Genomic DNA, 72,089 nt, shown 5'->3' with positions numbered 1-72,089 from the left:
CCTGGCAGGAGCGCCGGGCAGGAGGGCGGAGCGGGGCAAGCCCCCATGCCTCAACCCTGCTCCCCAGGTGTGCACCTGGGGCTGGGATGGGGAGGCCTGGCCAGAGTGTCCATTGCACTCCACAAGGCCATCTGGAGGGGAGGGGGAGGGGGAGGGGAGGCAGCCCCATCCCTCCTGTCTCCCCTCTTCTGCCCCCATCATTGCCCACTCTTCCGAAGTTGGGGCCCACCCAAGTTTCCCATCCTGGCTACACCACTGATCTGCGCATCTTGGTGACCATGCTGCACCATGTAAAAGTGAATCTATACCGTGTACAGAAATAAAGGGTCACAATTAATTGACCGTGCATAACTGAAACCATCCAAAAAAAAAGAGCATCCTTTAGAGGCATAATTATGTGAGTGTGCATATACAATACACACACATATTAATACCATAGATACTGGGCATAACCATGTGATGAATTACATGCATTTGTAGGAGGGGACTCCCAAGAGACCCTTGTTAATATTCTGCTATTAAAATGCAGGGAAACCAGCATTTTTAAGCTTATAAGATGAATTAAGGGAGCAAATCAGATTATTTGTCCCTCTAACTTGTTTATGCCCACATATAGGTAGTTAGAGATGCAAGTACAAGGATACTGATGATGCAAAAGTGCAATTTTGGTGGGTGGAAAAAGGGAGGCCAACTTTTTAAACTTGACCCATCAAACACAATTTACTTTTTACAACTTCTATATGACTTACAGAGCCATATTACTACTGCAGCTGTCGCAAACCTTGGAACTGCGTATGCTTTGACTCAGTGTAATTTTGAGCTAACAGAATCTGACAGTGACTATACTTTTAGAAATAATTCCCAGTGAGCAAACTTGCTAGTGACGGTAATAGAACCAGAGTTTGATGAAAGGGCGTAGGGCTTGACTCAAAAACAACAGCCGAGGCAGGGGATATGAATCTTTTTAATCACTTAGCTGACCCCAATTGCATCTTAAGACAAATGACAACCGTTAGTATAACACCTGGTGCCAAATATAGCCACTGTAAATTTCACCCACATAGCAGCCTGCAATCATTTCTGGGCTTCCACAAAAACAAGTAATTAATTTCCAGCCTTTATTTGCTACACTGGGCTTTTCTGAAGTTGAGAGACTGGAAAGAGGCTTTGATTTTTGAGCAAATTTTTAAGTAAGGCATTTCTCCCAACTAGTACTGTGAAAAAAATGTAAACAAACACAAACACACATCCATTGTTCATATTGCTTATATCAAAAACAAAACCTGTGGGATTGTCCCTTGGATGTGTTCCTACACACCTACACACTTTTAAAACTTGTCCGTAAAAGTAATTAGGGGGGATATTTCTCTAGGTAAAAAGTTCTTTTTGTGGAAGGACAAAGAAAAGCTTTCTGTGAAAGTGACAGAATATTTAACCAGGAGTAGTTCAATTGACTTTAATGGGACAATTTGCATGTAAGTTAGCACATAAATAAGTCTTTACAGGATCAGGCCATAAGTGTGACCATAAATAAGCATTATTCCATCACAAGGTTCCCCCCCCCCCTTTTTTTTGAGACCAAATCTTGTGTAGAGTCAAAAATTACATTTTGCTAAGGTCCCAATTCTGCAAACACTTATGCACATGAGCAGTCCTGTACCACTGAAGTCAATAGGACTACAAAGATGCATAAAATTAAGCATGTGTGTCAGTCTTTGCACGAAAAGGCCCTTAATTTGTAGTTTTTTGTAAAACTCTGTCTGTGACAATTTGTCGGGTAATTTGTTTCCCCACAAGCCAAGTAATATAGAGTTTACTATATGCTAGACACATATTACCTAGTCCCAAACTAACAGAAATCACACTTTACAAAAGTCCTCATAGCCACGTCTGTATCGAGAAAGCTACTTTGAAAGATATCAGTGTTCTGTGCAAAAATGGCAGGGATCATAAGTAAAAATTGTGTGCTATGTAGGGCCCCCCATCATGCAACCTTTGCTCACATGAGTAATCCAATGATGACGTCAAAGGAACTATTCATGCAAGAATAGGCCCATAGGCCCTAATTCAGCAAAGCATTTACGCACATTCTTAGGGACTTAAGCACACATTTAAGTGCTTTGATGAATAAGAATGTACGGTTGAGTGGGGCCTCGCAGAACAGGGATTACTCATGCAACTAAAAGCTGTGGTATCAGACGCTGTAGTATCCAGACATCACGTGATAACAGCTGACAGTGTAATGTTCAAAGGAAAATAACCCTTTGTTTCTGACTAGGACTTTGGACTAACTGAAGTAGCAGTCACTCCAAAGAATACAATCTACGTTCTGAGACGATGCAGACCTTATTAAGAATTGTAGTTAGTGGTATGTACACATCCAGCTAGTGTGGATTTGTGCAACCAATCTTCCAATTCTGTATACTAGGCCGGAACTCAGTGCAGATATTGGGTTCTGTGTGATAAATCCACTGAAATATCTTTAACTCCTGTCCTATTGAACCTTGCAGGATTTGAATAATTTCCCTCTGTCAATATGTTCCTGTGTGATTAAGAGAAGTAAATCAGTTGATTTACTGATACTACATTTTATGTATGCAGCATCTTTGATCCAAAATTTACTGGGATTTCACAGAATACTTAAAAAAACCATCAGTCAACATTATGTAACAGTCTGCAAAACACAAACCCCTTTGTTTATAATTTTATTTATTATTGCATGCCTCTAATTGTAAAAGCTAATTTCATTTCCCCCCTGAAATGTCAATTCCTTGCTGGAACCTTTTTATGCCAAGACTCAGAGCAAATATTTACAGCAACTGAAAATAAGAATTATTATGGAGTCTCAAATAGATGCTGAACCTTAGTGGTGCTTATAAAATGACTATTGTACTAGCATTATTTAGATAATCAATAAGTGTAATTTCATTTTCTAACCTATTCCGCTGTGCATCTCTGCCTACATATGTGCCAGACTTTCTTCTTTACGGGGGACTCTTTTCCATGATACATTAATTGTATATTTGATTCATCTTGATGAGTTATTTAACATTTTATTGATTTCTGGTGTGAATCTCTCTTGTTGATTCTTGATGCAATTAGTGGATTATGCCTCTTACGCTGCAAAGATATGCAGTTCATGTGGTTTGTGGATTGCATAAGTGAGCATCCTGCAGCTTGTGCTTTTAAAAACCATATTATATATAATATATATAATTTCAAATGTAAGTTTGCAATCATACTTATGAATAAAATTTAGAACCTGGTCCTGTAAACACCTAGGCCCAGATTCTAAGATTACAATAAGGCCCCTTAACATCACTCTGGTAGTGTAAGGGGACTTCATAGTAGTCCCAAATTACATTTACATCGCTTTTAAGATTCATACACTGACAGAGTGGTGTTAAGGGGCTTTTGTGTTACTGAGAGTGTGAGCTTTACTGATTTAATAATGTTATTAAGATGAAGTTGAAGTAAAAAGAAAACGGTACAGAGTTTAAGCATAGAAGTTGCTGGTTATCAGGGAATAAGGTACAGATTATCTAGGGGTGCGAAATTCAGGTTAGGAATGGGTGGTGTAAGGAATATATAATCTGCAATCTCCCCGATTGGGGGTAAAAGGTTAATGGGCCAAAGTACAGACATTTGAGATATGGGGGTATGTTGTTCATATAATGGCTATGTTCAGGAGTGAAGTATAATGAGTGGATACGATGATGAGGATGGATTTACCCTCATTTGGTGGGATTTAATGTTCAGTGAGTTTATGGTTCCAGCTCATATGGTCCAATGGAAAAAGTCTCTCAGTCCCTTTCCCATAGTTGATGCATGGTGTCGTACCGGCTCACACCTCCTGGTACTACCGGTGGCCGGTGATGTGTTTGATGTAGATGTCCCTGGACCATCGGATGGTGTCCGAGACCATGAGGCGCCACATGAGCTGTGCGTAGCGTCGACCGACCCCACAGATCCGCAGCACACCCTCGTTGCAGGGGTCCCAAGCACCCAGGGCTCCGATGATCAGGGCATCCATCTGCACCTCGTAGCCCTTCGCTCTCAGGGTGTCGGCTGGGGGGGCGTATTTTTCCAGCTTACAAGCTCAGGCTTCGCAGAAGGCCGGGGTCCTGTTCTCAAAGGAGACCATGACGTTGACGAGGATGATCTTTTTCTGGGCCTCGTCGGTGACTACTATGTCAGGTCGCAACTGGCGCAGTTCACGGCGACCTCCCCCAGGCGCGGTGTGTCATAAATATAAAGGGAAGGGTAAACACCTTTAAAATCCCTCCTGTCCAGAGGAAAAATCCTTTTACCCGTAAAGGGTTAAGAAGCTTGGATAACCTTGCTGGCACCTGACCAAAATGACCAATGAGGAGACAAGATACTTTCAAAAGCTGGGAGGAGGGAGAAAAACAAAGGGTCTGTGTCTGTCTGTGAGATGCTTTTGCCGGGGACAGAACAGGAATGGAGTCTTAGAATTTAGTAAGTAATCTAGCTAGATATGCGTTAGATTATGATTTCTTTAACTGGCTGAGAAATTAAGTTGTGCTGAATAGAATGAATATTCCTGTCTGTGTGTCTTTTTGTAACTTAAGGTTTTGCCTAGAGGGATTCTCTGTGTTTTGAATCTAATTACCCTGTAAGGTATTTACCATCCTGATTTTACAGAGGTGATTCTTTTTACTGTTTCTTCTTTTAAAATGTTTCTTTTCAAGAACTGAATGCTTTTTTCATTGTTCTAAGATCCAAGGGTTTGGGTCTGTGGTCACCTATGCAAATTGGTGAGGAGTTTTATCAAACCTTCCCCAGGAAGTGGGGTTCAAGGGTTGGGAGGATTTTGGGGGGAAAGACGTTTCCAAACAACGTTTTCCCAATAAACCCAGATAAACGTTTGGTGGTGGCAGTGGAAGTCCAAGGGCACAGGGTAAAATAGTTTGTACCTTGGGGAAGTTTTAACCTAAGCTGGTAAAAGTAAGCTTAAGAGGTTTTCATGCAGGTCCCCACATCTGTACCCTAGAGTTCAGGGTGGGGAAGGAAACTTGACGTGGTGCGATGGCTTTCACCAGGCAGTTCTGGATGGCATTGTGGCTCAGCTGCCAGGCTCTGGAGTGGGGCTTGCAGCTGCACAGGACATGGGGCAGGGTCTCATTGGAGTAGCCGCACTTTCTGCAACGCTTGTCTCGGTTCCCGTGGCGGACGGCTCCATTGAGCGGGACGCAGTTGAGCCGGGCATGGTGGATGAACTGCCAGTCGGCGAAACGGGTGAAGCCGCCCCTGGCGAGGAAGTGGTTGCTGGTGTCCCACTTGCTGGTCAGTTCGAAGGCTTTACCCTAGTCTGGTTTACGCTTCAGGGTTTCCATGTACAGTGAGTGGATGGCTGCCTTCAGGGTCCTCTCCAGCATGCCCCTGGCACTGGGGGTGACGATGGTGTTGTCGTCGGACCTGATCTGCAGCACCAGGACTCCCAGCTCCTGGTGCTCCTTGCACCATTCCCAGTGGCAGCCGATGCGCTTCCTCAGGCAACGCGTGGCATTGTGAGCGTGGGACCACAGTGAAGCGATGTCGCACCTGTCCCGTCTGAATTCGCCATCCAGGGAACCGCTCAGGAAGCTGGCGGTGTCTTGGTTGGAGGTGGCTCTGCCAATCCGCTTCTTTGTTGCATCATGGAGGGCGTTTGCTGCGATGTTCCTTACCATGGTGTCGGGACACATCAGCAGGCGGAAGGCGTGGGTGATCACCGCGATGTCACACAGGTCACCCATGCGGGGGACATTGGCACCGCCATGCCTGTGGGTGATGTAGACCAGCTTGTTGCTGGCTCGCTGGGGAAGGAACAGCCACTCTTCACCAGCTGCCGGACAATCTTGTCTGCCTTGTTGAGGGGTACCTTCGCCACGGCGGATCCCCTTAGGACGAATGAGATGCGGGGGATCAAGGTGGTGTTTAGGGCATTTATCTTCTGCCATGGTGCTAGCAGGGAGGTGTCGATCTTGGCGGCATCCTGCAAGATCTCCTGGATGGTGTCCTCGGGTGTCTGCCGGACACGGAAATAGTTCTTCCTAGAGTGGGTAGCATGGACCTAAATATTTGCAGGATCAAGCCCTTAGCTACTACTACAGAAAACACATAATATATATAACCAATATATAACAAAATGAATAAATGTTTTTTGCCAAGTTTTTATTTGATGTTATGAATTTGCATTTGATCCCTTAACAATTTCATTCTGTACCATTTGGGGATGAAAAACTGAAGGCTTTTCTTTGCCATAAAAAGGACTGCCTATTAAACTTGTATTTCAAATGTCATCAGAAAGTAAAGATGACAATGTCCTATTTTTGCACTGAAGATTAACTCAGAATTGCTACTGATGATTCTCCTTCCCCACTTCCTGCTACTACCAGTTTTCTTTCCTTTATTGAGAGCCCCCTTTTGCCTGGAAGGCTAGCAGCAGGAGGTATCATCTCTGATGGCATCTGTTTTAAAAGCCGTCTGCTTAAACCCCAGTAATCTGTCAGTACTCAGGATTCTAATTCAATTGCTTACCGTCAGGCTCTTTTTTCTATCATGAGGCTGCTACCTTAAAGAACACCCCTGCATGCCTAACGCATCCAGATCAAAACCAGGTATATTTTTGAACACAGGCTCCATGGGTAGCCCATTAACAAACTGAATCATTGCACGGTAGCCTATGTATTTTTCATAAGGCGCTGTAAATTAATTATAATTATGCTACTATAGTCTTCTTTAAAATTGTGCATCAGTCCCCAGGAAAAAAATGCATTTGCTAATAAGGAAAAGTGTTTAATTGTCTTTTAATTACCCTCAAAAGCAGAGTGCCTCGCAGATACCAGAGACTATGTTATTACAGAAAATTAGGAAATGCAAACACAAACAAATGCACAAAGATGGCAAAATTCTATTTGCTCTTCAAGACTGATTACCATAAATCATTTCCTTACTGAAAGGTATCCCTCATGTTAGGCAAATCCAGAGTAAGGTCCCGAGCTGCAAACACTTATGCATATAAGTAGTTCCATTTACTCATCAGGACACAGCCACCAGCTGAGGATCTGCCCAAATGGCCTGTACTTGTACAGAAAGCTACTTATAGGTGTTCATAGGCTCAAGGCCTTAGATTTCAAGTACAAACCCATTTTCTAGAGCTTTTACTGTTTCTTTTCTGTGGGCATTGGCAGAACTGCAGAAACTGGTAGGAGGAACTGTAATGAGCAGAGAGATTAATAGTAAAGAAAACAATGGGCTTTCTTTTTCTTTGGTTCTTATTAGAAGGGTAGCAGAATGCTTGCTTCTAGCGATGGTGAGGCATTATAGTGAGTGCAAACAGCACCAGCTAAACTTAAGTTTGGGTTTCAACTTCAATTCAAATCCACATTTTTCAGCTGATCATAACTTTTTCAAAGATCTTTCTGGAGGGCTATAATTTAGGAACCTTCCTGATTCTGAATGTTTGGTTGTATTTGTTACCTAACAAATGTATTGGTAATTAAAATGCCCCATAGCATTTTGCCTTGCAGTGGAGAGCACCTTAAGACTTGGTCCAGAAGTGTTTGCTTTCTACCCTGAAGTTACTGTGGTTGATAGTAGCCTTTATTTGTCATTCTTTCTCTCCCTCGACCACTGCTTTTCTGAACTGCAGTTCCTTGCAAATTGCCTTGACGGGGGCTTAACAAAATATTCATAGCAAGAAGATGTAATAAAATCTCCTCGTCTGAGTTCACAAAACTTCTACAATTAAAAAAAAAAGAACTTTTACTGTCTTCCATAATTGACTGCTTATAATAATATTTATTTTAGACACTGGGCTTGATTTTCAGAATCAAATACCAGAAAAAGAGACTCAGCAGTTGGTATTTTTGTCCTTGCTTGTTCATAGAGAGCCTACAAAATGCAGCCTTCTTCTTCTAAGAGAACTCACCATGGCTTCTTGTGACTCACCTGACCTCACCAGAAGAAATTCTATGTAATGAAATTTACACAAACCAGCATGAAACTCAGAAAAGCACTGTGATAAACTACCTGTAAATTTTCATGGATGCACAGTTTGTGCCAAAAGAAAAAAGTCATAATGTTGCTGATTGAAAGAAATTCAGGAAACACAAATTCTAAAGGGGGAAAATTTGGACTAATTTTAATTCTGAGTTTCAGCTCACAGCTCTAACTTAAAGGTATAACATATGTATGACCCTTTTTATACAAGATTAAGTACCAGGGTAACAAATGATTGGCCAATGATTTACCTAAATGATATATGGTGAGCTAATGGTTTCATTTGCCCTGCAAGATAACCAAAAATCAGTCATGTACTGGGGATGAAGAACTGCAAACAAAGAAACATTATATTATAGTTTTTCCACAGCATATCCCCAACAAACACATTTTGGGAAGGGGAGAACTAAAAATTCCATATTGAATTAGCCAACACAGAAACATGTTGATTTTTCTTTTGTTGAATGGTTACTGTAATGGATTATTTTTCAATAAAACCTTACTGTACGATAACCTCTCTGGTGTCGTATTTTGTACCGTTGAAGGATTACAGCGCACACTTCACTATGCATGTCAGAATTCATGAGTTTAAAGAAAGTTATAATGTGAACAAAGGGTATCCATTAAACAAGAAGAATTTGGCCCTGGCAAGTCATACTTGTATCAATTTGCTTAATTAGATCAGTACTTTTAAAACAATTTGTCAAGCCAGGATTAAAGGCCTGAATTTCAAAGGATTTAGCAGAAGCCACAATCATTGTTTCAAGGAAATCATCTGCAAGGAACTGTACCCTGAAAATAATGTGGCATACAGAAAAAAATAATGGAGACCATGGCTATCCTTGAAGTAGCCATGTAATTATAGTTTGGCATGCACTGCAAACCCTCTGCCCTTGGTCCCTTCTCCCACAAGTAGGAAACCTTAGGATCTGTTGGTCTGAAGTGAACTATCCCCATTATTTTGTTCACAATCAGACTTAAAGAGAAATTAACCCTATGTTTAGGATGATGCCTTTTCACACAGAAGTATTTTTCTTTTACTAAAACTGCCCATGACTAAATCGTAGCCTTAGCCATATGTGAGGTCAGGTGTGCGTGTGGCCTCAGGTGTGTGTGTTGCCTCCCTGTTCCTGTGATGTTTCCTGGTTCCTGCTGTCTGAACTCTGTTCCTGTTCAAGAGGGGTGGGGGTCCACAGCGTTGGGTGTGCGCAGCTGCTACCTATCTGCTGTTCAGACTGTTATCATGTTTTGTTCAGGCTGTTGCTGATCTAACACTTCAGGGTTATTACTGACAAGCTACCTGGCATGTCTTGCTTTGCGTTTTTTGTAGTTTTAGATTGCTGTTCTGCAGTGCGTTATGTCATGTCACCACAAAGTGTTCTGGTCCACACACTGCAGCGAATAAGGTACCGCTTACAGAGATTTGGCGAAGATAAAGGCCATAACTTTTTTTTCAGCTATTACGTCACAAAATTGTGTGAGAACAGCTAGCCTGTTCCTTTTTCACACCACTGCCCCACAGGAGAAATCCTGTCCCCTTCCCAAATACATGGCCATAAAGACTGAGCAGGTCTTAAAAGATAGTTACTCCCAAGGTCCTCTTGCAAAACCCACCCAGGGAAGAGGAGTGAGAAGGCCCCATATCTGTTACCTTTTGTAAATGTAAGGAATGAGGGTTCGAACCAGGGCATGCCTCCGTTTGCAACAGGCAGGGAGGCTCCCCCTCAACCTGCAGTGCATAAAGGCACAGGAAAAAACCACTCAATCAGCACCTGGAACTACTCTACCCCGCCAGCACTTTAGTTAAATTGCACTGTACGCCTGCCACACCATTATGTCAGTTAGCTATCACTACTATTATGATACTCCTTCTCGTCAAACTTCCAGTATGCTCCAAGGAAGGCAAAACCAACCAAAACACCCCACACTGCCAGCTAACAAAATGTGAAGTGGGAAAAGTCCTACCGAGCACCTGAAATGCACACTGGCCTAAACCCAGAGCAAAGTAGAAAATCTAGCAGTAAGGAACAGGAAAATACAAACCTAGGTGGGGAAAAAGAAAATGGATGTAACTGACAGTTTGTGTTGAGAGGAGCAATATAAGCAGGAGTGGGAGCTAAGGACCCCTATGCTCTGTCTTAGCCTCACCTGTGCACAAGGTCCCTGCACTGTTAGAAGGACTGGAAGGGGTGGTCTAGCCCTGCCCAAAACAAAAGGCTCTCTCCCTCAGCTGAGGGAGAGGAACCATTAAGTCCAGGCACCAATCAATTACAAGGGACAGTAAAGGAGAAAACAGGAATGGGAGTGAGGTTAAAGGTTGAAAATCAGGGAACCAGAGGGGAACATCGCTCAGAGAGCCTCCAACAGCATCCACTGCGCCTCAAAGGTATCTAAGGAGACAGTGGACCTTGCCCAGAGGACCTTTGTTTTTAGACGCGATTAAACAAAGGATTGGAAATAGGCCCAGAGTCAAGAGCATCCCCCTGTCCAGCTTCCTCCTTCAAGAGTGATGGATGGCCATCTTGACCAGTGCCAGGAGGAGACTGATGAGGAGGTCCTGTGACTTTTTGGGGCCATGGATGGGGTATGCATAAATCAGGAGGTGTGTGGAGAAGTACAGTGAGAGATTATGGAAGGGCCAGAAGAGGGGCTGCAAACTTACACCCCCTATGTAGATATGCTCCAGGATCTTCCTCTCACTGCAAAAGGGACAGATGTTGGGGGAGTTTGTGAACCATGCCATGTACATGCCCATGCTCACAGCTCCAAGAAGGATCTGCCAACTAATGTCCCCAGTGGGCTGTGGAACCAGAATGGAGTACAGACTGACCCACCAGGGTTACTTCCTCAGGTGGCAGCAGGTCCTGCCACTTGGTGTCGGGGCAAGAGACAAGGATGAGGAAATGGATGGTGTGAATCAAGAACACAGACAGATGTTCTCTGGGCATGGTTCAGAGGCGGATCGGCTGAATGTCTTGCAGCTGGGTCAGGTGGTATGCAGGAGGCGGCTCATGAGGGAGGGGCTTGATGACAGGGGTGCTGCAACAATTTTTATACTAGCGGTGCCAAGAGCCATTGAACTAAACAGTAAACCTTGTATATAATTGGAAACCACTTCAAGCCAGGGGTATGGCAGCACCCCCAGCACCCCTAGTTCCAGCACCTATACTTGATGACAAGGGTCAGGAGTGGGCAGGGAGTACCCTCCTGCACAAGGTCACTATGTGTGTGTCGGGGGAGAGAGAGGGGGGTTGCATTGAGGCTCTTCCCCATGCCTGCCAGGAGCCCAGGGTATGTTTGCCCTGCTGGTCTAACCTAGTGCCCCCTGGGCTGCCGGGGCTTCTCTGGAACACAGATAAAAATACCTATTTGGAATTTGGATACATATTTTGAAAAAAATAATTCTCTTTGGCATTTGTCCTGTAAATTATGTCAACTTTAGAATTTCCATAGATAAATAATCCTCTGATACAGGCAACAGCCATCCTTATTTTTATGTACATAAAGGAGAAAGGAGTATTTGTGCCCCCCAAAAGATGTAAAACAGTAACCAGCAATACACAGATATGACTACTTCCAAATCCTGTTATATGTAACTTTGTCAGTCTAAAAGGATGAAACTTCAGCACTAAAAACACTGATGAGATGAAAGTTTAGCCATAAAAAAAAATCACTTTACCAAAGGAAAAAAGACAGAAAAAGCAAAGATTTAAGAGAAGTACATGAAGTAGACTTTGCAATTAAAACGTTTGATGCTTTAGCACAGCCAGGATGCTAATTAAGACTAGGCTACTGAGGCAGTGAAGTTTAAGATTACTAAAAGCCATATTCTGTTTTGAAAGCCAGGCACACCCATTTCACAATTCAGTGGTTTTACTCCATCTACTGCATGTGGATGCCATAAGAGCTTGTACAGTAGATGCTGACAGTTCAGACTTGAATAAAGGTGCTAGAGGATGCTGCTGACCACACAGATTTTGTATATAATTTGCTAAACAAATATCAAGGTATCAGCTCTATCAAGGCTTCAGTTTGATAAAAAGCACTATTCACGTAGGCCTCAATGTTAATTTGTTTCAAAAAATTAAATCTGAATGTATTTCATTAGCAACCAAAAAATGCATTCTGTATTATGCAATGCATTCAAATGCAACAAAGCTTTTTGATTTATATACCACATAACTTGAAATCTTTTGACTCTGCTTCCTTAGAGATTGCCACCACAGAACCTGACCTACCACTACAGGAATGATTCCAAGATGGCAGCTGGAATTTTAAAAAATAAGGCCCACATTCTCAGAGATATTTAGGTGCCTAATTTCCATTGAAACCAATGGGAGTTAGGCACCAAAAAAACCTGAGGATCTGAGTGTAAGGTCCTGATGCTGCTTTCAAGAACCTTTATTCCAGCACAGAAGTGTAGTAATTGATTGCAATGGGATTCAGATTGGGGAAGTAAAGGTTCTCATAGATTGATGTTTCTGCAGGGTTGAGGCCTAATGGAATAGGCAAATCCCTGTGTAAACCCCATGATATATTAATCCCTTTAAGGTGATGAAAATAAAAGAGTTTTAGATACAAATGATTCCATACCTAATAGACCATACAAGAGGGGATGAATGCAGAGAAATACATAGAAATCTTTGAGGTGGAGCAACAAGGGTAATAACTATTCATAAAACATTTGGTTTTCCTCATTAAGCTTGCTGTACGAGAAGAGATTTTTCCAAAGTGCTTGTTAAGGGGTGACTTGATTACAGTCTATAAGTACCGACATGGGGAACAAATACTTAATAATGGGCTCTTCAGTCTAGCAGAGAAAGGTACAACACAATCCAATGGCTGGAAGTTGAAGCTAGACACATTCGGTCTGGAAATAAAATGTAAAATTTTAACCATGAGGGTAATTAACCATTGGAACAATTTACCAAGATTTGTGGTGGATTCTTCATCACAGGCAATTTTTAAATCAAGACTGGATTTTTTTTAAAAGATCTGCTACATGAGTTATTCTGGGGAAGTTCTATTCAGGTTAGATGGTCACAATAGTCCCTTCTGGGCTTGGAATCTATGAAACATGTTTCATTTTACCTTAAATGGAAAATCTATGAATCTATTTTTCAAGTGAAGGCAGATGGCAAACTAGAAAATGAACAGAAAAGATCAGTTATTAGGTACTACAGCGATGGACCTTATAGAAAACCTTTAGATAGAAAGGCATCTAACAGAGGGAAAGCAGAGAGCAAGTGTCAGTGTCTCCATTCAGGATATCTGTAGAGATACTAATTTGTAGCTGAACTAAACTTTTCAAGAACCTAGACTGTTCTGTGGGGGAGATTTTCATGGGCACAAAGGGGAAGCATTTAAATCCCATTGAAAGGCAATGGAAGTTTGGGGTTGTACTGCCCTTTGAATCTCCCCCTGCAATCTACTTTGGTCTACTTTGACTCCATGTGCCCCTGTTTTGCTGAGTAGATTGAAATACCTGCCCTCCACATATTTCCATGGAAACACTGAACAAAAGAGCATAAACATGATGAGCATAGACTGTACAGGACACACATTTAAAAGTTCTGTAACTAAACCAGCTTTTTAAATAGTTAGATGTTTTATAACTCAAGAAACTGGCGTGTAGAGGGAAGGGGAGAATAAAAGTACACAGAGGGTGAGGTTGTTGAAAGGAGGGCTAATAGGATACAGAATATTTAATCTCTAGGTTACTGGTTTGAATTCTGATCAGGCAAGCATTAACTAGAAATGGGTTCTTCCTAGACACAAAAGGGCAGGGTTGTTTGGCAAAATGTCGGTCAGATTTTTGTCCAGCAAACCCCAAACTAGAGGTTCCAGGTCCCATTTTGTTTGAGCTTGAAGGTCCAGATTCTCTGGTCTGGCCAAACTGTGTTCACCACAAGATTGGGAGAAAATAGCTTAAAGCTACTTTTGTGTCCCCCTTGAATCCTGGGGTAGGCCTGTCCCCTGCTCTAACTTAGAGAAAACTAACCTGTCTCCAGGGATTGCCAGGGCTTTGGAAATCCAACCACAACCACATCCACTCTCCCATGGTCACTAAGTATCGTAAAATTATAGGAGACCTAGAATCTCTCTCATCTGAGCAAAATTCTAATGCAATACAATTTTGCACCAGCTGACTATATCAAATAAAGTGTCACATCTAACTCCACCCATGCTTTTATATTGTGATAATACAACTGACTATCCTAAATAGTCTCATTCCTATACTTATTGTCATTTGTATAAAATGATCCTTGAGAACTTTCTTGAAGTCTGATTAGTTTATGGGGATAGGATCCAGGAGAACACTCACAACAAATCCTCTAATCCTAAAGGATCATACACTGGAAGCTACATTTGCCCACAGTTTCTTTAGTCTATCATAAAAACACATTTCTGTTTCAAAGATATTCACAAACAAAATCAATATCCCAAGAGGGAAAGAACCCATTTTTTATTTTGTCAAGCCAGCTCAAAAACAAGGACAGCTTGGAAACAAAGATACAGTTCATCTTACTGGCAAATTCTTGTGGATGGTTGAGTATCATAGAAAACAACTTTGTGAAGCAAGAGTGATTCATTTAGCTTTTGGAAATCCGTTTTTTTTAAACATTTTCATTTCTGTAACAGGTTGTACATCCTCTGTCTGAGCTGCTGCCCTAACTCCAAATGAAAGGTTTTGCCAACACATGCACCTGCTCATCTGAGGGCAAACCAGCCTCAGACTGCAACATTTTCTGAAGAAAAAACAAGTAGTAGAGCTATCTCCATAGCCATGCACAGGAGGCACATTACACTTTAAACACCATGGGGCATGAGCTCTCTGTGCTCAAGTTATACTTGTATATAAGCTAAGAAAAAGAGCCCATACATTCATTCTGAAATGCATAATCTCTTATCTGAAGATGAGCAATACCTACTCTCACAATAAACTTTTAGTTATAGCTAAAGGGTGAAAGTTTGAAAACCACTGCAAAAACAAATAAGAGATGCAGGTATGAGAAAGAAAAGAGTTCTGTAACCTCCATTCAAGATCACTGGAGTCCACGGACTCATTGTCATGTACTCCTTCTCTTCCTTTGACAGTGGTCTGACCTTTTCCTTTTAAAATACTGCAAAAAAACCAATTTGCTCCTGAAGCTCTTTAAAGATGTTTTATTTTTTTTTAAAGTCTTACTTGTTTGAAGTTTGAAAACCAGCTCCCAGGGTGTGGTGTTACTTTTCAGAAGGGAAGTTCATTCTGACAAACTTTTGAAGAAGTCTGATCTAAAATCTCTCCCCCCCGCCCAACACATACACACAAGTTTCCACAAACTTTGAAACCATATGATTAAGTTCATCCCCTGTGGCAGCTTCTCCTTTTGTCTTGTGTGCTCATATTCAAAACTCTTTCACTCAAATGTACACGGATTTATTTATTGCATGCAGGTTACTTTGCATTTACTTCTTCTTTATGTAAGACTTGTTTCAAAGTATGAACAATGCTTTCTGTCATTTGCTAAAGTAGTTTTTCTTTTTCTTTTCTTAAATACAAAATTTACCTTCTTTCGGAATTAGAGCAATGTGCTTCTCATCCTGGGGCCCAATACTGCAAACACTTATACACACAGATCCCTGGGGACTACATACATGAGACTTCCCACATGCATAGTTCACATACAGATGTTTGTAGAATCAGTTCCTGTGAAAGTAGAAGTGGTTTCAGGAACGTTGGTTTTATTACTTAATTTAAAGTTAAAAATGCATGTATTTCTAGCTTACCCACAATATTCCAGAATGAATGTACTATCGTTTTAAGGACCACTTTTGGCACTATTTCCTGGAATTTAAAGCACAAAAGTACATACAATCACATACAGCTAAATGGCAAACTATGATTCTGCAGTCATTATTTACATTGGCTCCTAAGACCCATTAGTATTGCCTTACCTTTAATTTTTAAGATGCTTTAGAATTTCATTTATAATAAAATAAATAAATAATAATTGCAATAAATTGTCCACCTGCCATACAAATACTAGCTCTTTCTCTTTATGGGTAAATTATTAATTCTCCCCCTCCCCCAAAATAAAATAAAAATAATCAATTTTTATAACTTCTTCAGAATTTGCAACATTGTTTTGACCTCACCTTACCTTGTCACCTATCAAGTCTTTTGGCAATAACCATTTCAAAATTTCTACCTCTCCTTGAGTTTACACTCTCACCATGAGTTGCGTGTTTGTATGTTTGTGTGAGGGAGGGAGGGAGAACAATTCTTCCTGTGTCTGAACCAGACTGCAAGTTCCTTGGAGCATGAAGCATGTTATCTTATATCTGTCCAGCACACATCACACTGTCAGTATTCAGTAAATTGTTAACGCCTTTTCTATAATCTGCATGTCATTGGGAGAAAAAAGGTTTGCACATCCTTAGCTCACGTATCACTGCATATGATTCGCCACATGAGTCTTTGAATTTATAAGACTTCTATAGATATCAAACCATTGCCTATCCTGGCTAAGTTAATATAATATTTCTTCTGAAATTGCTGCCAAAGACACTGATCAGGCACAAACATTTTTAATTATTCCTCAGCTAGGGTCTGATCTACAGACCACTGATATCACCAGCAGTCTTTTCACTCACTTCAATACACTTTCCATCAGGCCCCTAATAAGGATATTACATATCTAAAAAACTTTCCCCTCTCCTATTTTTAAAAGAGAATGTAAACAAGTTTTGATATTTTGCCTAAACAAAGGTCATGTAAAACTGCCCTGTCTTTTCATATACAGTGCTTATCAAGAAGACACTCAGTTAAACTATTAATATGGCTTCCAAAGAATGCAAAACGCCTAAGAAGAATGTAAGTAGTAATTTTGTAAACATTTTGTATCCTTGAAACTGACAGACATGAGGATCAGAGACCTGATGTCTACAGCATTTCAAATGTTACAAAAGGTAGTCCTATCCCTGCCAGTTTGTTTCCACTGCTGGAAAATTAGTCACACCTGACTCAGTAATCAAGCTGACTATCATCCCTGAATATGTTGTATGTGCAGGTGAAGTAAAGAGAGCAGTAGTAATTGAAAAATGACAGATAAGGAATTTGGGACAAGTCTGGTGAAACTAATAGGTGATTTAAAAGCTTGCTATGTATAATATATAAAGCTTTTTCTAGGGCTTTCTTACAAATAGAAAAAAGATGGAAAATCTTCAAATTCTAAAACCAGACCTGCAGTTCAATTCACAATGGAAAATTCTAGTCCCAGCTGTGATTTGGAAACTATTCGTTTACACCATATCCTGTAAACAGTGAGTGAAAAATCCTCTCACAGTTCCCCCTTTATTGAGGGACAGCTGCAGGCAAGTGGCTACCAGTAACAAGAAGCCACCAAAACAAAGTATTTATTTGCCTATCTTAAACAAAAGGTAACAGATGTCATCATGTGAGGGCCAGGGTTAGGGTCTTTTCATAGAATTCCTGAAAAATGCCATAAGAATATCCCACAAGCACAGCTCAGAAAAGAATATCACGAAATTCCTCAATCACTGTGTCAGCTGAAAGAAGTTTCATCTGTCTAAGACACACAAAAATGGTAAACAAGTCCTTTAATCTAATGTCTTCTATTTTCCTCCCAGACATAAAAGTCCTTATTTAAATATCTACAGCAATAGAGGCTTAGTAATAACCATGAAGGCCAAACTAGTTTGAAGAACATTTATTCAGTGCAGCTGTGTTGCCAAATACACACACTCATTGGCAAACCTGGGGCATGGGGATATTAAGGAAGCTTCCTAGCCTTAGGCATCCAAACTCCTTCAAAAACTAAAGGGGGAACTCTGCCCTGTAATGAGTAGGTGTGTTTTGGAGGCAGGGGATAAGAGGACACAGGGAGCACTTTGTATAATGAGGTTAGTGAAATCTTCATCATTCTGAAATTTGGAAAGCAGCCTTGACTCCAAATGAAACACTAAGAATAGCGTAGGAAATTTATCCTACAATAGCCAAAGCGTCTACCTGCCACATGGAATATTTGCATGAAGCGTTTTGCATTGGTGATGATTACAAGCCCACTGTTGGCTTCCACAAAGCTTGTTCACTGCTCCTTTTTGGCTGCCTGGTTAATGTCACAGGATTAATATTATGATCAAGGGATCACTAACTTCATAGTCAGTGGAAATAACTAAAATACCCTGTGAGTAATGCCACTGGGAATGACTGACTTTGGCAGGATGAGGAAGTCATTGGTGAAAAGGAACTAACATGATCATGTCTCTGCTGACCAATAAACAAATTCTGTTTGGACTTAAAGTCTGTGTCTCCACTAAAGAAGGTCAGTGAACAAAGGAGGATAAATTTAAACAAAAAGCCACAAAAACCTTGCCTTTTAATCCTTAACAGGTGCTCAGAAGCTACTGTGATGGTGGCCACAGAAGTGAATAGATAGAAGGAAAGTAACTGAAACTATGGAAAATGTAGAAGAGAGGAAGAGCAAAGAGTATTATAGAGAAGTAAAGAAAAGAAATGATTGCATAAGAGAGAAAAATAAGAAAGAGAAAAGGCTGAGGATACATCTTAGTCTAAGGAGAGAAATGGAAAATGGGAAGATAACCAAATGCAAGACAAAATAATTAAATAGATTTATTATTTAAACATTGTTTCTGGCACTATAAAAAGTAATGAATGGATGGGTAGGAGAGCAGTGTAAATATGGTCCTAGAGCTAGGCATGAGAAATGGCAACAGGCACTACATTATAGCTGTGCACATTTGTGCATATAAGGGTAAAGTGCAAAGCTTAAGTACATGGTGCATCCAGATTAGAGATTTTTGATGACCACTATAAAAACCTATACATTCAACCTCATTTTCCCAGTGAATACCCACTATTAGATATTTTAGAAAGACCTTTGTTTTCAAACGGTCAGACACATGGAAAGTTTCTTTTAGTCTTCCATTCTCCCATGATATACACACATAACTCTCATTGTGGTGGACTCAGAGATTTCTGTGAAAATGACTGCTAGCTTTTGAAATGTCTGTGCTGTTATGGGAGTAGGAGAGAAAAGGAATAATAGAAATGTCATACTGGAAGGGACCTCAGTAGGTCATCTAGGCCATTCCCCTGCACTGAGGCAGAACTAAGTGTTATCTAGAACATCACTGACAGGTGTTTGTCTAACCTGCTCTTAAAAACCACCTGTAATGGGGATTCCACAAACTTCCTAGGTAATTTGTTCCAGTGCTTAACCACCGTGACAAGTTAGAAAGTTTTTCCTAATGTCTAACCTAAATATTCCTTGCTGTATTTAAGCCTGTTACTTCTTGTCCTGTCCTCAGTATAAGTGACTTCCATTGAGCTCCGTGACATTTTCGGTCTTGGGGCTGGAGCCCCCAGCCAGTCCCGTCCCCACAGATCCCAGCCCCCGCCCTGGTAGGGGGACCCTGCAGCTGCCCAGCCACACAGTGTGGGGCTGGTGGACCCTACAGTTGCCCAGACGTGGCAGACAGTAGGGACTCCCCGCAGCTGCCGAGCCACGGCAGGCAGCCGGGGGACCCTGAAGCTGCCCAGCCCCACTGGAAGGGGGACCCCAGAGCTCCCACACACTGCAGCTGTGGGGGACTCAGGAGCCCGAGCAGCAATGGGTGCTGAACCCGCCTAACTGTTTTGTCAGGGATATTCCCTCCTCACATCCACCATTCATGTGATGTAACATTACAGTAATATACAGTGTTTAAGCACAAAAAGTGCCACAGAATACAAACATTACCTTATTTTCATTAATGCAGCCACGCCTCCAAATACATACAACCAGCCAGCCAGCCACCCACCCACACACAGAATTTTAAGAGTTGGGTCTGAACACTGGATCTGTACTTTGAAGCTCAAGACTACCTTTATTGAGAAGTAACTTGATATTAGGGTGTTGTCACATATTGAAACAGTCTCTTTTTAAAGCTGATAGTACACTGGTTTCAAAGGCTAGGGGAGAATGAGTTAGCAGAGTATGTTTGAGATCTGGCAACTCCTGGAAAACACTGCTGAACATACTACCTATAGACTTTATAGGCTGTTTATACATAACATTTGCTTGATTTCTTTTCTCCTTTTTCGTATTACTGATAGAATCCATTCTGAATGTGGTGATCATGTGGTTCATTTATTGAGTATACCCCTCTTGATGTCGCCATCATCTGTCACATTTCAATTAGCTGCTATGAAGATTATTATGATGTCACAGAGAGATTAATGTGACTTCAAAGGAGGAATAATTAGCAAGGGCACATGATTAAAAAAAGCAAAAACAAAAAACGCTTCCTGGCTTGCATCACTAAAACTGACCGTAGACCAAAACTGAAAGAAATTTACAAATTTAACTCCCTTTTCATTGTTTATTTACTTTATTTACTTACCAAGGGCTGTGGTGGATTCTCCATCTTAAGTCAATTGGATGTTTTTCTAAAAGATCTGCTCTAGGAATTACTTTGGGGGATTCCTCTGGCCTGTGTTACACGGGAAGTCAGACTAGATGATCATAGTGGTCCCTTCTGGCCTTGAAATCTATGAATCTTTTCACTCAATTGTGCAATGGCCACTTGGGTATCATAGAATCATAGAATATCGGGGTTGGAAGGGACCTCAGGAGGTCATCTAGTCCAACCCCCTGCTCAAAGCAGGACCAATCCCCAATCAAATCATCCCAGCCAGGGCTTTGTCAAGCCTGACCTTAAAAACTTCCAAGGAAGGAGATTCTACCACCTCCCTAGGTAACGCATTCCAGTGTTTCACCACCCTCCTAGTGAAAAAGTTTTTCCTAATATCCAACCTAAACCTCCCCCACTGCAATTTGAGACCATTACTCCTTGTCCTGTCCTCTTCTACCACTGAGAATAGTCTAGAACCATCCTCTCTGGAACCACCTCTCAGGTAGTTGAAAGCAGCTATCAAATCCCCCCTCATTCTTCTCTTCTGCAGACTAAACAATCCCAGTTCCCTCAGCCTCTCCTCGTAAGTCATGTGTTCCAGACCCCTAATCATTTTTGTTGCCCTTCGCTGGACTCTCTCCAATTTATCCACGTCCTTCTTGTAGTGTGGGGCCCAAAACTGGACACAGTACTCCAGATGAGGCCTCACCAATGTCGAATAGAGGGGAACGATCACGTCCCTCGATCTGCTCGCTATGCCCCTACTTATACATCCCAAAATGCCATTGGCCTTCTTGGCAACAAGGGCACACTGCTGACTCATATCCAGCTTCTCGTCCACTGTAACCCCTAGGTCCTTTTCCGCAGAACTGCTGCCTAGCCATTCGGTCCCTAGTCTGTAGCTGTGCATTGGGTTCTTCCGTCCTAAGTGCAGGACCCTGCACTTATCCTTATTGAACCTCATCAGGTTTCTTTTGGCCCAATCCTCCAATTTGTCTAGGTCCCTCTGTATCCTATCCCTGCCCTCCAGCGTATCTACCACTCCTCCCAGTTTAGTATCATCCGCAAATTTGCTGAGAGTGCAATCCACACCATCCTCCAGATCATTTATGAAGATATTGAACAAAACCGGCCCCAGGACCGACGCCTGGGGCACTCCACTTGACACCGGCTGCCAACTAGACATGGAGCCATTGATCACTACCCGTTGAGCCCGACAATCTAGCCAACTTTCTACCCACCTTATAGTGCATTCATCCAGCCCATACTTCTTTAACTTGCTGACAAGAATACTGTGGGAGACCGTGTCAAAAGCTTTGCTAAAGTCAAGAAACAATGCATCCACTGCTTTCCCTTCATCCACAGAATCAGTAATCTCATCATAGAAGGCTATTAGATTAGTCAGGCATGACCTACCCTTGGTGAATCCATGCTGACTGTTCTTGATCACTTTTCTCTCGTGTAAGTGCTTCAGGATTGATTCCTTGAGGACCTGCTCCATGATTTTTTCGGGGACTGAGGTGAGGCTGACTGGCCTGTAGTTCCCAGGATCCTCCTCCTTCCCTTTTTTAAAGATTGGCACTACATTAGCCTTTTTCCAGTCATCTGGGACTTCCCCCATTCGCCACGAGTTTTCAAAGATAATGGCCAATGGCTCTGCAATCACATCCGCCAATTCCTTTAGCACTCTCGGATGCAACTCGTCCGGCCCCATGGACTTGTGCACGTCCAGGTTTTCTAAATAGTCCCTAACCACCTCTTTCTCCACAGAGGGCTGGCCATCTACTCCCCATGTTGCGATGCCCAGCGCAGCAGTCTGGGAGCTGTCCTTGTTAGTGAAGACAGAGGCAAAAAAAGCATTGAGCACATTAGCTTTTTCCACATCCTCTGTCACTAGGTTGCCTCCCTCATTCAGTAAGGGGCCCACACTTTCCTTGGCTTTCTTCTTGTTGCCAACATACCTGAAGAAACCCTTCTTGTTACTCTTGACATCTCTTGCTAGCTGCAGCTCCAGGTGCGATTTGGCCCTCCTGATTTCATTCCTACATGCCCGAGCAATATTTTTATACTCTTCCCTGGTCATATGTCCAACCTTCCACTTCTTGTAAGCTTCTTTTTTATGTTTAAGATCCGCTAGGATTTCACCGTTAAGCCAAGCTGGTCGCCTGCCATATTTACTATTCTTTTGACTCATCGGGATGGTTTGTCCCAGTAACCTCAACAGGGATTCCTTGAAATACAGCCAGCTCTCCTGGACTCCTTTCCCCTTCATGTTAGTCCCCCAGGGGATCCTACCCATCCACTCCCTGAGGGAGTCGAAGTCTGCTTTCCTGAAGTCCAGGGTCCCTATCCTGCTGCTTACCTTTCTTCCCTGCATCAGGATCCTGAACTCAACCAACTCATGGTAAACTTAGGGTTGCCAACCTCCCAGGATTTTTTTTGGAGTCTCCAGGAATTAAAGATGAATTTTTAATTAAAGATTCATGTAATGTGATGAAACCTCCAGGAATACATCCAACCCAAATTGGCACCCCTAGAACACGTACATGCATGTGTAATCCCATTGATGTCCCTGGTATTACCTCCATGAGTAAATCCTCAAAGTAAGTAAGGATTGTACAATGTAGCTCCTTTTGTATTTCCCTCAATTTGGGCAACAAATGGAGTTTTTTCTCAGTTTAGATTAGTCAGTGTTACTTTTTATCCCAGTCAACCTCTAGCCAATTTCATTTCATGTGATCATGTTCTAATATCAGGCTTTGAGGTGCAAATAACACAGAGGAATATTTATGCTTTAAACAAAACAATCATCCCCTTTTCCCCTTTGAATTCAATTACTGAAGTGTTTTTCAGTATTTATCAACTCCTGCTAAACTAAACTAAAAAATCAAACTCCCAAAAGTCATGAGATTGAACCAGAAACCATGAGAATAAAAAACAAAAATTAGAATGTGTTTAGTCTGTCTTCTGGTTTTTGAACTTCCCTTGCCCACTTCTTTTCTTTTAAAAGAAAAGTGGTTCTTTTATAGTTCTAATCCCATAAATGAAAAAAAATGAAGGAGTGCAGGCTCAGGTGGTTTGGTCATGTAAAGTCCAGTCCTGACAACTATCTGCGTAAGAGAGTCCAACACATCAATTCTGGAGGAAAAAGACAGAGGGAACAACCCAAGGAGAAGTGGTGGGATGTCACAAAGGAAGAAATGTTAGCATGTGGTGTGATAGAGAATATGGCATTGAACAGAGAATTTGGGAGGGGGAGGACTCAGAGGTGACCCTATTTAATGGGATTCAAAGAAGGCGGAAGAGGGAAGGAATTCTGCCCCTTCCCCCCCCGAGCTCTGGCATTCAAAGTGGCTATTCCCATGCATGGGAGTTCTGCTGTACAGGAAACCACTGAACATTAGGAAAAAAACCCCTAACTGTCAAGGTGGTTAAGCACTGGAATAAGTTGCCTGTAGAGGTTGTGGAATCTCTGTCATGGAGATTTTTAAGAGCAGGTTAGACAAACACCTGTCATGGATGGTCTAGATCAGCAGTTCTCAACCCGCTGCAGCGGGTGGCATGTGGCCCAATTAGCACATAGCTGCAGCCCAGGTCACTGCTTAAAAAACAAACAAAATTTGCCGCTTTGGGCTGGCAGGGGGTGGGGCTGGCTGAGTGGGAGACAGCATCTAGCAGCCTGCTGGAGCACTTCTGCCAGCAGGGGGACTGATGAGTGCCAGAGGGAGGCAGGGTGCAGGAGAGTGGATCCCTGGGCAGGTTTGGGGGCAGGATCTGGGAAGTGATGGGGAGGGGGGCACTGAGAACTGGGGTTAGGTTTTAGGTGGGGCTCTGCCTCTGGACCTGCACCTCAGGTCCTGGCTGCTGGCCAACGCTGGGTGCTCCACTCTTGGCCCAGCACTGGGGGTCCTGGCTGCCCTCCTGGCACAGCAGGGTCCAGATCCCAGCTGCTGGCCTGTGGGGTCCGGCTGCCGGCTGCCCGGCCCTGGGTGGCGGGGTCCCGGTTGCCTGGCCCCAGGCTGCGGGGTCCTGGTTTCCTGGCCCCGGGCTGGGGCCTAGGGTCTGGTTGCCCAGCCCTGTGCCCAGAGCTCCGTTCCTGGTCCCACTCTGTGGAGGGGTCTCTGGGTGGGGGGAGCTGGGCATAGGGCACCGTGGGGCATTTTTTTGGGAGGGGGAGTGGGGCTCTGTGGTTGTCAGCCTGCAGCCCGCGGACCACAATGATAAATAGGTTGAGAACCACTGGTCTAGATAATACTTAGTCCTGCTATGTGTGCAGGGGACCAGACCAGAAGAGCTCTCGAGGTCCCTTCCAGTCCTACAATTCTATGATTTACTTACTCAAAGACAATAATTTGTTGCCTCCCGTGAGACAGATTCCTCTCTCTGCCCCACCTCTTTGGGGATTTGGGGTCCCCTGAACAACTACATAGTATCTTGAGAGAATGTTCCTTTTTAAACCTGCCAGGTTGGTTTTTTTTTAATCCCCCATGTTTGTGGACATTTCCTGTCCTGCTATCCCTGAACAACTAGAGCCGGGTGAATATTTGATATTTCAGCTGTCCCGGCACACGCCTCCTCCAGCCCCTCAATCATCAGAAACAATATACAGTTCTGTTCCAAAAAATTTCTGAATTTGTCAGCAAATCAGATTCAGACCAGCAAACTGTGTGTGCATGTGTCCCCTTTATAACCTTTGGTCCAGTGGCTAGGCTGGCACTTACCTGGAATGTTGGAGACCCAGGTTTGAATAGTCACTCTGGAGCAGTCACATGAACTCAAATCTCCCCCCTCCTAGCTGAGCGTCCTAACCAACAGGCTATATGTTGTTCCATTGTGGATCAGTCTCAATCTCTCCTGCTGAAGCTGTTTCACTTGTATAAATACTTAAAATGTTTAGTTAAAGGAACAAATTTAGATGTGGCATTTCAGCAACTTTCCCTAGGTCTGAATTTGTGCAACAGATTTGTGTGTAACAGATCTTTTTGATATTAGGTCTAAAATGGAACAGAACAATACAATTATACAAGTATACAAAAATTGCCATAGGATGATATTTAGGTCTTGAGTGTTCAGCCAATATAGTGCATTTTATCTTCATTCATTACAGCATAAATCACAGCATTTACTGAATGACATCCTGTGGTTTTAAAACAGTTATGGGACTACCATATCATTAGAGCAGTAATGCTTGACAAATTAAATATGTATTAAACAAACCCTTAGGAGAAGAAAAAAGGGATGTATCCAGCGTTCAAAAAGAAAAACATATTTAGCTGACTGTATGTAAAATTGTTCCCTGGGCTTGTCTATACAAACAATTAGTTTGCCGGAAGCTATGGAGTGACCCCCTGCACTAACCGGTTGTTGGACTAACTGTCTGTCTGGACCCTGTAGAAGCACATTAACAATTCATTAATGCACTTTGATCTAATCCTCATTGAAATGGGACTAGATCAAAGGTCATTAATAAACTGTTAATGCACATCAGCAGGGCCCACACGAACAGTTAGTCCACAGCAGGCTACTGTGGGGTAGATTCACACTCCAGCTTGCTGCAAACTCAATGTTTCTGTAGACAAGTTCTTAGCTGAATTTCAGAACAACCACACATTATTCATCAGAAACTTTCGTTCAAGTAATAATTTATAGTTTGTATAACTAATAAGAAATAATTGGTCACAAGATAGTGACATTACAGTTTCTCTCGCGGGATGCAGTGTGGCCTAGTGGATAGTGCACTGGACTGGGACTCCAGAGAATGGTTCTATTCCTGGCTCTGCCACTGGCCTGAGAGGTGACCTTGAACAAGTCACTTCCCCACTCTATGCCTTAGTTTTCCCATCTGTGAAATGGCAATAATGTTACTCAACTCCTTTGTAAAGCATTTTGTGATCTACTGATAAAAACTGCCATATAAGAGTGAGGGGGTAATTATTATTCAGAGGTTACTGGTAACAGTGTTTACTGTAATTAGTAACCTGTTGGTGCTAACACAAGGAACTCATATAAAAGGAAGACTTTTCTATTTACAGAATGGAACTTTCTACTATAAAGGATCTTTTGAGTCTTATTTACTGAGCAAAACCAAGAATTTAACAGTTATAATAACATGAATGGGTTAACTGTTGTTTTTGAAATCTTAGGCTGTATATAATTTAGTGATTTTTAAACAGCCAAACTCCAACACTATTGGAAGTTGAAAGTTATGGCCTAGCTTCTAAAATTTAGGGGTGAAATCCTGAGCCCATTGAAGTGAATGGCAAAAAATGCATTTGATTTCAGTGAGGACAGTATTTCACACTAGGTACCTTAACTTAGGCTTTAACGCATATGAGGTTCGGAGCCAGAATTAGGCAGCCATTTGGCAAATTTAGGCCTGAGCTATATCTCATTTCAAATGTAATCTCCCCAGAATAGGTAACTAACCAGGTGTCAGATTTTACCTTTTACGACCACAAATCATCACTGATTTCACAAAGGTCATGTTAGAGGGAAACAAACATGCAATTTGTGTACATTAACTATAATTAAATTACAAAGATACATTCCATAAACATCATTAATTAATTTCCATATGTTTAATTTATTTATACTGAATTTACCTTTATCTCAGCCAAGTACCTCAACATATTGACTCATATTTTGCTATTTTCTCTGTTCTTGTGACACCTTAATTAGTAGTAGTCTGCTGGAAACCTTTCAATAAGGCTAAAAATGTCACAGGATTCAACTTCCTCCTAAACCTCACCTAAAAAGTTTGTGGATAAACAGCTGTTCATGAGATGGAAAGAACGCAGCTTTGTTTTCAAATCCCAAACTAAAACAACAACAAAAAGCCCACCTTTTTGTTTACAAGCTGAGGATAGTTGATACATAAATCACAGACACAAAATAAATATGGACCCTACAGAGGGCAGAACCTTGCTTTAAAATTGGCCCAAACAAAATATTAGGACGTGTATTTTAAGCAACGATTTGCATATGCACTGAAATAGATTGGATGACATAGTTAGTTTCTAATTACTATAATTATACTACATGCCAGAAAACTATATTAAAAGAACACTCAGGCTGCAAAGTCAAGCACTTATATCTTAGGAGATACCAGAATTTAGATTGCCTGTGCAACTTTAATTTGGCCTCCTTGTGTGTCTGCATTATGGTGCCCCCTTCATTTCATGATTACATACTATTTTTTCTACAGGACCCCTGCCTTTTTCTGTGCACAGGATAGCCAGTGCTCACTGGGTAGCTGTTCATTAAGTCTTTTTATCATCATTATTCAAGTGCGGACCAATGCCTTATTTAGTGCACGCCATCCAAATCCTGCACTGAATACAAAGTTATTAATTTCCTCATGGGCTTTTATATGGTGCTCATCACTATAGTATCTTAGTGCTTTATAACTACTAATAAATTTATCTTGTCAACACCTCTGTGAGGTGGCGTGGTAGTATAATCCCAGAATAGAGGCACAGGGGGATTAAAGTCAAAACTGTCAAAATTTTCCACTAATTCTGCACTCCAAACCTGAAACGCCTAAGGTTTGATTTTTCAGAGGAAATACCATTTACATAGCACTTTAAATGGGGTACCGTGGAAGAAATAGCAAGTAATCATATAATTAAGGATTATGTTGTAATGTATATGCACAAGGGACAGAATTATAATCACATGGGTAACCTTAATTCTGGCATTTCCTAACGTCTGAATGTTTGACTCTGCCACCTTAACCTTTTTTTTTAACATCGGGTTGTTTTTTTCTTTTTGCTTGTTTGTTATGTAATTCAGTAAGTTTTTTAAGAGAGCAACTTGAAATAACAAAAATCCCATCATGTGGAACCATATTGTCACCAGAGTTATATCCACAGCACAGACCTCTATCATCTGAGTTTTCTGAGTAACTTGAGATATGTTGAGACTCATGAAATCTAGGTTCAAGTTGAGGTTCTGGAGGGGAGGGTACTTTATTGGTTATAAAATCCTTCTCGCTCTGTCGTTCCAGCCCGTCCCCTTTCCCCATCTGCTCCTAACAACCCCTTCCCCCCCAGTTTCTGTACCTGCCTCCCCAAGTTCTATTCCCAAATCTTGTCTGTCTCCTCCCCTCTGCTCCTATCACCACACCTTGGCAGTTCCTGTCTTTGTCCCCTCCCTCATCCTGCCCCAGCTCTTTACCAATTTGCATTTGTGGCAAGTAGCTTCCTCCTTTGCCCCTTACTGCCTGGTACCAGCAGCAGGAGCGTTGAGACCCCAGGAGACAGAATCTCCCTTTGCTTTCAGTTCCTGTGCCCAGTGCCACAGTGACCCTCACAGGTAGTAGGAAAGCCCTGCTCAGCCTCTGACACCCTGGGATGGAGCATGCTCAGTTGCTCTGTGAGAATGGAACATGTGCCTTCTGACTGGCATGCAGGAGTTGTGTGGATGAGAGCACACTCACTACAGATGGAATGTTTAGAAAATTAAGCTTCCAGCCGCTAACAAACCTGTACTGAGTATGTGCAAACTGAGATTATTTGGAGACTTATACTTTTGCCATATTAGGATAGATTGTGACAGGAATGGCAAAAGACTATCCCTGACATCAGAGCAATGCTCCAGCCAAATGTTGAGTCCTTGCTGCCAAACACAGGGATGTCAGAGCTTCTCAGCAAATAGATGTAAGATTTTCTTTCACAGGGGCAAACAACTTCTTTTTCCCTAACCTTGTTCTGGGACATGGCAGAACTGTTTTTGCTGAAGCTTTCCAGAAAAATTCCACCTGAGGCAGAAATCCAGTGTAGAAAATTTCACCCCAAGCTATTGAAGTCATGCAAAGTTATAAGTCAGGCTAAGATTATGTCATGGAGGTCACGGAAGTAACAGAATCAAGTAACCTCTGTGATATTTTCCACTTCAGGCTCAGGACAGCGGGGCTGCTGCTGTCAGCCAGCAGGAGCCCTGGAGCTCTGAACCACTGTGGACAGCCAGGGCCCTGGCGCTCCTAGCTGCCATGGTGGGACCTGGAGCTCTGAGCCACCGTTGGGAAGACCCAGAGCTCCAAGCCATTCCAGGCAGTATGGAGACTCTGCAGTTCCACGCCACTGCGGGCAATGGGGGGAGTGGCGCGGGGCCAGGCCAGGGCAGGCAGGGAGCCTGCCTTAGCCCCACGGGGGCGGCAATCCTGTGGGCTGGATCCAAAATCCTGATGTCCTCCTGCCTTAGGCCCATGTCCCCCTGCCTTAGGCCCACTGTAATCAACATCAACTGTTATAAGCAAGGCTGTCCTTAAAAACTTCAGGTCATTTTTCAAAATATGCTGCTGTAGAACATTTTTCATTTAGGGGAGGAGAATTACTCATTGAGAGTTCACCTTGTGTCTCATCTGTTTGCAGAGCCAACTACCCTATAACCTCACTGTTGCTAGAAGAATTATTCTTTCCACTTTTGTTGGATTCTAGTGCATCTCACAACCCTTGTGTTGTTATCACTGTATTTATACTAATGCAAAAATTTAGACAAAACCTATTATGCCCAGGCTCTTAACATTTTCACCCCAAAGTATGTCTGCAGGGGACTGGACTAGATGATCTCTTGAGGTCCATTCCAGTAGTACAATTCTCTGACTCTGCAGTTCCGAGGTACTAGTCCCAGAGCCACCGCAGGCATCAGGGGACTCCTAGAGCTCTTAACTGCTGTGGGGGGCCTCAGAGCTCTGAGTCGCCAGCCCCAGAGCTCTGAGCCACCAGCCCTAGAGCTCCAAGCTGCCAGCCTGGGAGCTCCAAGCCCCCACGGGGGGGACCCAGAGCTCCGAGCCGCTGCAGGCAGTGTGGAGACCTGAAGCTCTGGGCTGCCGGCCCTGGAGCTCTGAGCTGTCACAGGTGGCCCCCACAGCTTCGAGACGCCGCGGGCAGCTAGGGGACCCTACAGCTCCCAGTGCTGCTGGATCCCTTCACTACCCACCAATTCTCCCCCCACGCCCGCAGCCCCATGCAGCAGGGCTGGGACTCAGCCCCATTTTGTCACAGTTATTTTTAGTAAATGTCAGGGACAGGCCATGGGCAATAAAAATTCATGGAAGCCCCCGTGACCTGTCTCTGACTTTTACTAAAAATAACTGTGACAAAATCTTAACCTTAGTTATAAGCAACTGAAAACAGAATCTTATATTGAAAAGTGTCAGGCAACCTTAACTGTAGAAACATCACTGCCAGTTCCGCCTGCAAGGAGATGATTCTATATTAATGGTTACATATTTTCCTAGGATCTTTGTTGTTTGTAATATGAACAAATTGCAATGTTTTATTTTAGGATTTCCAAATTATTGCTGCTGTTTAGATCAGTGAACTACTGCAAGGAATAATTTCTGACATATTTATATTATACTTGGCATAAGTAATTAATAGCCAGTTACACTAGTTATTATTTTTAGTCATGAACTATTAATATTGGAGTTATGATTAGACACTGCAAATCAATAGCGCCTTCATGTTTACATTCCAATGTCCTATAGAGTTCAGGCTATACTGAGTTTGTGTCGGACGTATAGTGGCTAGTGCATGTGACTTGCCAGAGGCGGCAAGCCTCAATTCTCTCCCCAACACTAACTTCCTGTAGTATATGGCTTTCGGTAAGTCATTCACCTCTGTGCCCTCCAGTGACCTCATCTGTAAAATGGGGATAATAATGCTTACCCAAATTTTAGGAAAGAAAATTCTATGTAAGAAAATAGCTACATAACTGCTAAGTATCACTATTACATCTGCCTACTGGACCCATTTTTTCTATTTAACTGGGCACAGCTATACACAGGGTAATGGTACACAACAGGGATAGCCCAAGTGCATTCCTTACCCAATAGGTTTCAGAGTAGCAGCCGTGTTAGTCTGTATTCACAAAAAGAAAAGGAGGACTTGTAGTAGCTGTAGCTCGCGAAAGCTTATTCTCAAATAAATCTGTTAGTCTCTAAGGTGCCACAAGTCCTCCTTTTCTTTTTACCCAATAGGATAATATGATGCAATGTGTACTGTAGCTACCTAGAGTTAGGTTTACTGCACACACTTCTATTTCTCTAATTAGTTTGCTTTGTTCAGAGAAAGAACTTGTATAACTTCCTTGTTTAGGCAAATTTCTCTTTCTATCCACCATTGCCTGCCCAATCCACTGCTGTGCGATAACAGATGGTTTAGTAATTTATGTATTAATTTCTCTAATGCCAGGTGTACCCAGCACGTAGGTTCAGACTGGCTGACTATACCAGACATACCCTTTGTTGCTTTTAATTTGAATAGACGGACGCTGCTGAACTGACTGATTGATTGATTGATTCATGTTGTGGTGTTTTATTTTACTTTTTTTTCTTGCAGCTACTTTTATTTTCTATCTCCAGCTTCCAGTCAGGTTCCCAATTTTTTTCCTAAAAAGGGTGGTCCTAGCAACATTAACTGGGAAACACAGTAGCCTTCCTTTCTGATATTTGCCTGCTATCTACTTTCCTATGTGCAAGGGCACTGTCCCCGCCTTACAACTAAGAAAAGCCAGGAATGAATACCTGATTAGTAGAATGCTGGGAATAGGCTGCTAGATGTGTGGCTGGAAAGCCTGGGGGGAGGGGAGGGGGCAAATGTGTAGGGGGTGGGGAAGGGGGTTCTTTCAAATGACTGCAATCCCTAGTTCCTAAATGCATCTTGAAAATTAATTTCCAGACTCTTTGAACTTTCTGAGATTTCCCTTCTTCTTTCTCATGGACAACAGGTTATCTTTTTCATTACCTCACCTTGTTTAAACTGAAGTGAGACTCATGATTGGCCTCCTATGCTCTTTTCTAGTGATAAATCCAGGATTATGAATAGGGTTGTTTGATTAATTAAACAAGCCAGAGCCACACAGGCAGTGCATTAGCAGTGATATCAGCAAATAACATATGAACTTCAACTCAGGAAGCTTACTGTATATATAAAGCAGCCCACTTTTCACATGGTCAAGTATCTGTTTCAACAAAAAGACCCATGTGACTCAAGATAGGTGATCACACCCAGTGTACTCCCTGTCGAGGATTTGTGACAGTTATACACGATAATGCAGGTCATCACGTCATACACAGTTCTAGCACATCTGTCCTGGATTTCTCCCCATCTCTGTGAATATGCAGCTGAACTGACAAAAGCAAGACCCTGTTTGCACTGAGTAACACACTTCTGAGTTCAATTATGTTTGTTTTTCCCTCCACAAACAAAGCAATTTTGAGGCAACCCACTAGAGGGAGTTCTTACCATAGTTATAAACAATATAAAGGGAAAATGCTACATTTAGTGATTTTACACATTGAACTTTGGAGATGTGAGCACAAATCAAACAAACGCTGAATGACCAATACAGAAAATACAGAATCAGTTTCAACAATACATCTGAGGCCAGATTTTTTTCAGGCCTTTGAAAGAAATTGCAGGGGGGGTGCAGTGGCATATGCAAGTGTTGGTGACACTGGGCACTACACTAGGTAACTCGGGAGGGTGGAAGACCACGAGTGTCGATGAAGCCCTCTTGCTCTAGGCCCAGATAAACTACGGCCCCTTTGCTCCTTGAACTTTCTGTGACCCTGCATAACTCTGAGGAAGCTTGCACACAAACAGACAGGTTTGCACACAGCTCGCCAGCAAAGGCCAGCTTCGGCCTGGGAAACAGATAGATAAGGCAGAAATGTTTAGCAAAAACCAGTAACAAATAGACCCAAATAAGGCAAGGCTCGGGCAATGCTACTGAGGAAAAACACAACTGGCTGCTTTAGCTGATTGGCTATGGTATTGTACGGGGCAACAGGTAATTGGTTGCATAAGCTTGTGTAGTGAAGTAGGAAAAGGTATAAAATGTATACTGGAATCTGCATGCGCGGCTGCAGGATTTGAGACAGCTCAGTCTCCCTTCGCCCTATTTGAAGATTCAAATAAATCTCTCTGCTTCTCCACCCCGTTGTGGTCATTGGCGCGACGCATACCGGGCAATGAACCCAGCTGTTGCTTGCCTCGGGCACTCTGTGCCGGCAACACAAGAAATCTCTCCCCCACAACCCTCGGCATTCTCTTAAGAACAGGGACTATTCCTTGCTATTATTTCTTGGGGAACAAGCTGGCCTACTAATGAAAAGAGATTTTATTGCATCTCCTGTTGTGGTGCAACAGGAGCAACTCCTCTGACACACTGTGGAGTTCTGTGAATCATAAGTCCTGCTTGTGTACACTGGAAACTCTTTGGCAACTGGAGAACTAGTGAAACTAGGTCAGCATAAGAGTCAAGAATGTGAAAGTTGAGCAACACACACACACTTAGGTTCCCAAGGGGTCATCCACAACAGCCAAAGAAAATCACCACACCCCCGCCAAAAAATGACATTCCTGATATTTCTACAGTAAAAAATAAAACAAGCAGAAAAATGTTTTTTGTTTTACTAAAGTAGAAGAAACTGCTGAGGCCTTGTTCATACATCATAAATGATAAAAAGGCTACAAGCCCATTTTTAAAAAAAGCATGCAGATTACTTTTATGGTTCAAGGATAATCTAGGGCTGGGCACTGGGTTTATTCTAAACAGCGCTGATATCTAAAGCTGTTCACACAAGATTGCTGTCATCTCGAATGACAGAAATACCCTGAGACCTGATGTCCAAAATCTCGAATGTGAAAAACAAATATACAACCCTTACTCCCCATACACAGTTTTTTTTTGTTCTTAAAGTAAAGTCACCCCACTTAGGCCTTCTTTATACATCAGGAAGAAGAAGAAGAAGAAGAAGAAGAAAAGTACACAATCTATTTTTTTTTCTCTACAGGCCATTTTAAACACTGAATCCTATCAAGAACTTAATCCAGACACTTCCCCTTTATCCCATCTCTATACAAAACTCCTCTGATAGGATAATAGTAGTTTATTGTTTGATTATATTTTCTCTCTCTCTCATTTACTTTAAATCACTTGTTCCCTGTGATATTCCAACCTCTCATGTATGATTCTCTGGAAGAGACTTTTCTTCTACATCTGATTCTACATGCCTGTTTTTGCTTGTAGATCTGGTTCTACATGGCTGTTCCTGTGACTTTTTTTTAGCTTGTGATTGTAGAAATCTTGTGAGGACATCTCTTTTCACTGCCACTATTCGAGATGGCCAAAATCTCATAAGAACAGCTCAGGAGATTTTTGACACTGTTGAATCCAAACCAGAACTATTGTTCTGAATCAGTCTTAAACCTGAATCCCAAACACTACCCTGAACTGAATCCACAGTTGCATGCCACATCTTTGTCCCATTTCTATCAAAACCAAAGACTAATCAGAACAATTGCCCACCTGTGTTACTTCTGTTTCAGGCAGGGGTAAGGGCTCATAGAATTTCTGTGGATTTTGAAATTTCATGTTGTGTATATGGTGTTTGTGTATTGTACTTCTGGACTACAGTGATATTAGCCCAGGAGAAAAAAAATCCTTCTGCAGAAGAGATTCCAAAATAGGTTTGGAGACTACTACCAGGATCCATGATGTTTACTGAAATATTGCCTTTATTACTTTTTTCAGTTATTAGTGGGATCGGCAATGGATTTGGCAGCATCTGGAGTAAGGATTTCATTTTCTAATTTAGAGAATGGTAAACAAGGGGATGATAAACAGCTATCCAGGAGAACAGGGTAAAAATGTTTTCACCATTCTTGGCACTAGTTCTAGTGCTGCTGATACACAGGGGCTGGGAGGGTAGGGGGAATCAGACAACAGTCAGCAAGGAACAGACGGAATAAACAGCATCAGGACATTTTAAGCATTTTAGAAGATGATTTACAAAGTCAAGTGGCCTGTCGAGTAGTGCTAGGGGAGAGAAGATGGCGGAGGGAACAAGTAGTCTTACTTTGAAATTGTTCAGCAGGTGGCTAATGCTATTCAATGAACATGACATGAAAATTACTGAACTAGAGGGAAGGCTGGTGTGTGTCTGGGAGGAATTATTGCCAAAAGCACACTCTCTTCACCCTCGTGTGTTCCAGCAACAATTTTCATCCATTCATTAAAGTGGAGCTTCCCAAATTATGCCAGTTACATGCCAGGAGGTGCCAGTTTCATGTTCGGATACAGGATGCCGCTTAGTTACAGATATTTAAACTGGTTAAAGATAGACAAAATAAAGGAATAAAAAGATAGCTCTATGTCTGTGTAAATACTGTTGATATTTATGTCACTTCATATGCCTATGAGTTGAATGCCCTTGAGCACAAACTACTTGCAAACAAGCTGTCGAACTCAACTCCTGTTAAATGCGCTATCAAAATCCTTTTAATAACTGTACATATTGTTTTTGCTCGAAAGAGATCTTTATCGAAGAAAAATAAATCCCTGTATCTCTGTATGAAATCTTCACTGATCCTCTCATAGAATCATAGACTCTCATGGTTGGAAGGGACCTCAGGAGGTCATCTAGTCCAACCCTCTGCTCAAAGCAGGACCAATCCCCAACTAAATCATCCCAGCCAGGGCTTTGTCAAGCCTGACCTTAAAAACTCTCTAAGGAAGGAGATTCCACCACCTCCCTAGGTAACGCATTCCAGTGCTTCACCACCCTCCTAGTGAAAAAGTTTTTCCTAATATCCAACCTCCCCCACTGCAACTTGAGACCATTACTCCTTGTTCTGCCATCTGCTACCACTGAGAACAGTCTAGATCCATCCTCTTTGGAATCCCCTTTCAGGTAGTTGAAAGCAGCTATCAAATCCCCCCTCATTCTTTTCTTCTGCAGACTAAATAATCCCAGTTCCCTCAGCCTATCCTCATAAGTCATGTGCTCCAGCCCCTAATCATTTTTGTTGTCTGCTGCTGGATGCTTTCCAATTTTTCCACATCCTTCTTGTAGTGTGGGGCCCAAAACTGGACACATTACTCCAGATGCGGCCTCACCAATATTGAATGGAGGGGAACGATCACATCCCTTGATCTGCTGGCAATGCACCATCTTATACAGCCCAAAATGCCATTGGCCTTCTTGGCAACAAGGGCACAATGTTGACTCATATCCAGCTTCTTGTCCACTGGAACCCCTAGGTCTTTTCTGCAGAACTGCTGCCTAGCCACTCGGTGCCTAGTCTGTAGCAGTGCATGGGATTCTTCCGTCCTAAGTGCAGGACTCTGCACTTGTCCTTGTTGAACCTCATCAGACTTCTTTTGGCCCAATCCTCCAATTTGTCTAGGTCCCTCTGTATCCTATCCCTACCCTCCAGTGTATCTACCTCTCCTCCCAGTTTAGTGTCATCTGCAAACTTGCTGAGGGTGCAGTCCATGCCATCCTCCAGATCATTAATGAAGATATTGAACAAAACCGGCCCCAGGACCGATGCTTGGGGCACTCCGCTTGATACCGGCTGCCAACTAGACATGGAGCCATTAATCACTACCCGTTGAGCCCGACGATCTAGCCAGCTTTCTATCCACCTTATAGGCCATTCATCCAGCCCATATTTCTTTAACTTGCTGGCAAAAATACTGCGGGAGACCATATCAAAAGCTTTGCTAAAGTCAAGGAATAACACATCCACTGCTTTCCCCTCATCCACAGAGCCAGTTATCTCATCATAGAAGGCAATTAGATTAGTCAGGCATGAACTTGCCCTTGGTGAATCCATGCTGACTGTTCCTGATCACTTTCCTCTCCTCTAAGTGCTTCAAAATTGATTCCTTGAGGACCTGCTCCATGATTTTTCCAGGGACTGAGGTGAGGCTGACTGGCCTGTAGTTCCCCGGATCCTCCTTCTTCCCTTTTTGAAAGATGGGCACTACATTAGCCTTTTTCCAGTTATCCAGGACCTCCCCCAATCGCCATGAGTTTTCAAAGATAATGGCCAATGGTTCTGCAGTCACATCCGCCAGCTCCTTTAGCATTCTCGGATGCAGCGAATCCAGCCCCATGGACTTGTGCTCATCCAGCTTTTTTAAATAGTCCCGAACCACTTCTTTCTCCACAGAGGGCTGGTCACCTCCTCCCCATGCTGTGCTGCCCAGTGCAGTAGTCTGGGAGATGACCTTGTTTGTGAAGACAGAGCCAAAAAGAGCATTGAGTACATTAGCTTTTTCCACAACCTTGGTCACTAGGTTGCCTCCCTCATTCAGTAAGGGGCCCACACTTTCCTTGACTTTCTTCTTGTTGCTAACATACCTGTAGAAACCCTTCCTGTTACTCTTAACATCTCTTGCTAGCTGCAACTCCAAGTGATTTGCAGCTTCCTGATTTCACTCCTGCATGCCTGAGCAATATTTCTATACTTCTCCCTGGTCATTTGTCCAATCTTCCACTTCTCAAACACTGTTCTCATAAAAAAAGTTGAAGAATATACAGAATACAAAAACGGGTAAACGTAAGATGAATGTATATGAATTAAATGACAACTTAAGTTCTTTAAATCCGAAATACATTGCATTACCCCCATTTAAGTAGCATTCACTTAATGGGACCTTGTCAAGCTAATAGTTTTTTAATAGAGCCTAAGCTACAGCGTTTCCTAAAGTTTCAGGTGTTTTCACTTCTGCTCCTCTCCCCCTTTTTTATTTTTGTTCTTAGTTATTTCTAAAAAAAATATGAAGACATTTGAAATCTCATTACTTTTTAGAAATGGACCCATATCTGAACTCCATGTCTGATTCCTCCCCAACCATTACCACCTACCGTCAAGGTGGACAGTCTGAATAAAAGTGGATGTGCCATGATGAATAACATGGAATGTACAGCTCTGAGAGTTATAAATCTCTCCATACCAGTACCAGAGTTAAAGTTCTGTCGGCTGCTTCAGAATAACTGGTGGAGATTAATTCTTCCATTTCATCAATCAGAACTTGGCAGATGCAAACAATACAAATGATTGTGTGTAGTGAATGATGAACTAGTATAAAATATTCTGGGACTTTTTAAGATGGATCTAAGCTTGAGTATGGTGACTTCTACATTTCTCCCAATTCTTCAAGTAATGTTAAATATGCTGTACCTTGCCGATACGAAAAACAAATGTTGAACCATGCAAAGCTTTAAAAAAAGATTTTTGAACCCCAACTCCCATCAACTGTCAAAGTGTCTAAATCCACCCTGAAACTGAGATCTAGATTCCAAAATCAGATGGGCTTTGCAATGCTGAATGCAGCAATGCCTAAATAACTTTAAAAATCTAGACTCTTGAGACAATCTTACTTGTATGGGAGCATCAAGACACTTGAGTTAGAAGTCTTCAAGGACCAGGTAAAACATATTTCATACCTAAAAGAAAGTTTCACCTTCAAACTCTTTGTTTATAAGTGAAAGAAGTGTGATTCTAACTCTTTCTGCTTATATCTGGAATAAAGTTGCTATTGTTGGTCTATTTCACTTGAAGTGAGCATGCTCTGTTTCGTGAAAGAGTAGAATTTTCAGAAGTTCTTAAGTGACTTGGACACCTAAGTCCCAATTTCAAAGGTGACTTAGGAGTTTGAAGAAGCAAAGGGTGCTCTGAAAAAATGTCATTACAATATATATGGTGTTTTGCATTTACTAAAAATATTGATTTTCATTCATTTATACTAAACAAGTAGGTGCTGTAGCATGAACATGATTTATATAGAGGAAACATGAAATCTTAATTTATTTTTACTCATTTCACCAATATGGGGATTGATAGGTTCTTATGACAGAGTCATAGCTATAGTTGAAATAGTATTACCTCAAAATGTGTCAGGATTGATGCAGTAACTCAGGCTTATAAAAGTTCAGAGCAAATTCATATCTAACCCATCCTGTAAAGGCTAAGCTTTTTATGAACTGTTTAAAGAAGACCCTGTATAGATTTGGGATAAAGCAGATCTAAAATGTCTATTAACCAAAACTGCTTGACTGGTATTCGTATGATGTTTACAAGTCTACAGCTATTTCAGCAAATGCCAGCATCAATGGTCTTAGGTGGGTGTCACACCAGTTGCAAGGCATGTAGTGATACATTGTTCCAAATGGCTTTCAAGCACCAAGACCAGATCCACACAAATAGAGTGATCATGTTTAGCAATCGTTTTGGCTCATGAGTTCACAAAGAGTCAGAACCTCTGTGTAACAAACTCAAAAGGAGATCCATCCATCCTGGTCCTTCGCTGGGCACAATCCTTCTGCTCAGGGTCTGTCTCTTCTATCATCCAGGCTCCCTGATTCAGGCCTACCTTCCTTCCAGGGATGCTGTGACAGGCAGCAGTCTAGCTCAGCTTCTGGTCTCCAGCCAGGCTTCTCTCACCCAGTGAGGGCTGGAGATCAGCTCCCCCTTCCCAGTCAGCCACCAACTGATCGGGGTTCTCCCCTTTTAGTTCCACTCTCCAGTCCTGACACCTACTGCTGGTGTAGGAAGGCAGGACTGATTGAAGGCTCTAGTTAATCCCTTCTTGGCCAGTGTGGGGTCCAAGCACTCCAAGTATGATAAACAGTTTGGTTTTAGGAAAAGAGATAGCAGAAGCTAAAATGAACAAATATGAATTACTGGCAAACTGGCAATACAATAAAATATTAGCTGGATTTGCTTAGGATAGGAATTGCATACAAAATTATGAGTGCCCCTCTCCAAAACATAATATCTAAGATCGCTGTTGGAATAGTAATATCACAAAAGGACATAAAGCAATTTGTAATAATTCATATCAAATTTGTTCAACCTGGTGCCATCTGTGCAACAAGGAATCAATCAATAAAAAATGGTTTTGCAGTGGAATGTCTCATTGTTATAATTATGTTGAAAAGTGTTGTTTAAAAATGTACATATCTATTTTTAAGTTCTACATCCTTGTGAAATGTGCTGTATTACAATCAGGAAGATTTTTTCCCCCTGAAAGAATTCTTATTGCTAAGCAATGAGACACACACTTCTGAGCCGTTCACTGTGATATGTTACAGCTATGGCTGAGAATTCCCATCAGTTTACCAGGTCAATCAGCTTCTGCTATTTTAGAATTCTTTTGGCTGACTGAATAAGCACACAGGATGTCAAAGATGTTCTTTCTTGCTTAGTCTCAAGTACATGAATATGTCAGGCAGTTGGAATTTTTCAAGACACAAAAACAAATCCTTGGGCATTGAAATATCCTAGTGAAATGTGCTGCATTAAAGTGAGTGTTCTGAGAATTCTTCTTGTTAAGTGGTAAGATGAAAATTCAGAGCCATGTACTGTTCTGCGTTATCACCATGACTTGGAATTCTCTTCAGCCAATTAAGTCACTCCTATCAAGTCTGCTATCTATTTTGGAATTATTTTGGCTGACTGAATAAGTGCACTGGCTGTCAAAGATATTCTATTTTTCTTAGTGTCTAGTGCAGAATATATGAGCAGGTTGGAATTCTTGCAAATGTAAAAATAAATTCTTAAGAAATATGGGAAAGCTGGAGGAGTCTAGGTATACTAGCTATATAATGCACTTAATATAACATTGCTGCATATTTCATCTGCCTTCCCTTATTAGCCATGTCTTTAATATTATCTTCAAATCTTCAACACAGAGTAGATACTCCCTTTGGTATGAAAGTAAAGAAGGGAAACAACTTGACTGACTAGATTTTAATTTACCACTAGATAACTGGAACTTTGTACCAACATATCAGCTCTCTTCTGGCTCTTTTTAACAATGATTCAAGTACTTAGAGATAGTACATATTGCACAGGTATTAAATTTAAAGACAGGAAAACAGCTGGAGAGGATAACGTTACTGGAGAAATGCATAAAGCAAGTGGTGAAACAGCCCTCCAGACTGTTCTTGGGAGTTTGAATAGAATATGGAATGAAGAAAAGAACTCAATCCACTGCCAGAGAAGCCTTAGCCCTGGTCTACACTACAACCTTCTGATGGTTTAATTGAGTGACATGGTTATACTGACCTAACTACTGGTTTAGGCAGTGCTATGTCGCCAAGAGGGCTTCTCCTGCCGACACAGCTACCACCTCTCAGGGAGGTGGAGTATCAATTCCAACAGGCCTAGGAAGTGTCCTCACTAAGTGCTACGGTGGCACAGCTTCAACAGTGCAGCTATGTTACTGCAGTGTTGTAAGTGTGCACATGTTCTTATAGTAAAATTCCCAGAGAAGGGTGACCTTACCCACTGCAATAACTGGAGAGGAATCACATGACTCTCCGTTCCTTGGAACCTCATCCTGCAACACCTCAAGAAGCAAATAGATCTCCAATTTAGGAACAAGATTTTTTAAACAATTTTGATCAAGTGCAGGCCATGCTGTGGTTCTCAGAAACATTAGAGAATGTGTAAAGTGACAAGCATCTCTTGTGAGGAATTTTATAACTTTCCAGAGGCTTTTGAGAGTGTACACAGTCTTTGGAAAATTATGAAATATAATAGGTTATCAGCAAATATAATTTGAATAATCAAGAATCTATATGATAATGCCGAATGTGCAGTCAGAGAAGGTGACAACATCAGCCAATGGTTTGCAGTGACAGCTGCAGTGAGGAAAGAATGCATTATGTCCCCACAATTGTTTGCACTGATCATTGACTATGTCATGAGGAAAATAACCACAGACCACAACCGAGAAATTTTATGGACAAATGGTAAAGCACAATTGGATGACCTTATTGTTGCTTATGACATTGCCCTGCTTAGTCTAACATATCACTTAATAAAAGAAAAGACCCAGCTTTTCACAGAAAAGCAAAACAAGTTTGTTTTGTTCATTGACAAAGTAGATAGAAAATATATGGCTATCAGTGTCCCAAATGCAAACATCAGAGGAGATGGAGAAACATTAGAAGTAGTAAGCCATTTTACCTAGCTAGGGAATGAGACGAGCAGTTATGCTGACACCTTGTTAGATGTCCAGCAACAAACATGAAAAGCAGCAAACAATTTTGATCAACTTGAAAAGATTTGGAAAAGTAGCATGATTGGTACTGACACAGAATTGTGAATTTTTAACACCAACATTAGGTCTGTCATTCTCTATGGAGCAGAGGCATGAAAATCTACAACAGGAGTTGATGAGATGTATTCACTCCAAAGTGTAAGGCTGTGGAAAGACTTTCATAGCTCATTACAAAGAGTTTTTTGCAACATCAGAAATTCTAAGGAGAGCAAACCAATCTAGTGTATTAAACGTGGTAAGAAGAAAATGATGACATATTTAGGACACTCTTTATAGATGCCACCAACACAACTTCCATGTCAAGTGACAACGTAGGCACCAGTTGGAAGGAGGAAAAAAAGAGTGCGATCTAGAGAAACATTACTCTGAACAACAGAAAGAGAAACCAGATGACACTCAGAAGTCGTAACAACTCAGCACAAGACCAAAATAAATGAGAGAAATTTGTGGACACCTTATACGTGTGGTGATGCAGGAGGATTAAAAAAAGAAAGAATTTGTAAAGCCATAATCTTGCAGGAATCAGGTGACCGACACGTAGCATAATCTAGAATTTTTCTTCTGATGATCACTTTTGTATTAATGGAATGGAAGTACAGAGTTTGGAAAATGCCTCCCATCCTTACAGCACTTAGGTAAGGAAACCTCAGCAGTAGGGAGGAAGTAAGTTTGCAGGTGTGCTAATTTCTGGCAGCCGACCAGAAAAACTAGACTTCTAGAATCAGGTTAGCGAAGGGAGCAGAAATCCCAAGCCCCTGGTCCAACGCATAGATTTAGGGAAGTTGTCTATGAATACTGCTCCTTTTCAGTGACAAGTCTGAACAATGAAAGACTCTTGTCTGCAGTTCACTTTGCCACTATACTGCTCACAGCGTGTCAATCAACTGCGTTGAGCAGGTGACACCTATATATTCCTTTTCTCATTAGTTCACTCTGTACAATGCTTTTTACTTCTACAAAGGTGACAGCTGTGTATATGGTGTAGTCAGCGTTAAAGGAAGCAAGCTTTGTTCATGTGCTGGTTTATATGAGATACCAATAATATTGCAGCTAGAACAGCTTGTCATTTTTATGCAGTACTGCCACTTGTCCACAAGATGTCACACTGCTACAAAAACAACAACTCTATGGCTGTGGAAAAGGACACAACAGAAACAGCTAAATATTTTTAACAACTTTAACTTAGGGTGAAAAAGGTGAATTTGAAGATCAGAAATCAGACTGATTTCTTTTTCTGCTCCATTTCAACATTTTCTTCATTAAGGCCTGAATTATCAATTTGATTTCATTTTAAGTTATTAGCAGAACATATCCATGATTTGATCACTCAGGTAAAACTGTGGATCAGGATCTTCACTGGTGTAAGCCATCAGAGCTCAGTGGAAGTTGATGGAACTACATCAGTTTACACAGTTAGAGACCTTTAAATCTCTAAGTGTTCTCTGCTTTTACACCACTGGTTGCATGAGGGTCTCCTAAATACACCACGAACAAGGAAGCCTGACTGAAATTCTAAGACATCCCATCATGTGTGCCTGTAATAAAGTATAATCAGAGGAAGCCAGAAACATAACTGAATCGAATTGCATCACATGCAAAGGATTCATAGAGTTTTCCCTGTAGTCTATTTTGGGGGTTGTTGCATTTATTTCATTGTATATCCAATGGGAGTTTTAGATAAGTGCATTTTAAAAATATAAGGAAACAAAACTGGTAGATTTATTTGGATGAGAAAATATAAATATTGCATCCAGACGCTCAGGAATTCCTATTTGAGTGGAAACTACTCTAATCAGTACAATTGGCTGCAGTTTTATTTAGGAGTGGCTAAATAGAACATTAAAACCAAGAAGTAAACATAAATTCCATAGGAACTGCAATACAATTCTTTCATCTAGTAGTCACTTGTTTTCTGGCCTAACTGTAATCTCCTAAGAGGTGATACACTCTCAGCAATTTCAGAGTAGCAGCCATGTTAGTCTGTATCCGCAAAAAGTCTCTTAGGTGCAACAAGTACTCCTTTTTTTTTTTTACTCTCACCAATGTAATTAAGTCCTTTTAACAACTCTTTCACATCTCCATCTACGTTAACATATTCTCAGCAGCAGCGGATGGGTACTTGCATTTCAGAACAGTCACCAATCCAAACAATAATTGTCCTAAGCTAAGCGCAGGAGACTCATGTGATGTTGTTTTAAAGTTCAGACCAACTTCATGCTAAATTGGGAGTTCCTGGAAATATAAAGAGGGCAGAGAATGAATACAAACAAAACAGAAAAGAAGTACTTGTGGCACTTTAGAGACTAACAAATTTATTTGAGCATAAGCTTTCGTGAGCTTATGCTCAAATAAATTTGTTAGTCTCTAAGGTGCCACAAGTACTCCTTTTCTTTTTGCGAATACAGACTAACACGGCTGCTACTCTGAAACCAAACAAAACAGTTGATCCTGAACTCTGAAAAGGTCACTTTGCAAGTGCAATGGGTAGCCAGTATCTCTATTCTCATGGTATTTTTGCTAATGTTTCTTCTCTAAGTAACATTTCAGCATTGCTGGAGGTGTCTCTTTTCACAATCTATAAAGGAATTTCTAATTGTAAGATTATGGAGAAATAGACGGAGTGATCAAAACATGCAAGACTGAGCAGCTGATAGAAGTGGGTTGGTGTGACAGTGGAAGGAAAACAATGATATTGGAGGGTATAAATGGCTGGATACCATAGAAGTTTATTTCTATGCTTCATTCTTGTGTAATTGGAGTTATTTTTGAATGAGCTTTTAATGGTTCATGTTTGGAGTGAGAGTTTACATTCTTTCAACCTTACCTATCTTTGAACCAAGTTTTTTGTTTGGGAATTTTCCAGGTAGGTTAATGTGCAAATGTGCATTGTTGGTGTAGGATATTGTAGTTATAGACAAAAGGAGAAGAATTTAAAGTAGATTCAAAACAGTGCTAGGAAAAGTTTTAATGATGAAAACTGAAGGTAAAATAAGAAGAAGACACTGAAATTTTAAATTGACATTTAACTTTAAAAGAGACCAGGTATGTGAGGTGATCTCTTTTATTGGACCAACTTCTGTAAACTTGGTCCAATAAAAGATACTACCTCACTCACCTTGTGTCTTTCATATCTTGAGAGCAGAATGGTTAAAACAACACGGCAAACATTTAACTTTTGAGAGATGACTAGTGTTGTTGAGTTTCAGAGTAACAGCTGTGTTAGTCTCTATTCGCAAAAAGAAAAGGAGTACTTGTGGCACCTTAGAGACTAACCAATTTATTTGAGCATAAGCTTTCGTGAGCTACAGCTCACTTCATCGGATGCATACTGTGGAAAATACAGAAGATGTTTTTATACACACAGACCATGAAAAAATGGGTGTTTATCACTACAAAAGGTTCTCTCTCTCCCCCCCCCCCACTCTCCTGCTGGTAATAGCTTATCTAAAGTGATCACTCTCCTTACAATGTGTATGATAATCAAGGTGGGCCATTTCCAGCACAAATCCAGGGTTTAACAAGAACGTCTGAGGAACAGTCCAGGGGGGGCGGGAGGAGAAGGAATAAACAAGGGGAAATAGGTTACTTTTTATAATGAATCAACCATGTTGTTGAGGTTTCAATAAAGTCTTGCTAGAGAAGGCAAGAAACCATGAAGTTACATAAAATCCCACTTTTCAAGGGGAAAAAATAAACTTTTTTTGGAAAATTTCTTCCTGATCGGAAAGACACAGCCAGAGATTTTCCTAGACCCCCCTAAGTGGGGTGACCACCCCACCCCCAGAATTTCCCCCAAACCCTCTGGTTACCTGTAGTGTTGCCAATTTAGTCACTGGTTGGAAATATGAATTGAAATTGAAACATTAATACACAATCTAAAAGCATATACAGTATATAAGAAAATACTTGTACCTGAGAAAGCATAATGGGTTTGGAAAGCATGAACAAAGACTAGCTTCCTCATACAGCTGTTATTTGTGACATTGTCGGCCCATTTGTTTTGGCTATATTGGCCTACCTAATCATTTCAAATTATTATTTATAAACAAGGTCTGAATGAGCTCTCCCCTGACAGCTAGTGATGAGCCAGTGGTGGGCTGAAAGGCTTCAGGATCAGACTGTATTTACTCGGACACACCTACTCTGCCTAGGTATCCAGCAGACAGAGCTGTGCTGCCCAACTGATCAATTTTGGCTAGTGTTGGTTACAAATCACTTAAGTATTAAATGTGGGGGTCACAAAATGTTGTTATCCTTATTGTATGAGTAAAGGGCTGAACTCTATTCCCTAAGCAGGAGGTTTGGATGCCATATGCTAGTGAAGAGAGAGAAAGTAGGGCACAGCTGTTTTGCTTGGTGATGTGGGCTCTGCCTAAGAGTCATAGATACTTTTTGACCTGCCCATCTCTTGTTTAGAGATAGATCTGATTGGGCTCCATAGAGAGTCTTTTGGTTTAAGTGACCACTGGAGCTGAGACCTGGTGGAACACTCAGAGCATGGTTTTGCATCCGTGCCCATCCTGGCTAATAGCCATTGATGGACATAACCTCTATGAACTTATCTAGTTCTCTTTTGAACCCTGTTATAATTTTGGCCTTCACAACATCCCTGGCAAAAACTTCCTTTTGTTTGTTTTAAACTTGCTGCCTATTGATTTCATTGGCTTACCCCGGTTCTTGTGTTAAGTAAAGGGGTAAATAACACTTCCTTATTCATTTTCTCCACACCAATCAAGATTTTATAAGCCTCTATCATATCCCCTCTTAGTCGTCTCTTTTCCAAGATGAAAAGTCCCAGTCTTTTTAATCTCTCCTCCTATGGAATCTGTTCCATAGCCCTAATCATTTTTGTTACCCTTCTCTGTACCTTTTCCAGTTCCAATATATCTTTTTTGAGATGGGGTGACCAGAACTGCATGCAGTATTCAAGATGTGGGCATATCATGGATGTATATAGTAAAAGTGGAGGAGCTTGGTTTGCCAGACTGATCAGCTAAGCCAATACTGGCAACCTATATGAAAAGGCTGCAAAACACCAGGCCACTGGACTGCATCAACATGCAGAAAGCCTTATAAGCCAGTCACTGTCAAAGCCAATTTTATAAGAACTTAATGAGGCTGTTAAGAATGCTGGAGACACAACTCAATTATGTGAACCAACATGGCTGTTGCACCATACATTCTATTTAAGCAAGAGATACCACACACTACAAACTGGAGGCCAATGTTAAGTGCATTGTGACTTGTTAATCCTGAAGTTGGACACTGGTTTCAAACAAGACTGGCAAATACTCACTATCTTTCTGAAAAAACTCAGCTGACTCTCTAGAAGCAAGCGGTGCAGCAGTAAAAGACTCAGCAATTGAAAAAGTGAAGAACTCTCTCACCGTATTCAAAATATGTGTATATATGGCTGATGAATGTACCAATGCAAATAGGCATCAAGTCTGAAGTCACTGCATGTGTTATCATGATGTCTGTGGTAGGCCAGCAGATGTACTCTAGATGTTCAGGTTATAGAAGACACATAAGCTGCATCTGTGACATCTTAGAAGAGTTAAATGCTCATAAAATGAACCCCAAACAGATGGCTGCTTGTGCATTTGATGGAGCTACAAACTTCTTTGGAAGACATAGTGGAGTACAAGCTTTGCTCAGAGAAGAGTGTAACCCTAATCTCAACTATACACACTGCAGGGACCATCTATTCCAGCTTGCGCTAGTACAAGTTGCAGAATCTTCAAGAGACATTAAAAAGCCATACATTTAATGGCTTTTTTATACTATTTTTTCAGCAAGAGTCCAAAAGGACTGAACATCTTGGAAACAAATAGAAGATACACTGGGATTGAAGTTCAAATTAGTCCAACCTGGGAAAACCTGCTGGCTTTCTCATGAGCGATTCTTAGCTGTTGTCTTAAAATTACTGCAGCCGTTATTACTGGCTTTGGAAAGTATCCACCAAGATAAGACAGATTTAAGTAGTGAGGCTGGTGGACTGCTTTTGTTACTAAGTTCAGAGAAGACTATCGCCATTCTCTCTCTTGTGAGTCTACTGTTGAAACCACTTGGGTCATTAAACAATGCCATCCAGGCATCTGCTACAACAGTAGTATATCTTTGTCCAACAATAGAAGCTACCCTTGACTCAATCAGAGATATCCATTGAAAATGTACTGGAAGAAGCAAATACTTCAGTCCAGAAGTTGACTAATGAAGGTACTTATATTGATTCCTTAAGCGAAGAGGACAAGAAGTGTTTGTTAAGCCAGCTGAAAAACTACACAGATTTGATTCTTACAAATCTAAAATAGCGATTTCTGGATTCTACTCAACCTCCACGTAGCTTTTACAGATGCCTGTCTTATAAAACACCAACAGTTGAGTGGAGTGAGCAATAGAGCCACTGTGTGATCAGGACAGAATAGAGAATTTTGAACAGAGTGGAATATCAGACGAAGGAAGGAAGATTTAACTTCAATTTCTTTATCATCACTAGTGGTTCGACTCAATCTTTGTGCTATGTTTCCTGGGATGAAAGAAATAGAAATTCATCTCTTGCTACTCCCAGTCACAACAGCTACTGTTGAGCATTCTTTTTCCTCATTGATTAGAATTTTGTGTTCTGAAAGAAGTCGCCTTCTGCCTTATCATGAGCATATCATGAAGGACTGGAAGTAATGGACACACAAGAAGACAGCAAAGAGTGCAAAATTACAACAAGAAACCAAGATGGATGTAGATGTCGTGCTTCATAGTAGGCTTGTATAGACAACTTTAATTTTTGTGATGATTTTAAAACATGAGTTAAATCTAATGAAATGATCATGAAACATTTTTCAGTTTTTTCTATGGTGCCATACAGCTCACCTTTGCCCTCACGGTCTCAACCCTCATCGATCCTCATCCCCTACCCCCCCCCGAATATTCCAACACTCCCCTTAATTTCAATTCCTGGGGAAAACACTGGCACAAACACATGTACATTGCAAGAAGTTCTTTATTAAATTGGCAGTAGATGTGATAAGTGAAGAAAACATGCAGTTGGTAGCAACTCTTTGTGGAAAGATAAACCATTTATAGTATTTCAGCTATGAACATCATATTTACAACTGAATTAAATACATTAAAATTTGTAAAACTGTTTTTGCGTGTCTGCATTTGAGTGTTTTAATAAGTTTCATTTTAAAAATATACCAGTGCCTCTGTGTCATGATACCTGTTGGGTAACTCAGGCCAGGAACTATAACAGGGTGCTACGTTTAACAACTTTATTATAGATTACATTTATAAATGTTTGGTCATAACTAGTGTTTAACTGATTACATGCTGTGAGGCTATCTCGTTAGAAAGTATGGTCTGTTTGAAAGAATATGTTCAAATTTTGTGTGTGTGGTATGCATGTATGTGTGCACAGTTTTTGTCCCTTTGAGGATCTGTAGACTTAGTTTTGAAGGATATTGTCTAAAGGAAGCAATTGCTGAAACATTTGAATGAATCATTTTGTCATTTTTGGATACCCATCTAGCCAATTGGGTTGGTTTTGGTAAGGTGTGATATGACTTCTCATTGTCGGTTTGTCATTTGAAATGTTTCTAGAAGAGAGATATTGAGCACATGGCATATAGGAAGTGACAGATACTGACTTCTGCTTGTGCCAGTGTTAGCAGTAATTGCATATCCTTCATCCTAATGATCCACCATGTAGAAACTGATCTTGGTCTTAAAAGAGGGGTAATATTAATACATCTTTTTGAAAGAGGACCCAGGTAGTCTCATGCAGATTTTTCTCAAATGCTAAGATTATTTCCTTAATGTTCTAGATTGCAAACATGTGTACTGTGCAGATGATGTAGCTGCAATAGAAAGATGTTGTATTATAAATAAGGAAAATGTGTTATTGCTAGAAGAATTGGTAGTGTTAGCCACTGAGGGCAAAATCTTGCCACCACTGAAGTGTATGGGAGTTTTGACATTGACTTCAGTGGAGCCAACATTTCACTCTGAAACACTTAAAGTCAGTATAATTAATTGGCTGGAGCACAGGAATGGAAGCTCTTTCCTTCTTTTTTCCCATATCCCTCTCACCGTGTTGTAAATACACTCTCTCTCCCCATGACCCTCTCCCCGTGTTGTAAATAAACTTTATATGCATATCAGCCATGTTTTTCAGTATGTGCAATAGCTGTTGTACATCCTCCTGGTATTGCCCGCAACCACCACCACCCCCTCCCCTCCAAAAAAGAAAGAAAAGAAAAAAACGTGTATGGCTCCTCTCCTCAACAACCTCAACAAAACCAAATACATTTTGGAGTTTGTCGGACTTGCCATTTTGAATGTATGATGGGACAAAATAATGTTAGCAATTTTTAGTTCTATATTTCCAGAATGGCTCTTGTCCAGTATGAAACAAAATTTCTCCTTCTTGACCCCTGTGAGCTGAAGTAGATGGCCTCTGCAGTGTGTATAGCTGCGATTAGGGTTACACTTTTCTCTGAGCAAAACTTGTACTCCACTATGTCTTCCAGAGAAGTTTGTAGCCCCATCAAATGCACAAGCAGCCATCTTGGGGTTGTGTCTATTGTTTGGGGTTCAGTTTACAAGGATTTAACTCTTCTAAGATGTCACCGATGCACCTGTGGAACTTTTTGCCAGGGAAGTTGTGAAGGCCAAATTTATAACAGGGTTCAAAAACGAACTAGATAAGTTCATGGAAGTTAGGTCCATCAATGGCTTTAGCCAGGATGGGCAGGGATGCAAAACCATGCTCTGAGTGTCTCTAGCCTCTGTTTGCCAAAAGCTGGGAGTGGACAATGGGGGATGCATTACTCGATGATTCCCTGTTCTGTTCATTCCCTCTGAAGCACCTGTGTCAAGGTTCCTTCCTCACTCTGAACTCTAGGGTATGGATGTGGGGACCTGCATGAAAGACCCCCCAAGCTTATTCTTACCAGCTTAGGTTAAACGCTGCCACCACCAAAGTATTACACAAAGAACAGGGGAAGTGCCCATTAGGAAACGTCTCCCCCCCCCCAAATTATTCCCCCCAAGCACTACAGCCCCCTTTCCTGGGGAAGGCTTGATAAAAGTCCTCGCCAATTTGCATAGGTGAACACAGACCCAAACCCTTGGATCTTAAGAACAATGAAAAGCAATCAGGTTCTTAAAAGAAAAAGAAATTAATTAAAGAAAAAGTAAAAGAATCACCTCTGTAAAATCAGGTAAATACCTTACAGGGAAATCAGATTCAAAACATAGAGAAGCCCTTTAGGCAAAACCTTAAGTTACAAAAAGACACAAAAACAGGAATATACATTCCATTCAGCACAACTTCTTTTATCAGCCATTTAAACAAAACAGAATCTAATGCATGTCTAACTAGATTGCTTACTAACTCTTTACAGGAGTTCTGACCTGCATTCCTGCTCTGGTCCCTGCAAAAGCATCACACAGACAGAGAGAGCCCTTTGTCTGTCTCCCCACAGCTTTGAAAGTATCTTGTCTCCTCATTGGTCATTTTGGTCAGGGGCCAGCGAGGTTATCTTAGCTTCTTAACCCTTTACAGGTGAAAGGGCTTTTCCTTTGGCCAGGAGGGATTTAAAGGTGTTTACCCTTCCCTTTATATTTATGACAACCTGGAATAGTCACTGTCGGAAGACAGGATATTGGGACAGATGGACCATTGGACTGACCCAATACGGCTATTCTTATTTTAAAATAATTACAATAATAAAAAAGTTTGGTACAGAAACTCCCCAAGATAATGACCTCTTCAGATAGCGATGATGTGAGATAATGACATTGGCAAAAAATGCATTTTAAAAATCTTGGCCTACTAGGAAACATATATTTATATGAGTTTCTGAGTCACAAATCTAGCATTCTGTAGCGAAGTATTTAAAACATAGCCCAATGCTCTGGCCGCTGTTGTTTGTCATGCCACCATTCACTCTACCACTCTGTCCCCAATGGCCCTGCAGTGTCACCTTCTGCTGCCACCTGCCACTGCGGCCTCTGCGAATCAGTCTCTCGAGATTCCACCAGCTCTCAGTGATTTCAGCTCTCAGTGGGGGAACCTTGCTGCAAGTACAGCAGAAATGTTGTCCCACAGCAGGTCTAAGCACTTAGACCTGATTATCACTAGCCAAAATTGATCACTTGGGCAGCACAGCTCTGTCTGCTGGATACCTAGGCAGAGTAGGTGTGTTTGAGTAAATACAGTCTGGTCCTGAAGCCTTTCCGCCCACCACTGGCTCATCACTAGCTGTCAGGGGAGAGCTCATTCAGACCTTGTTTATAAATAATAATTTGAAATGATTAGGTAGGCCAATATAGCCAAAACAAATGGGCCGACATTGTCACAAATAACAGCTGTATGAGGAAGCTAGTCTTTGCTCATGCTTTCCAAACCCATTATGCATCCAATGAAGTGAGCTGAAGCTCACGAAAGCTTATACTCAAATAAATTGGTTAATTGGTTAGTCTCTAAGGTGCCACAAGTACTCCTTTTCTTTTTGCGAATACAGACTAACACGGCTGCTACTCTGAAACCTGTCAGGTACAATATATACTGTATATGCTTTCAGAGTCTGTATTAATGTTTCCATTTCAATTCAAATTTCCAACCAGCGACTAAATTGCATGTAACTGGAGGGTTTGGGGAAAATTCCAGGGGTAGGAGTGGTCACCCCCCTTAGTGGGGGTCTAGGAAAATCCCTGGCTGTGTCTTTCCAATCAGGAAGGAATTTTCCAAAAAAAGTTTTCCCCTTGAAAAGTGGGATTTTATGTAACTTCATGGTTTCTTGCCTTCTCTAGCAGTTTACATTATTGAAACCTAAACTACACTAGTCATCTCTCAAAAGTTAAATGTTTGCAGTGTTGTTTTAACCATGCTGCTCTCAGGATATGAAAGAGACAAGGTGAGTGAAGTAGTATCTTTTATTGGACCAAGTTTACAGAAGGTCCAATAAAAGAGAAGTTTTATTGGTCCAATAAAAGAGAAGTTTTATTGGTCCAATAAAAGAGATCACCTCACATACCTTGTCTCTTTTAAAGTTAAATGTCAATTTAAAATTTCAGTGTCGTCTTCTTATTTTACCTTCAGTTTTCATCATTAAAACTTTTCCTAGCACTGTTGTGAATCTACATTAAATTCTTCTCCTTTTGTCTATAACTACAATATCCTACACCAACAATGCACATTTGCACATTAACCTACCTGGAAAATTCCCCCCAAACAACTTGGTTCAAAGATAGGTAAGGTTGAAAGAATGTAAACTCTCACTCCAAACATGAACCATTAAAAGCTCATTCAAAAATAACTCCAATTACACAAGAATGAAGCATAGAAATAAACTTCTATGGTATCCAGCCATTTATACCCTCCAATATCATTGTTTTCCTTCCACTGTCACACCAACCCACTTCTATCAGCTGCTCAGTCGTGCATGTTTTGATCACTCCGTCTATTTCTCCATAATCTTACTCTTAGAAATTCCTTTATAGATTTTGAAAAGAGACACCTTCAGCAATGCTGAAATGTTACTTAGAGAAGAAACATTAGCAAAAATACCATGAGAATAGAGATGCTGGCTACCCATTGCACTTGCAAAGTGACCTTTTCAGAGTTCAGGATCAACTGTTTTGTTTGTATTCATTCTCTGCCTTCTTTATATTTCCAGGAACTCCCAACTTAGCATGAAGTTGGTCTGAACTTTAAAACAACATCACATGAGTCTCCTGCGCTTAGCTTAGGACAATTATTGTTTGGATTGGTGACTGTTCTGAAATGCAAGTACCCATCTGCTGCTGCTGAGAATATGTTAAGGTAGATGGAGATGTGAAAGAGTTGTTAAAAGGACTTGCTTACATTGGTGAGAGTAAAAAGAAAAGGAGTACTTGTTGCACCTAAGAGACTTTTTGCGGATACAGACTAACATGGCTGCTACTCTGAAATTGCTGAGAGTGTATCACCTCTTAGGAGATTACAGTTAGGCCAGAAAACAAGTGACTACTAGATGAAAGAATTGTATTGCAGTTCCTATGGAATTTATGTTTACTTCTTGGTTTTAATGTTCTATTTAGCCACTCCTAAATAAAACTGCAGCCAATTGTACTGATTAGAGTAGTTTCCACTCAAATAGGAATTCCTGAGCATCTGGATGCAATATTTATATTTTCTCATCCAAATAAATCTACCAGTTTTGTTTCCTTATATTTTTAAAATGCACTTATCTAAAACTCCCATTGGATATACAATGAAATAAATGCAACAACCCCCAAAATAGACTACAGGGAAAACTCTATGAATCCTTTGCATGTGATGCAATTCGATTCAGTTATGTTTCTGGCTTCCTCTGATTATACTTTATTACAGGCACACATGATGGGATGTCTTAGAATTTCAGTCAGGCTTCCTTGTTCGTGGTGTATTTAGGAGACCCTCATGCAACCAGTGGTGTAAAAGCAGAGAACACTTAGAGATTTAAAGGTCTCTAACTGTGTAAACTGATGTAGTTCCATCAACTTCCACTGAGCTCTGATGGCTTACACCAGTGAAGATCCTGATCCACAGTTTTACCTGAGTGATCAAATCATGGATATGTTCTGCTAATAACTTAAAATGAAATCAAATTGATAATTCAGGCCTTAATGAAGAAAATGTTGAAATGGAGCAGAAAAAGAAATCAGTCTGATTTCTGATCTTCAAATTCACCTTTTTCACCCTAAGTTAAAGTTGTTAAAAATATTTAGCTGTTTCTGTTGTGTCCTTTTCCACAGCCATAGAGTTGTTGTTTTTGTAGCAGTGTGACATCTTGTGGACAAGTGGCAGTACTGCATAAAAATGACAAGCTGTTCTAGCTGCAATATTATTGGTATCTCATATAAACCAGCACATGAACAAAGCTTGCTTCCTTTAACGCTGACTACACCATATACACAGCTGTCACCTTTGTAGAAGTAAAAAGCATTGTACAGAGTGAACTAATGAGAAAAGGAATATATAGGTGTCACCTGCTCAACGCAGTTGATTGACACGCTGTGAGCAGTATAGTGGCAAAGTGAACTGCAGACAAGAGTCTTTCATTGTTCAGACTTGTCACTGAAAAGGAGCAGTATTCATAGACAACTTCCCTAAATCTATGCGTTGGACCAGGGGCTTGGGATTTCTGCTCCCTTCGCTAACCTGATTCTAGAAGTCTAGTTTTTCTGGTCGGCTGCCAGAAATTAGCACACCTGCAAACTTACTTCCTCCCTACTGCTGAGGTTTCCTTACCTAAGTGCTGTAAGGATGGGAGGCATTTTCCAAACTCTGTACTTCCATTCCATTAATACAAAAGTGATCATCAGAAGAAAAATTCTAGATTATGCTACGTGTCGGTCACCTGATTCCTGCAAGATTATGGCTTTACAAATTCTTTCTTTTTTTAATCCTCCTGCATCACCACACGTATAAGGTGTCCACAAATTTCTCTCATTTATTTTGGTCTTGTGCTGAGTTGTTACGACTTCTGAGTGTCATCTGGTTTCTCTTTCTGTTGTTCAGAGTAATGTTTCTCTAGATCGCACTCTTTTTTTCCTCCTTCCAACTGGTGCCTACGTTGTCACTTGACATGGAAGTTGTGTTGGTGGCATCTATAAAGAGTGTCCTAAATATGTCATCATTTTCTTCTTACCACGTTTAATACACTAGATTGGTTTGCTCTCCTTAGAATTTCTGATGTTGCAAAAAACTCTTTGTAATGAGCTATGAAAGTCTTTCCACAGCCTTACACTTTGGAGTGAATACATCTCATCAACTCCTGTTGTAGATTTTCATGCCTCTGCTCCATAGAGAATGACAGACGTAATGTTGGTGTTAAAAATTCACAATTCTGTGTCAGTACCAATCATGCTACTTTTCCAAATCTTTTCAAGTTGATCAAAATTGTTTGCTGCTTTTCATGTTTGTTGCTGGACATCTAACAAGGTGTCAGCATAACTGCTCGTCTCATTCCCTAGCTAGGTAAAATGGCTTACTTCTACAAACTTGTTTTGCTTTTCTGTGAAAAGCTGGGTCTTTTCTTTTATTAAGTGATATGTTAGACTAAGCAGGGCAATGTCATAAGCAACAATAAGGTCATCCAATTGTGCTTTATCATTTATCCATAAAATTCCTCAGTTGTGGTCTGTGGTTATTTTCCTCATGACATAGTCAATGATCAGTGCAAACAATCGTGGGGACATAATACATTCTTTCCTCGCTGATGTTGTCACCTTCTCTGACTGCACATTCGGCATTATCATATAGATTCTTGATTATTCGAATTATATTTGCTGATATCCTATTATATTTAATAATTTTCCAAAGACTGTGTACACTCTCAAAAGCCTTCTGGAAAGTTATAAAATTTATCACAAGAGGTGTTTGTTACTCAATACATTCTCTAATGTTTCTGAGAACCACAGCATGGCCTGCACATGATCAAAATTGTCTAAAAACAGCTTGTTCCTAAATTGGAGATCTATCTGTTTCTTGAGGTGTTGCAGGATGAGGTTCCAAGGAACGGAGAGTCATGTGATTCCTCTCCAGTTATTGCAGTGGGTAAGGTCACCCTTCTCTGGGAATTTTACTGTAAGAACATGTGCACACTTACAACACTGCAGTAACATAGCTGCACTGTGGAAGCTGCGCCACTATAGCACTTAGTGAAGACACTTCCTGGGCCAGTGGAAGAGCTTCTCCTGTCGGAATCCTCCCTGAGAGGTGGTAGCTGTGTTGACAGGAGAAGCCCTCTTGTCAACATAGGACTGCCTAAACTGATAGGTCAGTGTAACCATGTCACTCAATTAAACCATCAGAAGGTTGTAGTGTAGACCAGGGCTAAGGCTTCTCTGGCAGTGGATTGAGTTCTTTTCTTCATTCCATATTCTATTCAAACACCCAAGGACAGTCTGGAGGGCAGTTTCACCATTTGCTTTAAGCATTTCTCCAGTAACGTTATCCTCTCCAGCTGTTTTCCTGCCTTTAAATGTATTGATGGCTTTTCTAACTTCTTCCTATTGTAACATCTTCTAAATCATTATTAAGCTCTGGAGATAGGTCTTTTGGTAGTTTGCTTGGACTTGGTCTATTTAAAACAGCTTGAACATTTTCTACTTATTTTTTCTTTGCTTTTTTTCTGTGCTATGTGTCCTTCCATTTGCATCTTTAAAAGGGTCCTCAGTACTGTGAAAGTTTCCTATTAGCTGTGTGATTGTGTTATACAAGGTTGTAAGGCCACCTCTTTGCCTAGCATCTTTGGCCTCTCAACATTTCCTGTCAATATATGCACTTTTATCTCTTCTAGCATTCCTCTCTACTTCTCTATTTAGAGCTCTGTATTCCTCTTGCCACTTGCTTATCTCTTCCCATCTTAGCATTCACTAGTTTTTGCTTCACAACTCTTCTCTTCTCCACTGCTGCCCATGTAGCTTTGCTAATACTCTTCCCTCTCCCTTTTAGATTTTATTGTTATTAGGATTGTCTTTGCGTTTTCTAGATAGCACTCTCTGATGTTTTCCTACAGAGCATCAGTGTCGTAGTTTTCTTCAGTTAACTCCATTGGAACACTGAACCTGTTCTTCACTTCAAACTGAAAATCATGTTTTGAGTCTCTGTCTTATAATTGTGCAATGTTGATGTGTGGTCTTCTTTTAACCTTCATATTTTCACTTATTCTTCAAGTTACTGATACATAGGCTATGCACACTGCCCAAGTTCACTCCCACGCAGACATCTGCCAACAAGCTGTGAGACTATCTATCTGGTTCTTTGTAGCACCATCTGGGATGTTCCATGTCACTTTATGGGTTACTTTATGGGTGAATACTGTTCCATCTATCTCGAAGATGTTCAAATTTCTACTTTATTGTGTACCATTTTGATTCCTATCCAAACCTGTGTCATACTTGCCCATAACTTTATCCACCCATCCTTGTTACTTCCTTTGTGTTAAAACCACCCAACATCACATTTTCAGACGTTGGTTAACACATCCTGTAACAAATCATAAGAAACATCTTTTTCCTCTGGCTTTTCATTGGTTGGTGCATAGCATTATATGACTGTTCGTTTAAAGAGACTAAAGAATTTATTCTGAAAGTGAGCGCTCATAATTCTTTCATTCACAGATTCCCACTCCCACTGAAAAATTGAGAACTTCACGATTGTTTTCTGGGGTACTGGATAGATAAAAAGCTTGTTTATGGGATAAAGAACATTTGACTAGTTATAATACTGGTTCAAAACCTGCACAGCCATAAATCACTGCCATTTTATTATTGTTAGGTGGCTAATGGGAAATTAATTTGGCAAACCATTCAGGAAATGAATTTTCTTCTCTATGTCTGGAACCAATCTTATCTCATATACATTTTATTTGAATACTTGCTGACTTTGAACACATTGAAGAAAAAAATCTTTGTTGCATTTCAAATTACAATACAGCACTGAGATAAGAGCTGATATAGGAGATATTTACCATGTATCAAATCTATGCATTCCATTTATTACTAGAGAAGAGGGTGAAAATTTTAGAGTAAAACAACATTTCGATATTTCCAGGTCCCTTTGTTACCTCGGCCTGCTGTTCAGATATCCTGTAATAGACGTGGTAGCCAAGCCTATGAGAAACAATTATTCCTCCACCTCAGATCATCTGTGATCTTTTTTCCATTATGAGACTATCAACACACTCTCCTGAACCACAAGACATTAGCAGATGTTCCAATGGTACAGCGGTGGTTGTGGTAAAAGACAAATACAATAGGCTCAGGAGAACCCTGATAGAATTATAAGGTTGACAGCAATTTGGTAGTTGGAATGGATAGGTCTCTCCAATCAAACCTTTGTAAAGGTTCTGAAATATTGGGATAAGGGTTCCCCTTTACAATTTGTACATGGCTTTGTATTTCCGTCTTCTATCCTGGCTTAGGCATGGAAGTGTCAAAGAGCCACAAGAGTTTGTTCTCATTAGATCCCCTCACACTTTTGCAGACTCAAGAGATGTGGAAACTCTGATAAACTTCCAGTAGGCATGTGAACTTGTGGATCAGTACTCTGAATGAAGCAAAATTCCAAGCCTTTTGCCCTCCATTAATCTCAGTGTATACTTTTGTGAACAGGTGGGCCTGTATAAAAATCAGCACCATTTGACAATGTTTTCAAACTAAGGTCTAGAAAGTTATAGAAAATGAACTGCTCTAGAAATGGTCCCTTCAGAACTAGGATATGTCATATTGGTCACACAGAGAATAGGGTATACAGCTTGTAATGTCACTGTCCAGGCTGTATCAGTTCTGCAAATAGATCCAGTGGATAGGACACTGGCCTTCAAGACCTGAGTTCTATTCTCAACTCTCCATTAACTTGCTGCATAACTTCACACAAGTCTTGGCCTCCCCTGTGCTTCAGTTTCCCCAGTGTGTAAAATGGGAATGATAATGCTTTCCCACCGTGATAAAGCACTTTAGAAGCTATTAATCATAGGTGCTATTACATCAATCTTCCTTGTTGTCAAGCCAACATCTTTCAGGCTTGATCCTCTTAAGACTTTAATAACATTATATTTGTCTCCCTTGTCAAAGATCTGCTACGTTGAGTAATGTTATCTCACTGCAAAAAGCGCTCCACTTTGTATCTGAGTTAAGATAACTTGGATTCAGTTTGTTCATTACCTGAAGGAACACCTTCTCTAACTTGGACTTTGCAGATGTCATGGCAAAGGAGAGGAATCTTTGTTCACTACCACTAGTGATACTGTGTATAATTTTAAAAAACCTCTATGAAGTGACTGACTGAACTGAGAAAGTGATTTCTGCCACCATGGCTCTGCCTTCTTTCTTTCTCACTTCATCAGTTTCAGGTAATCTGAATACTCAAAGCAACTTGTGAGGATGATTCCAGAGAAGAAGTTGTCTGTGGCCTAAGGAATACAACACTGGATAGAGCACCCAAGAGAAGTGTGCTCTATTGTCAGATTGGCCAATGGCCTACTGTTTGACCAAGCCGTGTCACTTCTCCGTGCCTGTTTTCCCATCCCTAAAATGCTCTTTCATAATGCACTTTGAGATCTGCTGATGACAAGCACTATAAAGGAGCAAGATATCATTATTTGTGAGGGACAAAAAGTCGAGGACAAATGACGATTGCATCTCCCCCGGCCAGCTATAGAACTGTTAATTGGTTGAACAGCATTCTTCCTCACAGACGTCTGAAACTCAACTAGTTGCATTTCTGGGCAAGGGTAGAGCATTGAAACTGGAAACTATTACTTTTTGGGGGCTTATTTGGGACAAATTTGTTTATAATGTTTGGATTCAGTCTACTTTAAAAGTCATTTTCCAGTTGCACAAATTACTATTTTGTTTCCAGTGTCTGATCTAAAAAAGGCCCATGTTAACTTGCTTTTAGTTCAATTTTCTTCAGTTGCTGCAGGGCAGAAACTGAATGGTTGTTGCAAAGCCAAAATAATTCTATTTAAAAAAAAATTCCACACAAGTGAGGTTTGAATGAGTTCAAACAACATGCCCCTTAAGGCAAAATTGAACCTCCTGATATGAAAAGAAGTCTCCTATTTGAATAATGGCTAAAAACTCATTTCTTTCTCATCTGCAGTATGAAATTCAAATCTATAACACACTAATATCATTAATAAATAGTTGTCTCTATTTGAAATACATGTAAAATTCCAGATTAATTTGTATTTCACTTGTTTAGCAGACATGTGTTCAATATCTTCATAAATGATCTGGAGGATGGTGTGGATTGCACCCTCAGCAAGTTTGCAGATGACACTAAACTGGGAGGAGAGGTAAATACGCTGGAGGGTAGGGATAGGATACAGAGGAACCTAAACAAATTAGAGGATTGGGCCAAAAGAAATCTGATGAGGTTCAACAAGGACAAGTGCAGAGTCCTGCACTTAGGACGGAAGAATCCCACGCACCGCTACAGACTAGGTACCGAATGGCTCGGCAGCAGTTCTGCAGAAAAGGACCTAGGGGTTACAGTGGACGAGAAGTTGGATATGAGTCAACAGTGTGGCCTTGTTGCCAAGAAGGCCAATGGCATTTTGGGATGTATATGTAGGGGCATTGCCAGCAGATCGAGGGACTGATCGTTCCCCTCTATTCGACATTGGTGAGGCCTCATCTGGAGTACTGTGTCCAGTTTTGGGCCCCACACTACAAGAAGGATGTGGAAAAATTGGAAAGAGTCCAGTGGAGGACAACAAAAATGATTAGGGGTTGGAACACATGACTTATGAGGAGAGGCTGAGGGAACTGGGATTGTTTAGTCTGCGGAAGAGAAGAATGAGGGGGGGATTTGATAGCTGCTTTCAACTACCTGAAAGGGGGTTCCAAAGAGGATGGATCTAGACTGTTCTCAGTGGTAGCTGATGACAGAACAAAGAGTAATGGTCTCAAGTTGCAGTGGGGGAGGTTTAGGTTGGATATGAGGAAAAGCTTTTTTACTAGGAGGGTGGTGAAACACTGGAATGCATTACCGAGGGAGGTGGTGGAATCTCCTTCCTTAGAAGTTTTTAAGGTCAGGCTTGACAAAGCCCTGGCTGGGATGATTTAGTTGGGGATTGGCCCTGCTTTGAGCAGGGGGTTGGACTAGATGACCTCCTGAGGTCTCTTCCAACCCTGATATTCTATGATTCTATGTCAGGTAGGATAAAGCTTCCCGCAGCTCCCATTGGCCGGGAACGGCGAACTGTGGCCACTGGGAGCTGCGGGTGGCCGTGCCTGCAGATGGTCAATGTAAACAAACTGTCTCGCAGCCCGCTAGCAGATTACCCTGACAGGCGTGCGGGCTGCAGGTTGCCCATCACTGCCCCAAATACTTGAACTGTTTCACTGTCTCCAGCTCTTGTCCACTGACAGTGATATGTGAGCTGATCCTGTCACGTTTGTTTGTCATCAGCTTGGTTTTCTCTGCACTGATTTCCATGCCATATTTTGCAGAGGTTTCCTCCAATCGTTTCACAATGTTGGCAAGTTCATCTTCTCTGTCTCCCAGGCCATTAATGTCATCAGCGAACCGAAGATTTGAGATTGTTCGTCCCCCAGTGCCTACTGTGCATATGTGATCTTCTAGGGCATTAGTCATTATGTGCTCCAAGTAGATGTTGAACAGTGTGGATGAAAGAAGGCAGCTTTGCTGGACTCCAACAGTGGTGCAAAACCACTCTCCTATTGTACCATTAACAAGAACTGCACTGCTGGCCTTGGCTTACCGTTGTTTAATGGTAAGAATAAGCTTATGAACAACATTGTACTTCTTCATGGTTGCCCAGAGAGCTTCTTGCCAGTCTGTCAAATGCCTTCTTGAAGTCAACAAAGATGTGGTAGATGTCCTGCTGGTGTTGTAAGTACCTCTCACATAGAACACGAAGGTTGAAAATCTGTTCTGGGGTACTTCTTGCAGCACGAAAGCCAGCCTGTTCTTCAGCAATGATATTCTGTGCTTGTGGCTTCAATCTGTTCAATATGACTTTCAACATCACTTTGCTGGGATGGCTAATTAAGCTTATGGTCCGATAATTCTGACACAATTGCAGGTTGCGTTTCTTTGGCAGAGTGATGATTAGTGACTGTGTCCACGTGGAGGGCCACTCACTGGTCTGCCAGATCTTGTTGCAGATCTTGGTGAGTACATCTATTACTATTTCTCCTCTGAATTTCATCAATTTGGCTGGAATGTTGTCAATACCTGTAGCCTCTCTGTTCTTGAGTGATTTCACAGCTGTCTCCATTTCTTCATGCAGTCTTGGAAAGTCATCCTCCTCCTCTGTTGAATCTGGGCTGTCTAGGACCCATTTCTCTGGTGTTTATATAGATCAGAGCAGTAGTTTGTCCACCTATTGATGATGCCCCTTTCTTCTATATGACTGTTCCCGTCTTTTCATGAATTGCATTAGCTTTGCTCCATCTTTCCTTCGTCAGATCTTTTATAACCTGGAAGGCTTGTTTGCTATTTTTATTATTGATGTATGATATTGATGATGATAAGGTACAGTAATGCTTTAAAAATTGTAGACAATAGATAACATATACAGTTTGATAATTGAAACAAGTGCAACCACATAGGCACTATTCACAAGAAAAAGCCACTTTCACAGTTAGTATCATCCATTCAGTAGCAACCTGTCTGTTGATACCTCAAAAATAGCCAAGGGAATACTTGACTAAATAAGCAAGACTTTGCACTGTGCTGTGAAGGATGTCAAACTCAGTTTAATTTCAGGGGGTTCTGAAGGCCCCCCTCTCTTATTTGTGGATGACATGATATAAGGATAATATAAATGATTCTGATGTAGAACAATAGATGATGCAGCTTGCAAAAGATACTTTTCGGGCTTTTTTCACGAACACAGATACTGCCTTCAGTTCATTTGGAGTGACATTTCCTGGAGCGGCAAAAGGCCTATAAAGTTTTAGAGTTATCTACAGCCCCATCTGTAACAGATGGTTGGGTACGAATCCTGTATTTATACTGTTACCTAGCATGTACAGGGTTTTTCCCAGATAACATAATCCAGTGAAAGCAGAACTGCATGTCCCTGTTTGCAAACCGAAAGTGTTTTGTTATTATCCTTATCAAGCTAAAATCAGATCCACAATTTCCCCAGCACAACTGAGAAATGTTTGTAGTCAAATCCTTGCAGCTGAATCTAAGTATTACTTCTGAATAAGGCTAAGATTATGTCATGGAGGGCACGGAAGCCTCCATGACATTGGGGGGCCCTCAGCTGACCAGCCACTGCCGGCAGCAGGGGAGTCTGCAGCAGCCCAGCCTCCACTGTGAGCAGCCCCGCCACAGCGATCATGTAGCTGCTCAGTGGCCAGGCTGCCGTGAGCAAAATGTCTTACCCATCTTGGAACACAGATGGTCTTGGGCTGTTCCCATGAACCATACAAGACTCATTTCATTTCCTTGCAGCTGCCTCACCCTACCTGTAACCCTGCTGTGCCCTGTCCTGCAGAGAGCTGTCATGGATAGGGTGACCAGACGTCCCGATTTTATAGGGACAGTCCCAATATTTGGGGCTTTGTCTTATATAGGTGCCTATTACCCTCCACCCCCGTCCCGATTTTTCATACTTACTATCTGGTCACCCTAGTCATGGAGTACTGAATCATTGCAGAAAGGGGCTCAGCATGCCCCTCTCAACCCTGCATATCATTAACATGTTGTTTCCCCCACCCCAAACAGTGAAACCACAGTGGCTTGGACCTCACATTCACCTATAAAGAGAGGTAGAAGTAGGTTTTCTACTAAATATTTATTTTTCAATTAAGTGGTTAAACGTTTGTTTTTTGTTTTTGTTTTTTGCTTCCAGTGAATTTGTGCATTTTCCATTTTCTGTAATTTTTACAAAAAAATTCAGCATTGGAAAAAAAATTCATGTGAAAACCACAAACTTGATTAACTCCCCTGCTGGAGAATGTGAAAAAGGAGGAGAAGCCGGAATGATAAGAGTTTCAGCAATGCATATTAGGGCCCTATTTCATGATCATGAACTCTATGCAGTACACAGATGTGGGCATAATTTCCATGGCATGTTGCACTGTGCTGCTTTGTCATTTAGGTTACAGACAAACAGTCTGGTTAACTTCTGATAAAAAGAAGTTGATGTTTCAAGGAGGGCAGAAAACATGTAAAAAGCCATGGTACTTGCTAAATTTCAGGGTTTAGAGATATTCTCTTCTAGAAGTGACAATTACATTTAAAAGGAAAATTGAATACATTTCTCACTGTAGACATGTGATGGTACAGGGGGTTCGCAATGGATCATGGAAGCCTTTCAACTCTGTGTTGACAGTGACTAGAAGTCATTATCTGATGGCTGTTTAAGAGTAGAGGTGGGTGAATGGCTGATTGTTATGTTCACTGGCAGTTCTGAAAATTTCCAAAAGTTGAAGGCAAATTGAAATTTTTCAGAATTTTTGGCAAATCCAAAAAGTTACATTTGACTTGAACAAAACATTTAATTCAACCTCAGATGAAAAACATTTCATTTTGGGTATTTTTAATGAAAGCAAAGAAACTGAATGGGTACATCCACAAAACACAGGAAAAGGATGAGATGCCAACCCCACCTTATAAACTTTAGCCCCCTGATTTGGCACTCCCCTGAGCTACAAGAAACCCAGAATTAAATCCCCACACTAGAGCATAGGCTCGAATCCTGGTTTCCACCCACCCAAGTGAGTCCCTTAAATCCCAGGCTATTGTCTATTCTTGGGTATGTGTCTCCCAATCTCTCCTGCTGAAGCTTTTCCACTTTGTACAAATACTTAAATAGTCAGTGGAGCAGGGACTGGAACCCAAGTGTCCTCCCCTCCCAGGTGAGAACCTTGTTTTGACATTTCCATTTTTTTTCTTTTTTCATTTCAACCAAAAGCCAGGGATTTCCCTACACCCACCCTAGGGGGGGATGTACACCCACCCCATGAAATTCCCCAACAACCCCCAGTTTTGTGAACTAGTTACAGGCAGTGTTGCCAATTTAGTGATTGTTTGGAAATTTGAACTGAAATTGAAACATTAATACACAAGGTCACAGTGGCAGGTGGCAGAAGAAGGTGACGGCGCAGGGCCATTGGCAACAGAGCAATGGAGTGAATGGTGGCCAGAGTGAACAGTGAGCAGCTGGAGGAACAAGCAAGGTGCCTTCTTGCCCCCCACCTGGGGGGTGAACTCCTGTGAAAGCATCTCTGATCTCTGAGTCTCCACTGACCAAGGACAACACCGGTGAGTGTTAATGAGGCTGTTAAGAATGCTGTTCATGCGAACAAACATGGCTGTGGCATCATACTTTCTATTTAAGCAAGAGATACCACACACTACAAACTGGAGGCCAATGTTAAGTGCATTGTCACTTGTTCATCCTGAAGTTGAACACTGGTTCCGAACAAGACCAGCAAATGCTCACTGTCTTTCTGCAAGAAACTCAAATGACTGGCTAGAAGCATGTGGTGCAACAGTGAAAGACTCAACAGTTGAAAAAGTGAAGAACTCTCTCACCATATTAAAAAAATGTGCACACATGGCTGATGAATGCACCGATTCAAATGGGTTTCAAGTATTGTCATTGTGAATGTTATCTTGATGTCAGTGGTAGGCCAGTAGAGCATTTCTAGATGTTCAAGTTATAGAAGACACAAGCTGCATCTGTGACAACCCACATCTTAGAAGAGTTAAATGCTTGTCAGTTGGACCCCAAACAGATGGCTGCTTGGTCATTTGATGGAGCTGCAAACTTCTCTGGAAGACATGGTGGAGTACAAGCTTTGCTCAGAGAAAAGTGTAACCCTAATCTCTCCTATACACACTGCAGAGGCCATCTACTCCAACTAGTGCTAGTACAAGCTGCAGATTCTTCAAAAGACAATTTAAAAGCTATACATTTAATGTCTTCATTATATTCGTTTTTCAGCAAGCATCCAAAAAGACTGAATATCTTGGAAAATATAGAAGATACACTGGGACTAAAGTTCAAATTAGTCCAACCTGGGAAAACCCTCTGGCTTTCTCATGAGCGATCCCTGGTTGTTGTCTTAAAATTACTCCAGCCGTTATTACTGACTTCGGAAAGTATCTACCAAGATGGATCTAAGTAGTGAGGCTGGTGGATTACTTTTGCTACTACATTTCAGAGAAGACTATTGCCGTTCTCTCTCTTGTAAGTCTACTGTTGAAACCACTTCAGGCATTAAACAATGCCATCCAGGCATCTGCTACAACAGTAGTAGATCTTTGTCCAGCAATAGAAGCTATATTTGGATCAATCAGAGAGCTATCCATTGAAAAAGTACTGGAAGAAGCAAAGACTTCAGTCCAGAAGTTGACTAATGAAGGAATTAATATTGAATCCTTAAGCGAAGAGGATAAGAAGTGTTTGTTAAGACAACTGAAAAAGTACACAGACTTGATTCTTAAAAATCTACAACAGCGACTTCTAGATTCTACTCAATCTCTACGTAGCTTTTACAGATCCCTGTCTTATAAAATGCTGACAGCTGAGTGGAGTGAGGCACTACCAGCAATGGGGCTGCCATGTGCTCAGGACATAATAGAGAATTTGAACACAGAGTGGAATATCATACAACGAACGAATGAAGATTTGACTTCAACTTCTTTTTTATCATCACTAGTGGCTCGACCCAATCTTTGTGCTATGTTTCATGGGATGAAAGAAGTAGGAATTAATCTCTTGCTACTCCCAGTCACAACAGCTACAGTTGAATGTTCTTTTTCATCATTGAATAGAATTTTGTGTTCTGAAAGAAGTCGCCTCATGCCTGATCATATGAATAAACTAATGAGCATATTGATTGAAGGAATGGAAGTACAAGACACATGAGAAGCCAATAAAGATGAACACATTGCATTCAAGAAGTTCATTAACAGAGTTGTGCAAAATTATAACAAGAAACCAAGAAGGATGTAGATGTAGTGCTTCATAGAAAGTTTGAGTAGCCAACTTGAATTTGTGTGATGCTTTTAAAACATGAGTTAAAGCTAATAAAATGGTGTCAAGGTTCCTTCCCCACTCTGAACTCTATGGTACAGATGTGGGGACCTGCATGAAAGACCCCCTAAGCTTATTCTTATCAGCTTAAGTTAAAAACTTCCCCAAGATACAAACTTTGCCTTGTCCTTGGACCCTATGCTGCCACCACCAAGCGTGTTAAACAAAGAACAGGGAAAGAGCCCACTTGGAGACTTCTTCCCCCCAAAATATCCCCCCAAGCCCTACACCCCCTTTCCTGGGGAAGGCTTCATAAAAATCCTCACCAATTTGTACAACTGAACACAGACCCAAACCCTTGGATCTTAAGAACACTGAAAAAGTAATCAGGTTCTTAAAAGAAGAATTTTAATTAAAGAAAAGGTAAAAGAATCACCTCTGTAAAATCAGGATGGTAAATACCTTACAGGGTAATCAGATTCAAAACATAGAGAATCTCTCTAGGCAAAACACTAAGTTACAAAAAGACACAAAAACAGGAATATACATTCCATTCAGCACAGCCTATTTTACCAGCCATTTAACAAATGGAAATCTAACACATTTCTAGTTAGATTACTTACTGACTTTTTACAGGGGTTCTGAGCTGCATTCCTGATCTCTTCCCGGCAAAAGCATCAGACAGACAGACCAACCCTTTGTTCCCCCGCCCCCAGCTTTGAAAGCATCTTGTCTCCTCATTGGTCATTTTGGTCAGGTGCCAGCAAGGTTACCTTAGCTTCTTAACCCTTTACAGGTGAAAGGGTTTTGCCTCTGGCCAGGAGGGATTTAAAGGTGGTTACCCTTCCCTTTATATTTATGACAAATGATTATGAAACATTTTTCAGTTTTTACTATGGTGCCATACAGCCCACCTTCACCCTCACGGTCTCACCCATCATTGGCCCTGAACCCCTCCACACCCTGTAAATTTGAACACCCCCCTAATTTCAGTTCCAGGGGAAAACACTGACCGAAACTATTGGCCAAAATTGACACAAATTCACAAAACTTTTTGGATGACCCATAACTGTATTTTTCATCAAAATTCAGCCAAAAAAAATGTCCCCCAACTCTAGTTTAGAGCTCTCAGTCCAGTTGCTTGTGATCAGATGTCCACATCACAAAACACGCCCCCCCACACACACACACAATGTAAACAACTGGCTTGCTCAGCAGAGTGACTGAGAACTGAACAGACATGGAGTTTAAGTTTCACTCTGTGTTAGATACTCTCTCTGCAGGTCATGTCTGACATTTATGTGTGGAGTTATATGAAATGTCTGCCATATGCCAACTGCTGTACTGTTTCTGTTTCAATCTCCAGCCTGTCATTGTCACCAGCTATGAGGACTAATTTCTCTTAAAAATAAATAAATAAGAAGTCTAACCCTTACAATTTCTCATTTCCACCCCCACTTCATCACAGAATAATCTCACGATCCATTCAGGTAGGAATAAATCAACTCTAAAACCCTGCTCCTGTATGGGAAAGACACCCATGGAAAAATAAAACATATAGTAAACCAAAGACAAATCAGTTCAGTATTGAGAGGCAACAGGACTAATCCAGCATGAGACAAATAACTTTTGCTAGTTTATGGAGAAGGAAAACAGAGATCAAAATAAATTGATTTAAATCTTTACACCCTGAGGCACCAGATAGAAAGAAAACAGGTTTATGAGTACATGGGAATTCCCTGCACAAACATTTTGGTAAGGGCTATAAACAATACATTTTAGGAAGGTGAAGAGAGGCTCTATTATTTGTTAAAGATATGTGACTGTACAGGGAAAACGTCATATAATATAATATAAGTATCAAAAGTTGATTGTGAGCAGTGAAGTCATCCATTTTTGGAGGTCTATTCTCTTATTAATGTGCATGCCTAATATTTACTCCCATTAATGGAAGTTACACCTGTATGCTAATGTGAAAATACACAAATTTAAAATACATTTTTAATCTGTACCCTTTCTCCATATCACTATGCAAAAAGTCTCTCTCACTGAATCTAGTGATTGCACTATTAAGGACACACAAAAGGGCCAGAAACAAGCTACAATTAGTGAGCAGAGAATTCCTGTCAGAGAGAAAGCCCCACTCCCTGTATCTGCTGCCTTCCCCATAATATGTGGAAGGGGGCATGTCTCCACTCCACCTGTACATAAGATAGAATTGCCTGGAAACAGCTCTAATTCATGCTGGAGATATCTGACTGACAATCAGGGAGTGGGAGCCAGACCCCTGAAATTTCCCCAACTCCAGCCCCGGCACCAAGCAGAACAATGAAAACAATTAGTGTCTAGCTTTTAGTCTAAGCTCTTAAATGAGAACAACTCTAGCATTATTATGGAAATGGAAGCATCACGGTTGAACCATCTGATGAACAACAGGTATAGCAATGTGTGTGTTAGCTCACTGGAGGAAACAGGGAAGTGTTTTTGGCTGGATTACCAACAGGGCATGGAAGTCAAACAGCACTCCATCCTTCCCCAACCCAATCCCCTTCCCTCCGCCTATGCCCATCCAACCCAAAATAATTTGATGATCATGTTTTCCTAGTGTTTGGTTATGATTAAGGCTAAGATTTTGTCACGGTTACTGTTAGTAAAAGTCATGGACAGGTCACAGGCAATAAACAAAAATTCACGGGAACCCATGACCTGTGACTTTACTAAAAATAACCAGGGGAGGGCAAGGTTATGCGGGGAGCAATGACAGCTGGAGTCCCCGGGTGGGGGGCAACTGACAGGCCGAGCCCCCGTCATGGGGTGGGAGGGCATGACCCCGGTTGCAGCCCCAGCCATGGGACAGGGGTGTGTGGCCCCAGCTGCAGGGCAAGATTGCCCAGCCCTGGCTGCAGCCTCCACTGTAAGCTGTGGAGCAGGGGCCTATGGTACCAGCTCCCACCCTGCCACAAGCCGCAGGAAAGAGGCACATGATCCTGGCCCCAAGGTGCAGGGGCAGAGGCCCATGATCTTGGCTCCAGTCCCAGCTGAAGGGCAGGGGTGTACAGTCTCTCCTCCAGCCCCGGCTTCAGCCGCTGGGAGCTGAAACCGAAGAAGTCATGGAGAGCTGGTAAAGTCACGGAATCTGTGACTGCCATGACCTCTGTGACGAAATCGTAGCATTAGTTATGATAGGGACTTTGAGGCCAAGCTGATTGAAGCTCAGTTCAGATATTATGAGATGGAGATGATATCGGTGGCTCTGTTGAAGACAGCAGAGAATATGGCTGGGGTTAATATCTGTCCCCGCTTTTGAAAAAGTGGGTCCAACCATTTCCAAAGGGGCTTGGAACTAGTCTACTTCCCAACATCTTGATTCCTCTGGGAATCCCAGGTGGCGTTGGTGGCTAGGAATGCTATTTTCCATCTGTACTTGGTGCAATGATTGTGCCCATTTCTTCAGATGTGGAACTTAACCCCAGCCTTTATGCCTTTGTCACCTCCAAAATAGATAATTCTAATGTGTTATTCATTTAATTATGCCTAAAGACCATTATGAAGGGCAAGTGATGTAGAAGGCAGCAGCCTGCTTCCTTAATGTTGTCATGGGAACGCTCTGGAGAGGACACTAATTCTCTCTCTCTTTGTTGCTAAGAAGAGTTCAAGGTGTTGATACATTGTAGAGGCTCTAGCTGTCAGAGAAAGTACCTCTCTCTCTCATGCCCATCTCTAACATTTGAGGTCAGGTGAAGCCATTGCTAAAGAACATCTCTGAAGTTACAATAATTAATTTAAAGTTAATCTATTATCTTTTATAAATTTGGATGATATAAAAGAAGGATCTATTAATTAAAAGAAAACTGGTCACTTTGTGAATATTGTAAATCATACAAAGTTTCTGATTGAAAAAAAGGACAAACTTTTAGATTCTTTGGATATTTAATATTTTAGATTTGGACAAAGCACTTACCTTGAGTTATTATTTATTTTCTTTCTCTTGTTAGCAGCTGTTCCTCATAATTTATAAAGCATATGAAATGATTCAGATATTGGACCAACTGTTCCATATACTTCTTTATATAACTTGTTGTAAAAGTAAGATATCTCCCCTTATACATATTAAGAGCTTTTCATGGTGCAGTATCAGCTAGACTGGAATGCCTGATTCTGCAGGTTTACATACATGAGTAGTCCCCTTACAGACAACGGGACTATTTGTAAAAGTTACTCGGGTGCATAAGTGTTTTCAGGATCAGATCCACTTTGCACTGGATTTTTTGGTAAGAGAAGCTT

This window comes from Natator depressus, chromosome 2 (assembly GCF_965152275.1).
Source record: "Natator depressus isolate rNatDep1 chromosome 2, rNatDep2.hap1, whole genome shotgun sequence".
Taxonomy (NCBI): Eukaryota; Metazoa; Chordata; order Testudines; family Cheloniidae; genus Natator; species Natator depressus.
Note: the sequence above shows the minus strand (reverse complement) of the source record.